Source organism: Rattus norvegicus, chromosome 2 (genome assembly GCF_021556685.1).
Source record: "Rattus norvegicus strain SHRSP/BbbUtx chromosome 2, alternate assembly SHRSP_T2T, whole genome shotgun sequence".
Taxonomy (NCBI): domain Eukaryota; kingdom Metazoa; phylum Chordata; class Mammalia; order Rodentia; family Muridae; genus Rattus; species Rattus norvegicus.
The window spans coordinates 197,713,448-197,783,933 of NC_141535.1; the positions used below are offsets into that span (position 1 = coordinate 197,713,448).

Here is a 70,486-nt window from a genome sequence, read left to right on the forward strand (position 1 = left end):
GGATGTCCACAACGGGCCAGTGCAACGGGACCGAGGGCCCAGACCTGAGCCAGTGACCCAGCAAGCTCTGGATCAAATGCACAAGGGGAGGAGGGCCGGCCAGCTTGGGATGCTGAGCCGGCTCTCATCGTTCTCCTGAAAGTCGAGGTCCGACCTGCTCTGTGTGGAGCCTCAGGCCAACCTCACTGAGTCCCAAAGCTACCTCATATCCAGCCCTGCTACAGAGGGCCGTGCAAAGAGACAGTAGGAGTGTTTCCTCCATCTTACCAGGAGAACCTGCTCAGATGATTTCTACAGTGTTCAGAGACCTACAGCTGACAGTTATCAAGAAACAGCGGGCGTTGACCTGCAGCCCGCGGCTCTCCGCTCCATCCTCCTCATGGCCATGGTAAGGTTTGCACAACCACCAGTGCTATTATTCCTGCTTCACAACCAGAGCCAAAGAGACTCTGAGAAAGGAGCATTTGATGTAGAGAAGACTCCAGACTGCAAACCTGTTGTGCTGATGCCCCTGGTCCCCAAACATCTAACAGAGTAGCTTCTGTACACATCAAGTGAACTTGAGGTCCCGTGATGAGCTGTGAAAGTAAAAGCTATTGGGCTTCCCAGGAGCCAGGTGGTGCCATGACTTGTTTGCCTCCTGCTCTCTGCTATACTTAGTCACTGGATGGAAAGCCATCCGCATAGCTCACTGTGCTTCATATATAAATAGTCACTGAGTATCAATGACAATAAGTACATAACCTCATCTCCCAGATATAAAACAAGCCACCCAGAGAATGAAGAAACGCTTGAGAGGGAAGGAAACTGCCCCCATTTAACAGGATTCCAGTCTTCCAACTGGGGGACTGGGGAAGATGGTTCAGGGATTAAGAGTGTTTGCTGTACAACATGAGGACCTGAGTTAACATGGGGTCCATGTAACAGGCTAGGTATAGGTTACATGAATCCGTGGCATTGAGGAGTGGAGACAGGAGCGTGACTGGAGCTTGCCAGCTAAAAGTCCATCTGAAACATGAGCTGAGCTACCAGATTCAGGTAGAGACCTTAAGGTGAAAATTGGAGGAGAACCCCTGACAGCTTGCCACACCCTCCACATGTGTGTGTGCACGTGTGTGTATGTGTGTGTGTTTGTGTGTGCGCATGCACACACACAAATTCTTCCAACTGGATCTTCTACATGTCTACTCAAATCAGCACAACTATATCCCTTGGGTCTCTGTTACTGCCATTGGGGATTTGAGTCATTAAGATATTCTGCAGCGGGAATATGAATACTTTCTGTGGAGTGGGAAACACAGCTGTGCAATGACCTGAGGCCTTTCCTGTGGTTCACAACAGGGATATTCACTGTCTGCTAGCCTCAGAATTCAGAGACCAACAGAGAAGCCCTGCCCAGCCATCAGTAGTAGCAGGTTCCTGAGCAAGTGACTGAATCTCTATGGCTGGCTTCCTCGTCTGTCCAATGGGACAGGTAACTCTATTCGCTTGTGGAAATGTTCATTTGATTCATTTGACCCAAGCACCAGGTTTAGGAATAAATTGTGGAAAGAGATTCAGAGAGGAAACACCCATTTGAGAAGAAAATCGGTCCTCTTGTGACTGGAATGCATACAGAGGTGTAGTTCCTCCATGCTTCTGCCACTGATTTCTTCACTGACGTCAGAACCAACATTTCCACGTTTCCAACACTGGACCATGAACCATGGACTGAGCAACCACTGGATTCTCAGAATCTCAGGTGTGAGACAGCTGTTTTGCTATTTCAGCTTAAGCTCACACATGTGCGGCCCACACAATAATAACAAACATTTAGTTCTTTACCTCAGATAAACCCAGGGTTTGGCCACAGTCTCCCACAACCTGCCATCAGCCCAATCACACATACTATCCTTGGTACACTGTAGCACAAGATGGCACCATTTGGGGCTGGAGAGATGGCTCCATGGTTAAGACTGTTCTTCCAGAGGTCCTAAGTTCAAATCCCAGCATCCACACGGTGGCTTATAACCATTTGTAATGAGATCTAATGCCCTCTTCTGATGTGTCTGAAGACAGCTACAGTATGCTTAAAATAAACAAACAAATAAATAAACCTTAAAAAAAGATTACACCATTTTAGATGATCTTGTGAGTGCCATAGCAAACTGTACCTCGACGACCTTTCCCTCAGCTGCATAGAGGAACCTCCTGCCTTGGTTTTCGCTTGTTTTCTCTCCCTCCCTCCCTCCTTTCCATACCTGAATTATGACTTTATCTAAGGACAAGAGCATGAGGCAGAGCACATGGGCAGGAACCTGTCTCTCCCTCCCACAAGGGCCCTTCCAGATAGCGTAGTCCTAAACAGAGCGCTGCAAGTAACCACTTTCCTATCGCAAATTAACTATGCCCTCTGTTCTTCCAAAAGCCCTTATCCAGAAATGTCCTTGGGACTTTTCAAAAAGAAATACAGAACTGCACAGTCCCATTTAGTTTAGTTGGGTGGTACCAGCTGACCTTAAACCCACTTTCTCCTATCATACCCTTCTCCTCCCAGTTGTTCTCATGGGGGAACTTAAAGAACAAACCCCACTGTCTCCTCCCTTCCCTCGGGTGTTGATAAGGCTTTTGCCTGAAGGTTAATTTGACTCAATACTTCTCTCTTAAGCCCCCTTCTCCTCGCAAACCCTAGAACCCAACAAAGAAGAAGCACCCTAGTGAGTGGAGGAGCCACAGATGGACCAAGGCTGAGACCCTGAAAGACTCACTAGGGCTGCCCAATCCCCTGGACTCTCCCCACGAGAGAAGATGAACTGGGGACAGGTCCCTGCAGATGTATAGCCTGGGGCCCCCTCATGTCACATTCTCTGCCTCTGAGCTATCAAGAAGTGAAATCAGTCTCTGCCACACCCCTGACAATCACAATATTCTGCCTAAGCACATGTGCCCACACGCACATATATACATACACACATAACATATATGTATATGTGTGTGTGTGTGTTCATGAACTTCAAATTACTTCAAATATAAACCCAGAAAAGGAATTGCTATGTCACGTTGTTGTTGTTGTTGTTGTTGCTGTTGTTGTTGCTGCTGCTGCTGCTCCTCCTCCTCCCCCTCCTCCCCCTCCTCCTCCCCCTCCTCCCCCTCCTCCTCCCCCTCCTCCCCCTCCTCCTCCTCCTCCTCCTTCTTCTCTTCCGTCTTTGGAACTGATTTCTAACAGTCTAATTTTCACAGCGGCTGTAGCATTTTATATTACTAGGAACAAGACAAGGTCTTCCAGTCATTCCACCTAATGGAGTCATCCATCACTTGCTACTTGACAGTGGGTAATCTGATGTATGAGATTGTATTGAGATTCCAATGATTAGTGCTTTTGGGCAACTCTTATGTGCTTATTTACCATTGTACATCTCCTCTAGAAAAAAATGTCTACTCAAGTTCTTGCCCAGGTTGGAGTTATTTAGTCTTCTCCTTGGCACAGTGACCTGTGTGTATAGGTGTGTTCTATAGAACATAGCAGACTGGATTCATTGTGTAGAGTTGGACAGCCAGCAGGGGTAGCGAAAAGATCCAGGAGAGGATGGGGATGTGACTCTGTCTGTAGACTACTTGTGTGCCATGCAAGCACAGGCATGAGTTTAGTCCTTTGCACAGGTCAAACCAAGGGCTGTGATATGCATTTATAATCCCGGAGCTGGGGAGATGGAAACTCTCTGAACTTGTTCTATAGACAGCCTAGCCAAACCAACGAGAGCCTGGCTTAGTGAGAGATCTTGTTTCTAAAAGTAAGAGAGAGATCGAGCTTGGGAAGATACCTAATAGCAACCATTGACTTCCACATGCTGGCAAACACAGGCACACACACACACCCATGCACATGCAGGTACATGCTCACGCACTCGGACACAGCTAGGAACTATTGGAAAACATTTTCTAACTTCTGATATACACTGATAGTAATATTAATATGGGTTAATATTTCTGTCTACTTAACCTTTTTATACTTCTATTAACTTATCTTTTTCCTGATGTTTTTGTTGCATCTCTGTTTAAGATGGTGTTTAATAAAGGTCAGCATAAAGGATTTTGATCTTACTAGATTAATAAGCATCTCTCTTCAATGAGCTCTTATAAACTCTACCTTTTAATTAATCACCTATTTCACAGTGACCCTCACATCTGCCTAGGAGCGCTTATTTCTTAACTGCTGTATCAGACTTGGCACAAGGACAATGCCCAGCAGGGCCATCCTCTGACATGTTCCAAGTTACAGGTAGGTCTCACAAGAAGTGCTTGACAAAGGCCAGAATCCACGATCTAGCCTCCATCAAAGGACGTGTCTTCAGTGAATCTAGCTCCTCTGTGAGTGACCTGACAGCACCTCTAATCACACACTGCTGCTCTGGGGCTTAGGAAAGTAGACCTGCCCACCTCCAGCCACTCAGGGGCAGCTGCACCTCCTTAGTGCTTAGATAAGAGAGGGCTTCTGGGTCAGACTGCAACATCTCCACATGGAAAATCTCTGTTTTCTCAGAAACCATGCTTATGTCCATGGTTTGACCTGCACAAAGGACTAAACCAAACATTAGCGCGAGCATCTCTAAAAGCAGATGTTCACAATTTCTCAAACTTTAACACGCTAGACACTGCCATATGTATCAGCAAGGCCAGGAGCCTCCCTCGACGAGCTGATGATTAAGGATTTTTTTATTGTTTGTTTGTTTTTGAAGATTCCCACAACAGAATCACCAAGAGAAAGAAAAGTTTCTAGGAAAACATCTTGGAAAGACAGATGACTTCCACATGAGGGTACACATAGAGCCTGATGACTGACTGTTCACCCTCTGCCCATCTGCCTAGCACCCCTCTGAAGCGAGACTCAGGTGAGCATAGCCAATGGCGGAACCACATGCATGCTGCAGGATGACGACTGAGAAATACTGGTACAGAAGGCGTACCTTCCTATAAGAACCCCAGGTGGACACCGTCAGGGCACATCATAACCTCTTTTTAAAATATATTTATTTATTTATTATATATAAGTACACTGTAGCTGTCTTCAGACCAGAGGTGGGCATCAGATCTCATTACAGATGGTTGTGAGCCACCATGTGGTTGCGGGGACTTGAACTCAGGACCTCTGGAAGAGTGACTCTTCACCACTGAGCCATCTCACCAGCCTGATAATCTCTTTCTTTTTAAAAAGATTTACGTGTGTGTGTGTGTGTGTGTGTGTGTGTGTGTGTGTGTGTGTGTGTGTGTGACAGCCCAAGCAGGCATCAGATTCCCTGGAGCTGGGATTACAGACTCATTGTGAGCCACCATGTGGGTAGTGGGAACCAAATCCAGGCCTTATACAAGAAAGGAAGTGCTCTTAATAGATCCGCCATGTTTCCAGCCCTGCATGATCAGACATCCTGACTACCTGAGAGCCCACTCCCACCCCGACTCCGTGTCCCTATCGCCTAGTCATCCTTGTGAATCACAGAACAAAGACCACCCAGTCACATCACCTTAGTCACTGCTGAGATTACAGGCAATAAGACAGGACACAGGGCAAGTGTGGGTAATACTTTATTAGAGAGCAAACAACGCTAGACCATCCCACTCTGGAGGCCGAGCCTGCCTTCCGGGGAGAATGGGTCTTCAGGTTAAGGTGCTCAAAGCTCAGTGAAAGAACGGTTAGAAACATGACAGAAAGAGACAAGGGGAGAAAAGGACTTTGCTGAGGACAGGGAGCTGACACTGGAGGCTTGAGTCAAAGGGGGGAACAAGGAGGTCTTGTAGAGGGAAAGAATGAAAAGACAGAAAAAAATGGGAAGACTGATGTAGAGCAGTTACTGGAAGCTAGCCGTGACCCAGTCAGTGTCCAGGGCGATAGGGGCGCCGACAGATCCTCCCTACCATCACCGGCCCTCCATGCAGGGTCCTACTTGTTGCCCCACGTGGCCTGTTTTAAGTACACAGGACTTGGAAGGAAGCGGCTGGTCTTCATATAGGCAGAGATCTTCTTCAGGCCCTGCAAGGGAGAAGGAGAAACCAGGACCTCAACTCTGCAAGCCCACTCTAGGAACACACCAGAGACTTTAAAGTCCAGAGGGAGAAAACACACCCAACCACCCTGCAAAATCAGCCCCGCCATCACACCAATCGGCAGGGATGCTGAGGTGCCAGAGGTCAAGAAACTTCCCCATTCTCCCATGGCTAAGAGGGTCAGCCCAGCACTGGGGCTGCCACTCTGCTCTCTGTGCACTCCCTCCTGCCTCCCACAGGGGGCGCTGTAACTGCTGGCTGCAATGGCGTGCCTGCAATTAAAAGAAGCAAGGATCCAGAAATCCAAGAGTTGAGAACTTGTTTGTGTGGCTTGGAAGAGAGTCCAGGTGCCACCCAGTGATTCAGCAATCCCGAGTGTAAGCAGAGAAGGCTGAGGAGACTGCAACGCAAGGGTGGCCAGCTCTGGCTGCTCACCTGAAGCTTACACGTCTCCACTTGAGCTGAGCACAATCCCACTGAGCCCCAACCAACCTCATCTCTAGCTCTGATGCAGTGGAGCGTGATACAGGACACCTCATCGGAGAGTGCACAGGTCATGTCTAAAGATCAACAGAGAGCCTGTTACCAGTCCCCAGCAAGCCACACCCATCGGTGCTCAGAACAAGAGCCTGCAGGCTACAACCTCGGTGATGGGAACATGGGAACTAAAGAAGATGCGCGTCCCTTCATGTCAAGTGGGCCGTGATCTGTTGCTATAGCAACGCCTCCAACATACAAGTATGAAAAAACTACATCTTGTTGGTGTCAAACCAGAGAGTTCAGTGCGGCCTGTGGTTAACTGTGAGGTGTGGGCCAGGCAGTCATTAATATCACATGCGTCTCATGGTCTGTTGAGCCTCCTGCTACCAGCTTCACTCCGTCCCAGGATGGAGGGACATCTTTACATGTCCTGCTGGGCCCGATATGGAGGGAAATTCCAAAGCATCTCAATAAGGATAAAATATGACCTCGTTTCATAGAGGGACACAATGAGAGACAGAGGAAGAGAGGGCAGAAAGAGTACACCCACCAAATGAACTTAAGATGAAGTCTTCCATGGGAACAGCCCTGAGTCACAGTACTTCACAGGGCAGCAACATGAATGACTGCACCAATCTAATATGGCCGTGGAGTATGTCTTGGTCCTGCGCATCAGTCTGCCTTTCTCTCAGCCTAATGGTTGAGGAAACCCATTCTTCCCGTGTTCTGCATACCACAGGTCCTGGGCCCGAAACCCAAGCTGTACAAAGTTCTTACTTACTTTTTGGCACAAGTTGGGAAGAGACACTGAATGTTGCTTCTAGAAGCTGAAGGCATTCAGAAGCCCAGAACAGCTCTACGCCTGCTAGGATACTGAGCAAGCTGCTCCCCCTCCCCAGTCTCAGGCTCCTTATCTTACAGTGTGACAGCTAATCCTATCCAGGTCGCCTGAAGGTAATGATAAATCAACTCAGCAGACCTAGGAGGCTGAACACGGGTCCTGGCAGAAAGTCAGAGCTCAATAGATCCTCATCGTTCTTCTTTTAGCCCTCAGGATTGGTGACACGACCTGAAAAGGGGGAAGGGAAGGATATCCAAGAGGGAACAGGGATCAGGGCATCACCTCAAAGTGGACCACGAAGTCCATCAGGTTTGGGAAGGCGTCCAGGCACTTGGGTTCAAACATTCGGTGCTGGTCAAGGACATCATAGACAAGGAAATCTGCAAAGGTGATCTGCAGGAAGTGAGGGGCAGTGAGGTGGGAATCCAGAAGCCCAGGAAGGGTGGCAGCTCCTCCTCCCCACCTGTTACCCTCTTTACCTTGTCCCCTGCAAACCATGGCTGCTTCCCCAGGAACTCGGAGTAGAGCTTCAGCTGATCTGGGAGGCCCTTCAAGAACTCAGGCTTCCGTTTCTCCTGAAGCAGAAAAACAGCTGGCACAACCCTCATTACTGGTCTCCTGGGAGAAAGTGTGGCTTCACCAGGCTATGCAAAGGAGCGGGCACCTTCCTAATTCTGGGCCTGGACCATTTAATGCTTCACCACTTTAATAATTAGACTCCTGCTTGGTAGCAGGCTTCCTCTCTCAGGGGTGCCTGGCAGTTAGATGGAAATGCCACTCTGTCCCTGACTCTGTCATGACTGATGTCTAGCCCACGGCTGCCTTCCGGGTTCGCTAGTAGGGTCTGTACAGGGCAGTCTAGCAGAAGGAAAGGCGAGTATTAAACAATCTCTAGAGAAGAGACAAAGCGATTCCAAGGAGCAATTACAAAGCACGAGAACAGAACTGGAGTAGGGTGAACACAGTTGATAAGCGTAGAGATGGTGTCTCTCCAGCTGACTGTGAACTCCAGCAAGATACCCTGAGTTTTGCTGCTACTAAGAAATCAGCTCTGAGAAACCTGTTGGGTAGATTTCTAAACACCCATGATCTTTTCCCCTCTGGCTTTCATCTGTCAACCCCGGGGACAAGGTGGTCAAGGTCAAAGTGGAAAAGAATTGAACACATGAATTTGCTATGTTGGAATGAATTTGCAACCATTGATATCATGACAGTGTCTCAAAACTTCTCGGAATTGGTGTGTTTTACTTGTCAACAAAATGGGGGTGTGGGGAGCAGAAGTGTTGGCTGGATAGGGGAGCTTGATAAATCAGTGTGGGCGGGTTCAAATTCCAAAGATGACAGGTGTGAATACAAACACAGCCCCTTCCTTGACTCCTTCGTCAAACCCTGCCTATACCACACAGTGGGGACTCACGAAGTCAGGGCTGTAGCAGAGTGTGCCCATCTGAATGCGGGTGTCCATGACCTGTTTCTCCAAAATGTCCACACGAATCCTCTCCTCCTCTGTCTCCCCACCTGCAGCACACCCAACACAGACCGACTCTCAGCATTCTGCTCCAGTCAAGCCAAGAAGGATAGCTTCTGCCCCCCACCCTGCAGCCAGCCCCACTCACACAGGTTGTGCTTCCGGCCAAGGTAGCGCAGGATGGCATTGCTCTGGGTGACCTTGTGTGACCCATCAATTAAGTAGGGCAGCTGGATAGGCAAGCAGGGATGGTCAGATGGGTTATGGGGTACCTGAATCCCTTCCCTGGGTGAGGACAGACATGGCCCTGGCACTCAGTGTGCCTGCCACGGGAAACCCTCCATGAGCACGGTGTGCACTGAGTGGGAGAGCCGGGACACAGCCCAACACAGAAACACTGTGCAGCCAGCAGGGATGGAGCAGGAAAGCAGAAACACTGATGCCAACCCCTCAGCCAGGCCAGGAGATGAGGTGAGAGCACTAGGCCTTCCCCAAACCTCCCCTTCCCTGCACCTACATTGGGGAAGTCCAGATCCAGCTTGAATTTGTCATCCAGCCACTGGCTTCTGTCATAGTCGGGAGCTGTGGTGGACAATAGGAAGTGAAAAGGAATCACCATGTCTAAGCCTCCTTCCCCAGAACCCTCCCAAGAAGTCAAGGGCAGGAGCCCTTGTGCAGGAACATGCAGTCTGATCCAGTAAGCCTTTCAAATCAAGGCCGCACCTGTGAATAGCACTCTAATGGCTATAGGCCTTTCATGATTGAGGCTTACAGAAGCACTAGGCCTGTAGTGGGCAAACCTCACCCAATTATAGTCAGAAAAGGACCAGCATGTCATAACCATGATTCTATATTGAAAATCAAAGCTGCACCCTCAAGGAAATTTCTGGAAGATCTAAGCTCTGGGTTCATTTGAAGGAGATCCACAGAGCTAAGAGACAGAGAACTAGGTAGAAGATGCTGGGCACCAGTGGACAGAAGTTAGGGAGGAGTGTGACCAGAATGAATGGCATTACCGTCGCCCATGGCGTATCTCTTCTCCTCATAGCTTGTTTCTGTGTATTCCAGGAGCAGCCGGATGGCGTGACCCAACTGCGGGAGATAGCGGGTAACAAAAGTCACAGTTAGTGAGATCCTTCACCTCCTCTAGGGAAGCTTTTTCCACCTTTTACTAAAAAGAGAGGAAGCGAGGTGGAGGAGAGGGAGAAAGGCAAGGGGAGAATTTGGACTGAGAGTCCTTCTGACAGACACAGGTAGGGGGGCTCAAGGAAAACCTCACGGAAAATCTTCCTCCTCCTGTGTTCTGACCCTGGGTCCTTCCCACCTAGTAGCCCAGCCTTTCACTCACTCCGCGGATATCCCAATAACCAAGAGTCACGGGCATGATTCCTATCCAGCCTCGAAGACTGTACAGTCAGGCCACTGTCAGGAAAGACTCTGCTCCGAGATAGCAACGCTCAGCTGATGAGTCTGAGAGTAGTTCCGGAGCTGCTCTGGCTAGCCAGAAAGGAACCAACCCTGGAACCATAAAGCCCAACCCACTGTGACTGTAAAAGCCAATCATCCCAGGAGCTATCGTCAGAAGGCGGGTCTGAGCTTTCCGATACCGAAGGCAGTGATTGATTGGCAGGCCTGCTTTCATCTGCCCCCTGCTGGATCCTCAAGAAGTCGGCAGTATCCCTGGAGACAGGCCAGAGAGGACCTGTTCTACCCATCTCCTTTCCTCCTGGTAGATTGGTTTTTCACACCTGCACTCTGGGAGTCTGTCATGCAGGGAGGCTCGGATCTCAATAAATGAATAAAAAAGCACTGTCTCCACCTGGGAGTCTGTTCTTGTACTCACCACTGGAAGAAAGGACTCTGCCAGTCTGACAAACTGGACTTCATTGTCCATACAACCTGGGGGTACAGGAGCAGGAGAATGGGAGCGACCCAGGACAGGGACAAACAGAAGAGCAAGCAGTCTCTGTGTTTCTCTTGGGGGACCTGGGGCTGTCTCAGTTCCTTTCTGATTGCTGTGACAAACACCATGATCAAGGCAACTTACAGAAGAGAGGGGTTAATAAGGGTTTACAGTTTTAGAGGGTGACTCCATGACCAGCAGAGAAGCAGGCAGGCATGGTAATAGGCAGTAGCTGAGAGCTTATATTTTATCCACCAGCAGGAGGCAGCGGTGGGAGGAGAGGGACCTAACTGGGAATGGCATATGTTTTTCAAATCTCAAAGTCTACCCCCAGTAACACACCTCCTCCAACAAGGCCACACCTCCTAATCCTTCCCAAACAGTTTCACCAACTGAGGACTAAGCACTCAATTGTATGAACCTATAGGAGAGGGACCCAGCCCGTGGGTCATCAAGGTAGTGACCATATAAATTAATTAGCACTTCGGCCATATTTGTGAGCTAAATCCAAGAGGCAAACACGCAGGCCTTATGAAATTGAAAGGGTCCCACCATCACAGACAGGACCCTGAACTTAACAGCACAGTGGCCTAGAGGGACCAAATACCTCTGGTTCTGAGAGACAACAGATGCTGTCCAGAAAGGACCTTGGAGGATTCTGCAGAGGACCAAGTACCTGAGAGGCAAACTCTCGGCTGTCTAGCTCACTGATTTCAGCCCTGGCCCCAGCTCCTGACTGTGTATCTGGGTATAAGAGAGTGACTCAGTGTCCATCATGGCACCTGTGGTTAAAACTCACAGACAAAACTCCTACCAACGTCAGAGAGCCAAGTTTCCCTTTTCCAGATTCTTAGCTTCAGTGATAAATGAATTTAAAACAGACCCAAGGGGAAGGGGGCAGGATGGCCACATTTGGCAAGTATTGGCCAGACCAACATTAAGACATCAATGCAACTCATGTGAAAAAGTTTATCATGGTGTTAGAAACTTATAAAACCCAGAGCTGGGGAGTGGAGGCATACGGCTCCAGCGGGGTTCCTGGCTGCCAGTCCAACAGACTCAACAGACTCCATGTTCAGTGAGAGAGCAGTCTCAAAAACTACATACAAAGCGATTGATAAAGACACCAAGTGCCAGCCTCTAACTTTCACATGCATGTGTATACATGTGTGTTCACAGGAACACATATATATAAACCAGGGCTCAGCGACAGGGAGTCAAAATTCAGCTCAGTGAGAAGGCGGAGGAATAGGCAAATACTTGGCAATTTTTGTGAAGTTGGAGAGTGATGGAGGCTAAGAGGGAGAAGGGAGTGAAGCAGACACCCTCTGGCTGCCCATGGGCTTCTGTTAGAAACTCGTTGGTGGCTATGAACAGACAGGACCAGGCACAGGTGGGCAGAGGTTAAGTCAAGGGTTCCATGTCCCGCTTTCATCCTGAGCTACTCTTCCTCCTCAGCTGAGCCTGCTCATCCCAGAGGCACAGAGATGATCCAACCCAGCTGGATGAAGCCCATGGCACAGGCCACAGGCAGTCGAGAGTTCTAGACCCAGACACTACTCTCTGGGAGCTGAAGGCCCACTCTGGGGAGAGTCCACTCTATTCTGACATTGATGGGTCCGGAATAAGAAAGTTCATTCAATGCAGTTGTGCGCTATGAGAGACCCTGGTGCCAGCACCTGGAATAAACTGGATTGTAAGTCGCTTCAACAAGTTGGCAGGGAGACACAGAGCCTGTGTAGACAATCGAAACTGTGCCTGGCCCTGTCCAGCAGGGGGCGAGAGATGGTGCAGAAAGTCTGAGCTAAACAGGTTCTCAGCACCTGACTGGAGAGTCGTAACATGGTTCTTCAGAATGTCTTCCTGTCCACACAATGACTGATACTCAGTATATTTTGTCTAATAAGTTCAGGTGATGGCCTCTGTCCAGTCCTCACTCCATTCCCAACTTGCAGCCATCCCCTCACACAGGCGGAGCTAAGGGGCAATGTTGCCCAGGATGATACTATTCTAGGTGACCTTGTGCCTGATTATGCCACACACTGTACCTCACCAATAAGATGTGATTGGCCTTGACAGATGCCGTTCTGCCCTGTGTGCGTGGTGGGAACTTCATGCCTTGGTCTGTCTCTCTCTCTCTCTCTCTCTCTCTCTCTCTCTCTCTCTCTCTCTCTCTCATACCTGAGACACAGCTCCTTCTAAGGACAGGAGAGTAGGCAGGAAGCTTGTCTTCTCCTGCCTGGTAAAGGGCCCCTCTGGGTGGGGTGACGAAGCCCTAAATGGAGGACTACATCTAAGACAAGTGACCACTGTCTATTGTGTACTAACAGGCCCTTTGTTCTTTCAGAAGCCCTTATCCAAAAATGTCCTCAAGCTTTTCCAAACACTTGTTTAAGCCAGAAATACAAGAAAACATAGTGCCTTTTAGTCTAGTTATCTTAGCTTAAAGATATCAGCCGACCTTGGATACAGCCCTTCCTCTCTACTCCCCTCACAAGGGATCTTAAAGAAACAGGCTCTGCTTTCCCTAGAGGAGCCTGAAGCGTCCTCCTTCAGACCCCACTGTGCTATACCGCCTGCCAATGGTTAACAAAACTCTTGCCTCCAGGTCAACTAGACTCAGTGCTCCACCTCTCCTCCTGTACCTAAAAACCTAAGAAGGAGGAAGGAGGCCAGAACCCTGAAAGACTCCATGGACCAGAGATGTTCTGTCTCCTGGACTCTCCCCATGAGATGAACTGTTTTCTAGATCAGTGTCTCTTTGAGTTAAATCCTAGTCCACTCACCCTAGAAAAAGAGGGGAAACTGGGCAAAGAAGTGTAATGAACAGTAAGTAATGACAGACTGACAGACTGACAGAACCAACTCCGATGCAAACAGGTTTGTTTGGTTTTTTGTTTTTGTTTTTCTTAAAGAGAGCCTGCCCCTTCCCCCACTCTAGAGGCAAGAAGCACAGTGAATGGAGGGAGCCCCCTGGAGTTGCCTACGTCTGTGTACACAGCTGAGGCCCTCCAGGGGACGTTTTCCCCTCTTCTGAGCGCAGTGTTCAGGGCTCTTTTTCATCTGCAGTCACCTTCTTTATTTTCTCCTCTCCAGGACAGAAGGGTGAAGTTGCTCACGACTCCCTTCTTTTGTAATCGCACTTAAAAAATTTCAAATCTAAAGTAACTTCACAGTAGTTTGCCCTTTTGAGCTGAATTGGAGATGGGGACGGTAGAGCCACCTACTGTTCTTTGTTTTCTTTCTTGTTTGTTTGCTATATTTACTGTGGTGAATTCTGTAGTGCCACACTTGACCTTGTGTCAGTTTGGTATTGCTTCACACATTAATGGTGGCGGCTGTCCCCACTCACCTTTCCCTTTTGTGACACTGGAGGCCTTGTCAGTTCACCTTTCCCTCCAGCCTCCAGAAACCACTGCCTCTGTGGTATCTGCCGTACTCACGTGTTACAGCTTGAGTATAGAGTGTCCCCACAGGATTGTAGTCTGAACACTTGAGTAGAGATGGTGGCACCCTCGCCGGGTGGGAGAACATTGGGAAGAATGAGACAAAGCTGCAGGAGGGAGGTGCCTGGGGACAGTTCCTTGGTCTATAGTTCCTGTGTGTCACACTCTCTGCCTCTTCTCCACCAAGAGGTGAAAAACAGCCTCTATCATGTGTTCTGACCACCACGATATTCCGCCTAAACACATGGGACCAAAGGACTGGGAGCTGAACTTCATAAAATGTCAGCCGAAATAAATATTTTCACCCTTAAGTTGTCCTGTCTGGTATTTTATCAGAGCTATGGGGGAAATAAATAGTTCATATAAACGAAGTTGTAAAGTGTTTGTGAGTTGTTGTGTTGTTGTTTTGACCAGTTTTTTTTTTTTTTTTCGGAGCTGAGGACCGAACCCAGGGCCTTGTGCTTGCTAGGCAAGCGCTCTGCCACTGAGCTAAATCCCCAACCCCTCATTTGTTTTTTTTTTTTTTAACTTTGCCACTCCTTGCCCCTTACAGAAAAAGGACAGGAGGGGATGGAGTATTAATGCACTTTCTATATGGTGAGAGGCACATCTACTGTCTTAGTTTGGGCTCCTATTCCTGCACAAACACCATGACCAAGAAGCAAGCTGGGGAGGAAAGGGCTGATTCAGCTAACACTTCCACATGCTGTTTCATCACCAAAGGAGGTCAGTCCCAACCCCTGTTTTGACCAGTTTTAATGGCTCAAGTTTCATCTCAGTTTTATCATGGGTCAAAATAACTCCCCTCTTTAACACTGAAAAATATTCGTCTGTGTTTCTACCCAGCGTTTTCTTTTTACATTCACTTGTGAATGGGTTCCTGGGTTAAATCTTTATATTATTCATATGACTAATACGTCTTTGAGCATGAACACTCAAACATATTTGAGGAGCCTCAGTGGTTCGGAGCCCTTCCTGTCCCCAGAGGACCTGAGTTTAGTTCCCAGAATCCACTTCTGATGGCTCATAACCACCTGTAATTCTGGCTCCAGGGTCTGATGCCCTCTACTGGTCTCTATAGGTACCTGCACTCATGCGGCATATAAACATCCCCCTCCCCAACACACATACATAAAAGTAAATTTAAAAATATATATATCTGTATTTGAACTGGACATTGGGGCACTTACCTGTAATCCTAAGAACCCAGGGGTCTTAGGCAAGAGGGCTACAAGTCTGAGCCAGCCTGAGCTACCTAGATAATTCCAGGCCAGCTTGATAGCTAAAGAGAGAAATTTTCCCTTAAAAAGTCAATATAGCTATTTAAACCCACTATACATGGCACATATAAATTATATGTGTGTATATGTTATATATGCACCATATATGTTAACTTTGAGTTATCTTGAGTATATACATAGAAAAGGAATTGATACATAAGTAACTATATTACTTATTTCGTAAGGAACAGACTAATTTCCACGGGAGCTGTAGTGTTTTCCATTGCCAGAGACAAAGCAAAAGCAATCCAGTTCTCCCATACAATCGCTACCTGTCATTATCTACTGAGAGTGACTAGTCCTGCATGTGTGTGGCAGATACTCAATGTGGTTTTTACATTTCTCTGATGAGTGTGTGGAACACATTCATGGCGACACGGACACTCATTGTGTGTTAGCTATGATTCTACAGATGCCCAGCCCGGGAACCAGAAAAGACCAGGAAGGGCTGGGGAGATGGCTCAGCCTGTATACCGCTTGCATGCAGTACAAGCACAATGACCTGGGTTCAATTCCCAGCACCTGCGTAAAACCAGGCTAGGAAGTGTGTACCTGTCACTTTCAATGCTGAGGAGACAGGAAGAATCTGAGGACTTGCTAACCAGACAGTTTAGTTGAATAAGTAAGCTTCAGGCTCAGTGTGAGACAAAATCTCAAGGGAAAAAAGGAACGTAAGGAGTAGTTGAAGAAGACACCTCATGTGGTCAACCTCTGATTTCCATATGCACACACATACTTGTACACACAGTCTCTCTCTCTCTCTCTCTCTCTCTCTCTCTCTCTCTCTCTCTCTCCCTCCCTCCCTCCCTCCCTCTCAATTAATATTTGTATCTACCTTCTGGACTTTTATCATAGTCCCATTTCCCTGATATTTCATCCGTTTTTAAGTTAATATTTAATAAATGTTGGCTTAAAAGGATTTTGATCTTACCAGATAGGTAAACATTTCTCTTCGATGAACTCTTATCTTACAAGCTTTATCTTTTAATTAATAATTTATTTCACGGTGACACACACATCTGCCTAGGAGCACTTCTTTCTTTCTTTTTTTCTTTTTTTCGGACCTGGGGACTGAAGCCAGGGCCTTGCCACTGAGCTAAATCCCCAACCCCGGAGCGCTTATTTCTTAACTGTTGTATCAGGCAGCAGCTGAGATTTGGCACAAGGACAATGCCCAGCAGGGGCACCTCCAACATGTTCCAAGTTACATTTAGGTCTCACAAGAAATGCTTGACAAAGGCCAGAATCCACGATCAGTCTGCCATTGAGAATCCTGCTCAGTGGATGTTTCTTCAGTGAGTCTAGCTCTTTTGTGTGTGGGGTGACACGAACCACCCCCAGCACTGTGCTCACCGCTCCTGCACACACTACCCAGGAAAGTAGGCCTGCCCATCTCCGGGTGCTCAGGGGCAACTGCTGCCTCTTAAGTGCTTAAATGAGAGAGCGCATTTGGGTGGCTAAATATGCCACCTCCACATGGGATAGCTTCTGTATCCCATTCTATGCCTTTGGGGGGAACCATGGTTATTTCCAGGTTGCTAATTTGCAGGACTGGGGGGGGGGGGCGGGGGGCAAATCGTCTTAATTTTGTGATCATTGACAGTATGCCACACACTGCCATTCATATCAGAGATGAAAACTTCAGCAATATGTGATCCTTAAAAGGAGCCTATGACTGAGCTGGACAAGGACACTCACAAGAGCAACCACAGGTGGTGGGAAGATCTATAGGGAAACATCTTTGAGACGAAGTGCACATTTGGTCCAGAAAAGACTTCCGGATGGGGACAGATATTGAGTCTAGGACCTGCTCACCTCCTCCCATCAGCCCAGCCTTTCTTCCAAGCCTGGCACATGGCGATACATGGCCAATGGAGGTTTTGCATCCTGCAGGGTGAATGAGGAGCCCTGGTGCAGAAGGAGCACCATCCTGTAGGAACCCCAGCCTCAGAAATACCAGAGGACAGCAAGGCCCATATTTGGTCTTAGACCCTGCTTGACTGAGACCCATCCCTCCAGCCCTCGATTATGGTCTCGTTACCCAGCTCTTCCTGTGAACAAAGGAACAAACACCACTCCAACAAGTCAATGAAGTCAGTCTTTGAGCCATTGGCAATATGCCAAGACCCAGAGTGAGTACAGTTCAGACTTCACTGGGGATTGGACAAGGCTGATCTCTCAGGCAAGAGTCAGGAGGATAGTGTCTATTAAGCTGCTCCAAGCAAAGCATAGGACCATCTGGTGAGAAGCCGGTAGAAGGGAGACAATAATCCTGATACAGGAGAAAGGAATGGAAGAGGAAGATTATTACAGAGTGGGCGAGAGGAGCCAAGCATGGTCCAGGACCACAGAAGCCCTGACAGATCCTCCCTACCATCACCGGCCCTCCATGCAGGGTCCTACTTGTTGCCCCACGTGACCTGTTTTAAGTACACAGGACTTGGAAGGAAGTGGCTGGTCTTCATATAGGCAGAGATCTTCTTCAGGCCCTGCAAGGGAGAAGGAGAAACCAGGACCTCAACTCTGCAAGCCCACTCTAGGAACACACCAGAGACTTTAAAGTCCAGAGGGAGAAAACACACCCAATCACCCTGCAAAATCAGCCCCGCCATCACACCAATCGGCAGGGATGCTGAGGTGCCAGAGGTCAAGAAACTTCCCCATTCTCCCATGGCTAAGAGGGTCAGCCCAGCACTGGGGCTGCCACTCTGCTCTCTGTGCACTCCCTCCTGCCTCCCACAGGGGGCGCTGTAACTGCTGGCTGCAATGGCGTGCCTGCAATTAAAAGAAGCAAGGATCCAGAAATCCAAGAGTTGAGAACTTGTTTGTGTGGCTTGGAAGAGAGTCCAGGTGCCACCCAGTGATTCAGCAATCCCGAGTGTAAGCAGAGAAGGCTGAGGAGACTGCAACGCAAGGGTGGCCACCTCTGCAGATCAGGTCTGACCATGGAGTATGCCTTGGTCTTGTGAATCAGTTGGCTTTTGTCTCTTCCTGTATGGTTACAGGGACAAACACATTCTTCATATGTTTGGCAAAACACAGGTCCTGGACCAGAAACCCAGGCTGTACAAAGGTTTGACTTTCCTTTTTGAACAAATCAGTAAACACTGAATTCTGTCTTTTGAGCTGTGCTGATCCAAGGTATTCCGGAGACCCTGATGCAAGGGGAAGAAAAACAGCTCCTTCTCTAAGACCAGAGATATTCTTGGTTGAGCTGATAATGGCCTGGGGTCAGAGCCTTGAGGTGTGGCTTCTGATACTGAAAATCTAGCTCTTGCCACTGTACAGGGCTGTGGTTATCAGTGCCAAGGTCACTGAGTGCTCAGATTATGTTGTTCTTGAGATATTCTATGTTTCCCTTTTGCAACATCGCTTGCTTAGCTTTCAGCTGACTGCATCCCATTTCTCCACTGGAGAAAAGTATGTAAGATGGCTATCCCTCTCAATGAGTTTCCTCAGCCTAAGACACAGCTTGTGTAAGACCTGTTAGCCCCAGGCTTACCTCCACTATTTCTATCTTTCTCATCTCCTGGCCACTTCCCACTTAGGACCTTGTCACTGAAGAACATCTTGCTGGTTCAGGTCCATTGCTTCTAGAAGCTGAAGGCATTCAGAAGCCCAGAACAGCTCTACGCCTGCTAGGATACTGAGCAAGCTGCTCCCCCTCCCCAGTCCCAGGCTCCTCATCTACAGTGTGACAGCTAATCCTATCCAGGTCGCCTGCATGTTGCAATGATGTCCGCAGTTCTAGGAGGCTGAACATGGGTCCTGGCAGAAAGTCAGAGCTCAATAGATCCTCATCGTTCTTCTTTTAACCCTCAGGATTGGTGACACAACCTGGAAAGGGGGAAGGGAAGTAGGGCATCCAAGAGGAAGCAGGATCAGGATGTCACCTCAAAGCAGACAGTGAAGTCCATCAGGTTTGGGAAGGCGTCCAGGCACTTGGGTACAAACATTCGGTGCTGATCAAGGACATCATAGACGAGGAAATCGGCAAAGGTGATCTGCAGGAAGTTAGGGGCAGCGAGGTGGGATCCGGAAGCCTGGGAGGAGTGGCAGCTCCTCCTCCCCACCTGTTACCCTCTTTACCTTGTCCCCTGCAAACCATGGCTGCTTCCCCAGGAACTCGGAGTAGAGCTTCAGCTGACCTAGGAGGCCCTTCAAGAACTCTGGCTTTCATTTCTCCTGAAACAGAAAACACTTGCCACAACCCACAGACACAGGTGTTCTAGAGAAAGGCTGGGGTCATAGGGTTGTGCAGAAGAGTAGCCTCCTTTCTATACTGGGCCTGCGACAGTACACAGGTTTCTATGTAATGCGTTCCTGTTGTATTAACCACAGTCCGGCTCTGTAGCAGAGTGGACTCAGAGGTGATGGGGGGGTTGGATGAGAATGCTTGTCCCTGAATCTGTCACCACTGACATCCAAACCAGGACTACTTTTGGGTCACTCCTAAGTTCTTCACCTGAAAGTCCAGTGGAACTGGAGAAGCAAAGGAGTTAACAAGAGACAGAGTTATTCTGAGGAATGACACAGAGCAGGGTCAATCAAATATTTGAGCAGCATGAGCAAAGTTGTACCATGTTTGATGTCTGAGTGGACAAAGGTTCTCAGGCTGACCGTGAGCTGCCAATCAGGAAGAGACCCTGATACTTTCTTCTACCAGGGACTCTGCTCTGAGAAAGCTGTTGGCTGGATTTCACAATACATTAGGCTTATTTTATTTTCTTCTGGTTTGAATCTGGGTACTCAAGGAACAGGCACCAACTAGGTAAGATGGTCCATTCCAAAACTGGAGAGAGTTCTGAGTGTATTAGCTTATTATATTGGAACCAAATGCCCAGTCATGGCTGTCACAACAATACCAAAGATTTCTAGGCATTGATATAAAGTGTTTATTAATAAGATTTGGTGGTTAGGATTTGTGTTCATCATGTAAAATGATGTTTATTAATAAGAATTGGGTGAGTGTGCTGGCTGAAATGGAAAGCTTGGAGAATCAGAATGGGTAAGTTCAAATACTAAATAGAGCAAGCGTGACTATTAACATAAGCTTTAAACTCTTCCTGCAAACCCCTGTCTGCTCCACCCACTGGCCACTCACAAAGTCAGGACTGCGGCAAACTATCATGAGATGTATGCGGGTGTCCATGACCTGGTTCTCCAAAGTGTCCACACGAATCCTCTCCTCCTCTGTCTCCCCACCTGCAGCACACACAGCACAGACCCACTCCCAGCATCCTGCTCCAGCCAAGCCAAGAGGGATGGCTTCTGTCCCCCACCCTGCAGCCAGCCCCACTCACACAGGTTGTGCTTCCGGCCAAGGTAGCGCAGGATGGCATTGCTCTGGGTGATCTTGTGTGACCCATCGATTAAGTAGGGCAGCTGGATAGACAAGCAGGGATGGTCAGATGGGTTATGGGGAACCTGAATCCCTTCCCTGGGTGAGGACAGACATGGCCCTGGCACTCAGTGTGCCTGCCACGGGAAACCCTCCATGAGCACAGTGTGCGCTGAGTGGGAGAGCCGGGACACAGCCCAACACAGAAACACTGTGCAGCCAGCAGGGATGGAGCAGGAAAGCAGAAACACTGATGCCAACCCCTCAGCCAGGCCAGGAGATGAGGTGAGAGCACCAGGCCTTCCCCACACCTCCCCTTCCCTGCACCTACACTGGGGAAGTCCAGATCCAGCTTGAAAGTATTGCTCAGTTGCTGGTTTCATTCGTAACAGCAGGTAGAGAAAATAATGTGAAAAGCTCTCCTCTTGTACATCCTCCCCTTCCCTTGGAATCCTCCCAAAATGTCAGGGCAAGTCCTCCTGAGGTAGGGGAATCTGTAATCTGACTCATTCAAGCTTACATCCCACAGTTTTTATTCCTTCAAAGGCTATAGGCCCTACCTGACTAGGGTACACAAAAACCAAGTGCAAAACAAACCCTACACAACCACAGGTGGGGAGGGAGCCAACGCTTCAATGCCAGAGCTGTTTATTGAGAATCAAAGCTGCACCTTCAAGGAACTTTCAGGAAGGGTTTAGCTCTGGGTTCATCTGGAGGAGACCCACAGAGCTAAGAGACAGAGAACTAGGTAGAAGATGCTGGGCACCAGTGGACAGAAGTTAGGGAGGAGTGTGACACAGAAGAATGAATGGCATTACAGTCGCCCATGGCGTATCTCTTCTCTGCTTAGCTTGTTTCTGTGTATTCCAGGAGCAGCCGGATGGCGTGAGCCAGCTAGAGATGGCTGTTAACAAAAGTCACAGTTAGTGAGATCATAAACACATGACTTCACCTCCTCTAGGAAAGCCTCATCTCTACACCTAACAAGAGAACAGGGATAGGCAGAGGCCCCCTGACAGGGACAGGCAGGAGGCTCTAGAAGATGCTGAAGAGGACCTACCTCCTAGAACCAGGCCTAACTCTTTGACGTGTACCAACCCAGGGCTCTTCTCACTCACCCCACAGATATCCCAATAACCTAGCGTCCACGGCCTGTCTTCTGTCCTAACCTTGGAAACTGAGCAGACAGGGTTCATACTTTCAGACGATTTCACTTTCAGATACCAGTGCATAAGAGGCAGTGTCTTCCTGCACAAAGTTCTTGAGCCCGCCCTGTCCCACTCCCAGATGGGCTAACCCTCAAGGCCTGAAGCCCAACTCATCCGGACAGTGGTGAGGTCCAGTCCAAACTCGAAGGTCTCTTGGAGCAGGTTTGAATATTCAGATACCAAAGGCAGTGATTGGCAGGCCTGCTCCAGTGGCTCTCAGCCTACAGCCCCTCCCTCTGCTGGGTCCTCAGGAAGTTGGCAGTGCACCCTGGAGACTGGCCAGAGAGGCAGAGAACGAGGCCCATTCTCTTTCCTTTCATTGCTGGGCTCAATTTTCACACCTGGACTGTGAGAACCTGTCACCCAAGGAGGCTCACCCCTCAATATAAGGACCCAAAAGGCATGGCCCCTGACCTGAGAGCTTAATCCAGCACGCATCACTGCTTCTGAGGCTCTTCTGGTCTGAAAGCTATCAAAACTTCATTGTCTGCACAGCCTAGGGTTACAGGAATATGAAGTGACATGGGAATGACCCCAGGACAGTGACAAACAGCAGAGCAAGCAGTCTCCATGTTTCCTTTAGAGGATTTGGTTGGAGACCCATCCCTTTCATCATCAAACCAATGAGCATATAAATTACTCAGCATTCTGGCCACGTCTGTGAGCTCAGTCCAAGAACAGAGGGCATAAGGACCTCAGGGTTTCCCATCACCACTGATAGCAATTAGCCTGGGGTAGGAACCTCACACTCACCAGCCCAATGGAAGGGTGCACAGAGCTCACAGCCAGAGTTTGCTAGGGTAGAAAACATGTGCTGAGGGACACAGGGGAGCCTGCTTCCAAGGGGCTACAGGATCCCGTTTAGTGGAGACATGGAGTACCTGCATAGGATCTAGGGATCCGAGGGCAAACTCCTGTCCCGCTCCCTGGCCTTAGTCATGTACGACCCAGGCTGCTGACTCACGCATGTCTAGGAATGAGAAAGTGCTTCAGTGTTCTTCAAGCCATTTAGACACCTGGGACTGGAGGCTAAAACTCAGCCTCGACATCCTACCAATGTTACTCGAGAGCCAAGTTTCCCTTGTTTAGGTTTTTTGTGTTTGTCTTAGTGACTGCTCTACAGCTGAGAAGAGACCCTGTGACCATGGCAACTCTTATAAGAGAAAGCTTTTAATGGGGGCTTCTTACAGTTTCTGGGGTTTAGTCCATTATCCTCACCGCAGGGAGCATGGCAGCCCACGGACAGACTGAGAGTCCAGCATCAGGATCAGAAGGCAGCAGGAAGCCACTGGGGTTGGCTTAGGCTCCAGAAACTGCAAGCTGACCCCCACTAACACATCCTCCAAGGCCATACTAAATCCTTTCAAACAGTGTCACCCCCTGGTAACCACGCATTCTTACCCGAACCTCCACAATATCGCTAGTAAGTGAATTTTAGAACAAACTCAGGTGTAGGGGGTGGTCCTGATGCTAAGGTCCTGTTCCCTAATTGCTTCTTGATCAAGAAAGCTGGGTCTAACTGCTGGGCAGAAGGGACAGGCAGGACTTCCCGGTCTCTGGAATAGAGAGCAAGGAAGGAGAGGAGAAGTGTTTCTGCCCTGCTTTGGAAGGAGAAGAACACAGCAGCCATGTGAGGTCTCAGGAGAAGATGGGGCTGTGGCCACTACTACAGGTGGGTGATCAGGGATGTTTGACAGGGCCGAGGTGAGACTAGCCACTGAAGTTCAGGGCAGATGGGAGGAGCAGAGATAAAAAAATATTGCTTTTCCAAGCAAGAGATAGTAATGCCCAGCAATGTGCAAGAAGGCAAGTGGAAAAGGAGCAAATTGTGTGTGTGCCTTTTGTACAAGGATTCAAGGGAAGCCTGGTGAGGGCTGGTAGCATGGTCACTTCCCAGAACTAAAGGCAGGAAGATCGGACAACTGTACACTACACTCAAGAGAACATGAAATGCTCTAGTCGGTAACAACTTGCCAGATGTTTTAGTTAGGGTTGCCCTTGCTGTGATAAAACACAATGACCAAAACCAAACTTGAGGACGAAAGTTTATTTCAGCTCTCAGGTCACAATTCATCACTGAGGGAAATCGGGACAGGAACTGCAAGCAGGAACCTGGAAGCAGGAACCGAAGCAGAGGCCACACACAGAGAAACACTGCTTATCATCTTGCTTGTCGTGGCTTTCTCAGTCTGCTTTCTTACACCACTCAGTACCGTCTGCCCAGCGATGGAGGCACCCCTCCTCCACAGTGAGCTGGCTCCTGCCACAGCAGTCATGAAATGCCTTACAAACTTGTCTGATAGAGTCATTTTCTCAATCGGGTACCTCTTCCCAAATAACTCTTACCTGTGTTAAGTTGACAGAAACCTAACCAGCACATCAAACGCAGTTCGATTCCCTAGAATACACATAAAAATAAGATGTGGTGGGGTACACCTGTAACCCTAGTGCTAGGGAGGTGGAGACAGGAGGCTTCCTGGATTGTCAGTCTAGCTGAATCAGTGAACTACAAATCAGTGAGAGACCATGCCTTAAAATCAAGGTGGTGAGCAATTGAAGAAGTCCAACCCCTGGCCTTCACACGTATCTCAATGCGTGCGCGCACACACACACACACACACACACACACACACGACTCAGTGAAGGGATAATTGTGTAATCACAGCTCGTGGGAGGCAAAAGCAGAGGATCAGGAGTCCACTGCCATCCTTGGTTACATAACAATTTGAGGCCAACCTGAATCCCTAGGTGGGGAAAAGGGCTAATAAATCATTTTTATTTTTCAGTTAATATCCAAGAAAGCAGAAAGGCACAGCAATGGAGGTTTGGAAGCAGCCACAGGAGATGGGAGATGGCTTCGATGAGAGTCAGGAGAAAGGAGCAGAGCAGAGATGTGGCTGCCTCCTGAGGAACAAGCAGGAAGGGGAGAAAACCAAGTTTTTTTTCCTTTCAAGTCAGAACTCAGAAGAGCAGCAGCCCTCGTCCATCTGTAAGCAGTTACATCAAGGGAGGGGCCTCTGGGGTCCGCAAGTGTATTATCTCTTTTGTGGGGAAAGTATTCTTCTCTCAACATGTCTTCAGGGGCATCAGCTTTCTTAAAGAAGTGACCTAGCCAGGTCATCGGCAAGTCCTGTTGGACAACTCTTAAGGGAGGAGACACTAGAATATGTGTGCAGTCTTATGTCTTGGACAGTTTAGGATGCCATACTTTCCCTTACCAAGTCTCAGCCAAGCCCTGATACCTTCATCTTCCTCCCTCTCATTTGGCATTTGGATTTTAAGGAGGAGCAATTTCAGTGTCACCCTTTCTAAAAGAAAAAGGGGAAAGCAGAAGACTGATTGTGACAATTCAGTTTGTCTTCAGATGGCTTCTCAGTCTGCTAAGGCCAGCCTCACTACCCCATACCAAGGGCATTGTCCCTTGTACCGGTGTTCTGACTTAAAGGCAAAGAACCTTCTTTGAAGGTTCAAAGCCAAGAGGTGGGTGCAGGTAAACTGGCCTGTGGTTGACTCTGCACATCTAAAGAATGTGACTGGCATCAGGGGTAGTGAACTTAAAGGATGGGAGCCCCTTCAAGGATAGAATAACTCTTCCAGAGGGAGAGGATTGGGCCAGAAGAAAGAGGTTAGAACTTAAAACTGAAGAAGTGAGTTTGCAAGTCAAAGGACAAGGCTGTCACTCTGCACCCCTTGGGTAGGACTTCAGATTGTCACCCCAGTATTCAGTAAATATTTGACTTCACAAAGGTAGTGTAGGGGACAGGGGACAGGCAGAGACCATCTGGACACTAAAGTCAGAGAAGGACCATGTTCTTCAGGTCTCTATAAGAATGGGAACCCAGAGACTATGCCACAGGGGCTGGCAGAGTACACCACCTGTGGCAGATGCCACTCTGGCATTTGGATCTGACTATCCTGCCAGTGTCAGGTTTCTGGGCTGTGTCAAAACTCAGAAAGAAACTTGAAACTTTAAAGAGAACTTCAGTGTAAGGTTGCCAGAAACATGATGACAATAGAGCATGCACACAAACTCACACACGTGAACACACATGAACACACACAAACACATTCATGCATGCTCGAATGCACACACAAGCACACACACACACACACACACACACACACACACACACACACCTCTGAGCTGTTCTAGTCTCATTCACCTTAAGCATTTGCCATTGTAAAGTTTACACACCTTGGGTCAGGTGGTGGTGACACACACCTATAATCCCAGCACTCCGGAGGCAGAAGCAGGCAGATCTCTGAGTTTGAGGCCAACCTGGTTTACAGAGCAAATTACCAGGACAGCCAGGACTACACAGAAACCCTGTCTTAAAACAACAACAACAACAACAACAACAACATCAACAACAACAACAGATCAGGGATTTGAGCTGGCCCACCCCATCTACGACTGCTGGAGATTGTGAAGGGGCTGGTCCTGCAGGAACATAGCTGCAGGACCTCCATGACACAGGGCAGCAAGAGGAAGTCTGAGTACTAATATGTAACGGAAGCCAGAGTCCGTAAACCAGGCCGATGACTCATCACAAATGTTAGCTTCTAGGCAATGCCGCTAGACTCCTCTCAGGGACCAGGCAAAGGCTTACTCATCGCCTGACTCCATTATCAGCCTCCAGGTGCTGCAGCTCACCTGACAGAGTGTGAAAGGTCTGCTTGCCGTCCATCCCCTCCCTTTCTCTCTCTTGTTCTCTCTCTGCTCCCACATGTTCCTCTCCCCTTGTCTTCCTTTTGTCCTTCTGTGTTCTTCCTTCTGTGCCCTCATAGCTCTGCACCTCTACCCCTTTCTCACTCCCCTTTCCCCAAGTAAACCTCCTTGATATCAGGTCTGTCGTGTGGTGAGATTTCTCAGAGGGCACTGGGCATGGGCCCTCCAGGTAACCCTGCCCACTGCTGCTTTTTTTATAAAAGCAATGAACATTTGCAAGTAAAACTGTTTGGGCAAAGAGGTCTATACCATGTGACACACCATGATACCCTGTAGCTTCCACTGTGAAATGTTTTTGTTTTGTTTTGTTGGTTTTATTTGGTTTGTTTTATTGTATATGGGGGAGGAGTGATACAAAAGGACCAAGAGATGAGTGGGTTTGGAGTACATGATGTGAAATTCACAAAGAATACGTAAAAAGTAAAAAAAAAAAAATGACAAGTAAAAAAATAAATAGACATTAGGATTGGACTATGGTTATGAAACAGAAAGCAGAAAAGTTGATGAGACAAAAGGTTGTGTATTCTCAAGAACTGGGGGCATGGAATGTCAAAGCCTCCCCAAACCTGGAGCCGTCCACCGGTTGTCAGCAAATACGCACGGGTGTGGCGTGCACAGCCACCTGGGAACAGCAGGGAGAGTGACTGTACTCACTGTCCTTCCTGCCCTGACCCTACACATGTGCTAGCACAAGAAAATGTGGGCTTGGTCCTCATCACATCTCTGCTCGGACAGTGTGCCAGGGTTAGATGTCAGAGTCAGAAGGCAGAAGTGAGAGGGGACAAGGACAGGTGGAAGAGGGCGATGGCTGCCCTGGAGTTCTGTGTACTTTTATTTTTTTTAAATTTTCTCAAAGTCTTGCACTGTAACAACAGTGAAAAAAAGTTGTGAAAAATGGAATATATTTATCACATAGTCCAGGATACACACACACACACACACACACACACAGACACACACACACACACACACACAGAAATATTGAAATATTGAAAGAAACTCCCATCAAGAAACGCTCATCTTGTCTGGCATGGTATCTTATTCCTGAAATCACAGAACGTAGAGGCAGAGGCAAGAGGATTGATATAAGTTCCAGCCAGGCACATATAGTCAGTTATATCAAGGGCTATATAGTAAAACCTTGTCTCCTAAAATCAAAGACGGAAAAAAAAAGGAAAGAAAAAAAAAAAACAGATGACAGAGTCATCTTTTTTTTTTTTTTTCGGAGCTGGGGACCTAACAGAGTCATCTTTTATGAATAAATTAAATTTAAATTTTAGATTTTAAAAGGTTCTTCACTTTTATTTAAAAATGGAGCCTCCATTGGCATAACCACTAATCTCTAATTGGAAGCATTTGACAGCTCCTGACACACTTAGCAAAGGTCACAGACTTTCTGAGTGGTCACCACTGGGGAGTGCTGTAGCATCTAGTGGGTGGAGGACGGGGAAGCCTTGAACGTCCCACAAAGCACATCAGAGCCCCACAGCAAAGAACCACCCGGTCCAAATGTAGTCACGACTAGATGAGGGGACCCTACCTAGTCTGTGAGCCGCGAATGACTCAGAAACCGCAGTAGAAGAAACGCAGTCTTAGAAATGCAGGCCAGTGAGAAGTAGAACAGAGCAGCGGCTGGGCCGCAAACAGCTGGGGGAGGGGAGGAGCTAGCAGCCGCAGTCTTGCCCTGGGGAAGCCCTGGGGAATCGGACTGCTCGTCTACGAAGGGATTAGGAGACATGGGCAGAGATCTGACTCTACCAGATGGAGAGACTGGTCAGCCTGATCCTTCAGGAAATAGGGTAGGACAGATGTGACGGGTGATCAGAAAAACCAATCTCCCTGAGCTCCCCCCCACCCCACCCCACTCCCGCCCGCAGCCCTCAAAAGAGTGTCTCATGATTTGGTGTTCATTATATTGGTAAATTGTCCTATGTTGCTTAAGCTCACTGAGAAGCTGACTCTGAAAGTGGGCAGTGTCTCTACTAATATCAGATCCAAGCGTGTTTGTCTCATATTGTGGAGCTTGGGGAAGGGTGTCTTGCTTGAGGTTTAATTATGAAAATAAATGAAATATTTTTAAAGTAAAAAAGAGCTATACAGAGACATCTGTATAGCATAAGGCTGTTGGCCTGTTTGCTGGGGCTGTTCCTCAGCTAGCCTATCTAAATCCGACTTTGCCATTGCTTCCAGCACATGGTCTGTCCCTGTATCTCTGTGTCTGTGTCTGTGTCTCCTTCCCAACCTCTCCCTCCCCCTCCCCCTCCCCTCTCCCTCTCCCTCTATCTCTACCTTCTTGCTCACTCCCTTCTCCCTAGGTCTCTCTCTTGGTCCTCTACTGACAGTTGACTGACAGCTCTTTATTATGCAAAAACCAACACTACTTCCTCGAAGTTGAGGTAGGGGTGGGGGTGGGGGTGGGGGTGTTTTCCTGACCTTTCCCCCACAGCTTGCTGTTCGTTTTGGGCAGGTGAGGGATCTACAAGCATTGACAAGTCCTGCTTGCCTGGCCCCGCCCACCCAGCACTTAAACTTTGAGAACACAGGGACCCATTTTCATAGCCAGTTGATCCAAATGTGTGGGCTACCCCAACAGTCTCAGTTTCCCCCAGCACTCTTCCAGGGATGACACCTCTGTCTCTGCGACAGAACGGAAGACAATAGCAGAACTGCCCGGGCGTAAAGACACACTTGGAGCTGCTAGAAGTGAGCCATATGCAACAGAGGATGCCACTGCTTTTCCCACAACATAAAAAGGAGAGGCTAGAAGTTCAGCCATGGGAAGCCATCCAAGGAGAGAAAGTTCAGCTTTCCCAATCATGTTTTCCTTGGAATTGTGAGCACTTGATTGTATGATATCATCTCTATTCTCTGTTCTTTGTTCCTGTGCCTAGAAGCCTCATCTGAGGGGCCAATAGCTTTTCTGCTAGATGTTGGGGACCATTGTGATGACACTCTGCTATCTGTCTGTATCTTACTACTCTTTCAACCTGGCTTACTATGTAAGTGATAAATTCACTCGTTCCAAACAGAAAGTCTGAGCTGCAGGTATGCACACACCACCCTTACAAAGGACCTGCATCAGCCCCCCAAATTCTCATTAACAAGTTCAAAAAGGTTCTGACACCTTTGTCCTCCATGCAATCATGTACAAACACCCACAGACACACAACCCCTGACATCCATATAAATAAAAGTGGAGCTATGTATGGTGGTGCACACTCTGAATCCCAAGGCTTGGGAGGCAAAGCCAGGTGGATCTCTTTGAGTTCTCATGCTCCCACTGCTAGAACAAGGGGACTAGACGTCTTCAGTACCGAAATCTGCAATTACAGGGTTAACACCTAAAGACATTTGGATGCCTCTGTATTTCCTCCTCCTCATCTCCTTCTTCTTGTTTACAGGGAACATTCATTGTTTAAGGTCATTGGTATCTTGGCAGGTCCTACATGGAATGTAAAACTCTCTCTTACTTTCAGAGTATGTGAGACCACAGGGAGGAAGGACGGAAAATCCAAGTGGTATGAAGGTTTCCCAAGACTGGCAGGAGAAGCTTGGGAAGTTGACTATACATGTACAGATAATCTTAATTTATTACACTGCGCCACATACATACTTTGAATCAAATTCTTGTTAAAAATAGAAGCTGAAAAGGAGATAAATGTGAAAATAAATATATTTTTGTTAAAGAGGGTAAAAATAAAAATATCTGTTATAATGGTGGATTTTGTATAATAAGATTTTTGTGCTAAAAATAAAAGATAAAAGTCAAGTTATAAACTGCCTGAGGAAGGTACACAGAGCCTGCGAATGGTGAGTCTTAATGATGTTATATGCTTGATGATCAAAGTTCAATATACTAATATCAAAATTATCTTTAAATCAATAGAGTTCTTCTAGGTTACTATTTGTCTACTGTTCTATTGTTCTACTAAAATTTTTCTCATCAATATAACCAGGAAAATCAAGACTTACTTAAAACTGGTGTTTTCTTCTGAGCCCTATCAAAACGTTACATGGAAGTTTAAATTACACAATCAGTTATACTGTCCTTCTGGATGTTCAACCAAAAAATTGGGAGGTCTACACCAATAAGGCTAAAGGGGTCATTAAGTTTGGCATTTAGTTTAGTCTCCGCCCCACAGTTACTTGGCAACAGCCAGGCATGGCTGATCACTATAAAAGGGGCTGCTTGCCCCCTCCCCTCTCACTTGCTCTCCTGCCTTTGTTTCCTTACCCTCTTTCCCCTCTCTCCCCATTCCCTCCCTCCTGGCAGGCCTCTACCCCTCTGTCTCTCAGTCTCTCTCTCTCTCTCTCTCTCTCTCTCTCTCTCTCTTTCTCTCTCCTTCTTCAACTCTCTCCCCCATACCGTGAATAAACTCTATTCTATACTATTGCCACCTATCACTTCAAGGGGAAGGGATGCCTCAGCGTGGGCCCGCAAAAGCACCCCCTTCCCCCACACTTACTGCACCTCCACCAAACATGTCACTGACATTTCCTACCTTTCTCTAAAACACAACGATTAAGGACTGCCAATGTTTTGGCCCTTACCTTCCAAGATCAGCCAGGACCCATGAAACAGGGTCAGTAGAACGTGTAGGCATATTATTTTTGATTATGTGGATATGTGCATATTATTTCTAATGAAAAGGGACTCCTGTGATTTGCAATCCATCATCTGCTGACTGCAAAAGACCCCACACAGTCCATGGTGCAGTCAGTCCTGACTGGACAGGAAGTACAAGGAAACCTCCAGGAAAATCGTGAGAGGAGGATGCATGTGACTAGGCCAGCAGATGATGGGTTCTGAGAGTGACAGAATGACCTCCCACATCATCTGGCTTTGACCCCACCTCTGAGCTCATGAGTGTTGCCTAACCCTATTGGTGAGGGTGGTCTTCTTTACTTAGTCTATGACAGAATGACCTCCCACATCATCTGGCTTTGACCCCACCTCTGAGCTCATGAGTGTTGCCTAACCCTATTGGTGAGGGTGGTCTTCTTTACTTAGTCTACTGAGTAAAGTACAAGTCTTCTGGAAGCATCATCATAGCCACACACCAACATACAACATTTTGCAAGCTACCTGGGTAGCTCTCTGTGCAATCCATTTGACACATAAATATCAACTTAAGGGAGCAGATGAAGTCTGAGTGAATGGATGTTGTCACTATGAAAATGCCTATGTCAAGAACCCCAGTGTCTCAGACCCATGGGAATGACAAGGCCCAAGGACATATGTGGACACTGATCACAGCTTCTTCCTCCAGGATGACTGAGCCCAAGATTGGTCCTCTATATGTCCCTACTGAGACTAGCTGCACACTTCCTTATCCACGGATATGTAATAAACCAACTTTCTGTTCGGCTGTAACCACTGACTTTGTGGGTTCCACCTGCACCTTCATCAGAGCACATGGCCCACAGATCCCTGTTCTTCTGGACTTATTTCAGTGTTTCTTCATGCCCAGTCAGGTCAGTCCCAAAGCCGTGCAGGTCTTGGCAATCAACCATTCCACTGTATTCAAACCCTGAACACAATAGCAGCTAATTACATTATGTCTGCGGAAAACTAGGGTTTGGTTGTCACAGACTCAGCTTTGAACAGCTCTCCAAGAACTGTCCGAATCATACAATATTAAACAGTGACACAGGGATCATCCCTGACAGGGAGATTTATTGCATAATTCCTTGGGTGCAGGAGACACAGGTCATAAAAAGTAGCAGTGAGTAAGGGTACGTTCAATTCCATTTCTCCAAATAGAAAGGATTAGCCAAGTATGAAGGGCCCCACAGCAGTAGAGCATCAAGCCAGAAGAGCCCATCACAGACTTAGTAAAGACCATTTCCTAGAGACCTAATCCTGACACAGCTGTGTGTGAGATAGAGAGACCATTCAGGGCTTGTTCTGGGCATCCCTACCAGTTCCATCACTCACTGAGACCCACAGCTCTTCACAGTTCAAGGTCCCAGCATACCACAGTGAATGAGATTCCCAGCATGCCTCAGTGAATGAGATTCCCAGCATGCCTCAGTGAATGAGATTCCCAGCATGCCTCAGTGAATGAGATTCCCAGCATGCCACAGTGAATGAGATTCCTGGCAAGCACACTTTATCCTCTGACACGGTGTCTCTTAACCTTCCTAATGCTGCAACCCTTTAATACAGTTCCTCATGTTGTGGTGACCTCAATCATAAAATTATTTTCATTGCTACTTCACAACTGCAATTTTTGCTGCTGTTATCAATCATAATATGCATGATATCTGATATGTGACACACCCCCCAAAGGGATCACGACCCACAGATTGAGAAACACTGCTTTAAAGAGCTTTATCCCTGCTGTGAGGGTCTCAGATTAGAACCAAGATATGTTAAAGCTCTTCTGATTCCATTAGACATTTCAGAGCCTGGCACTACAGGCTCAGAGCTCAGACTCTTTGGAAGTAGCCATGATGCTTGGAGAGGCTAAAGAGCAAAAGAAAAAGACACAACACACAGCAAGTGTGTTTCAGGCTTTATTAGAGATGAGACAGGCTGAGGGAAGCTCCTCCAGGAGAACAGGCTGGCACTGAGACAGTGTTGAGCTTCGGGGTAATTCTAAGGAGGGCTGGCACTGAGACAGCATTGACCTTTGGGTTAATTCTAGGGAGCCTGAGTTCAGGGCAGACCTCAAATCACAGAAAAGGTCTGTGAGGATGGGTTAGGGTGCCATAAGAAGAAGGGGATCATAATGAAAGAAAGTGGGAAGAATGAGGACTGTGTGGACTTGACTGGGGTGAGGGCGAGGAGATGAGGCTGAGAAAGCTGGAGAAGGGATAGGGAAGGAGAGAGAACCAGGAGCCACAGTGCAAAAGTGCTGTTCCTGCCCAGGGCCTGCAGGATCCAGTGTGGACAGGTCCTTCCTGTGAGTGCCAGCATGGCAGGGGCCTAATCAGTGCCCCACTGGGCTATCTTAGTAAACACAGGTCTTGGGAGAAAGCTGCTACTCTTCATGTAAGCAGAGATCTTCTTCAGGCCCTGCAAATTGGAAAGGACACAGCAGAAACTCAGTTTTGCAGCCCACTCAGAGGAGCAGCCCCAGGCCAGGAACAGCATTTCTCAAAGGCTCAAGCTCTGACCCACAGCACAGCCAGCTTAGCTCCCAGCCCTGGCAAGAGAAGTCTTCAATTTCCTGTAAGGAGAGACTATGAAGGGGCTTTAAACTCACTAAACGTAACAGTGCAGGCTCAGAAAATACTGTAACTAGTTATCACAAAGCGACCCCAGGTCCAGGGACCTCAACTACCCCTTCTAACAAGGGTAGTGATTTCGACAGAGGTGGAGTCAGCTTGGCTCTGGAGCTACCGTTCTCCCCCTCCCTCCTCCCTCTTCTCTCCCTCTTCCTAATCCTCTTCTTTCCTTTCCCTTGTCTTCTCTCTCTTCCTCTCTCCCTCCCTCCCTCCCTCCCCCCCCCCAAGAAGAGACATTCCACTGGGAAGCACTTTCTAGCTTGTATTTATGAACAGAAAAGAGATCTAGCCAAGAAAAAAGAGAGAGAGAGAGAGAGAACCAGGAAGACAGGCAGAACCCAGTGACTCAGCAAATCCTCAGTGAAAGGAGATATCAAGACAACAGGCCACAAAGAAAAGCTGAACAGGATTCTAAATCGATTCCTGAGAGCAGAGTTAAAAATTCTTCCTGTGATTCCCAAGTACAATCTTACCACACCCTGGCTGTACCTTCTCCACCCATAAGGCAGGGACCACTCCATGTGACTACATGTCGTGTTATAAGCTGTGCACCAAGCTGGAGAACACAGACAACTCCAGAGGGTGTGCACTGATCCACCAGTGACTATACTCATGCTGGGCTGACGTGCCACTGTTTCCCCAGCCCTACCCTAGAGCCATGCAGCTCCTGAACTGCAGAGGTACCCAGGCTGGGCAGAACCAGAGCCCGTGAGAACTAATAGGGAAAGTGTATCTTTGACCGCCAGCGAGCAACGCCAACTGATCCAAGGTAGAACAGCCTTTGGGTCTACACTAATCTGATTCCAGATGTGTGTAGATACCCAAGACTGTGTGTAGTGCGGTATGGGCCGGGTTCAACAGCCGAGAGGAATATCACATGCATCTCACACACTGGGCTGCTACAGCTCTCCGCTGACTTAGTCCAAGATCGTGGCACCACACACATTTTGAGATTTTGTAGTGATAAATATTACCAAGTACTGTTTATAGAAATTTCAAACAAAGCAAAACAAAACAACAAACAAACCAACAAACCCTAGGCTGTTTTTCCTTTAGCATCAGAACTAGAAAGGCATTGTGAAAGGTGTTGGGATTGAGACCAGGGACAAACAGCTGAGGTCATATTTTAAACCAAAGTAGACCTGGCCTCCAGATTCCCCCAACATCCCTCGGTCCCTGCCTGGCATACCCTGACCTCTACCATGAACTTCCCATCTCAGGGGTTGGGCTGCTCTTCCCAGGAGCTTCCTCTCTTTCTCTTCCCCTTCCCCTCTCTCTCCCCTTCCATGGTGACGTCCCTAGCCTCATTCCTTGAGATCAGTGAACTTGCCTGCCAAGCAACTGCCCAATAAGCTTGCTTTTATGCACTCTAATCTGACTTGAATTGACTCATTTCACTGACAGAAAGATAACCTATCAAAAGGAAGTGAGAAAGAAGACACAACCCAAGAGGAAGCAGGATCAAGACATCACCTCGAAGCGGGCCAGGAAGTCCTTCAGGTTTGGGAAGGCGTCCAGGCACTCGGGCTCAAACATACGGTACTGGTCAAGAATGTCATAAGCAAGGAAATCCACATAGGTGACCTGCAGGAAGTCAAGGGTGAGCGCTCTGGAATTTGACACCAGAGGAGAATGGCAGCGCCTCCTCCCCACCCTGTGCCTTTACCTTGTCCCCTGCAAACCATGGTCGCTTGCCCAGGAACTCTGAATAGATTTTCATCTTCTCCGGGATGGACTTCAAGAACTCTGGCTTCTGCTTCTCCTGAGGCAGAGAACAGCTGTCACCACCTCTAGTCATAGGCTCCCTGGCAGAGAGGCTGTTGGCCTCAAAGTGCCTGGGCTCATGAGTATCCCCACCATTTTCTTAGTAGCAGACCTCATCGATCAGAGGGGTGCTACATTGTCCTTAGATCTGTCACCACTGGTACCCAGCTGCTGCTGCAAGTCGTCATACCCAGGTCTTCCTAAGTATCATCATGCATGCTGTGATCCCAGAGATCCCGTGGAACCACAGAAACAAAGGACCTAAAGACCCCAGGAGAAGACAAAGTTACATTGGCTTTGGAGGAGAGGGGTGGAAAGAACAATTTAGCTATTTGAAGAGCCTGCCTCAGATTTGAGCAATCACTAATATTGAAAAGAAGAAGAGTTAAAGGTCTTGGGGCTGACCTGAGCTTCCTACTAGGAAGGTGTCCTGACTTCTACTGGTGCCAAAGAGAGCATGCTGGGTAAGTACTGGGAACACATGTGAGACCGCTGTGCATGCCACTCTGAAGCCCGTGCATCCTATCTTCATGGTATGTCTGTAGGAAGGTGTGTGTGTGGGCATGCTTACCCATGTGTGCATTTGTGGGAGCTCACTCCTGCTATTGGCGTCTTTCTCCATCACTCTCGGCCTTATGTGTTTGTGACAGTGTCTATCACTGAACCTGGAGCACACAAACTGGCTGGACTCACTGGCTAGCAAGCTCAGAAATCCTCCCGTTGCTCTTCCTATGGTGCTACAAGGTACTCCCTGGTTTGTTTGGTTTTTAATGTGGAGTACTGGGGTTCATAATCAAGTCCTCGTGTTTGCACATCAAAGACTTTTACCCCCTGAACCATCTCCCCAGCATCTACCTCATCTTTTGAGTCTGTGTTTTAAGAAGAAAATTGTTAGTGTGAACATTAGATGACACACAGAAGTGGTCACAGGGCAGACAGGACAGGGATTGTAAGCTCTACATTAAATGTCTAGGATCAGACTGTTCACTCTTTAGAATCTCAAGCATATCTGGTGGGATGGTTAGATGTGTTGATGTGATAGATCACTAGGGTAACGAAGGCCGTTCTGCTGGTAAGATCAGAAAGAGAATCAGCACAGTTCACTCACTGAAGGAGGATGCTACGAATCTGAATGCAAGACTTTAAACTCCTGCTGCAAACCCTGTCTGCTCCACCCACTGGCCACTCACAAAGTCAGGACTGCAGCAAACTATCATGAGATGTATGCGGGTGTCCATGACCTGGTTCTCCAAAGTGTCCACACGAATCCTCTCCTCCTCTGTCTCCCCACCTGCAGCACACACAACACAGACCCACTCTCAGCATCCTGCTCCAGCCAAGCCAAGAAGCCATAGCTTCTGTCCCCCACCCTGCAGCCAGCCCCACTCACACAGGTTGTGCTTCCGGCCAAGGTAGTGCAGGATGGCATTGCTCTGGGTGACCTTGTGTGACCCATCAATTAAGTAGGGCAACTGGATAGACAAGCAGGGATGGTCAGATGGGTTATGGGGTACCTGAATCCCTTCCCTGGGTGAGGACAGACATGGCCCTGGCACTCAGTGTGCCTGCCACGGGAAACCCTCCATGAGCACAGTGTACACTGAGTGGGAGAGCCGGGACACAGCCCATCACAGAAACACTGTGCAGCCAGCAGGGATGGAGCAGGCAAGCAGAAACACTGATGCCAACCCCTCAGCCAGGCCAGGAGATGAGGTGAGAGCACCAGGCCTTCCCCAAACCTCCCCTTCCCTGCACCTACATTGGGAATGTCCAGGCCAAGATTGAATTTCTCACTCAGCCACTGGCTTCTGTCAAAGTTGGGGGCTGTGGTGGACAAGAGGATGTGAAAGGAAATCAGTGAGTTGTCTGAGACCCATCCTCAGCGACCCACTCAAGGAGTCATGAACAAGATATGCTGAGGAGGGGGATCTGCAACCTCTTACAAAGTCACTCACAAGGTGAAGAAGAGGGGTGAACAACTGCTAAGAAGGGGAGCCTAGGCCCAATGATCCCAGCCCAATTATAAATACAGGTGGGCCAGGAACTCAGTCTCACTATTACTATTTGAGGCAAGATCTCTCAAGGCTGCTTGGAAACTGTAGTAGACCTGGCTGACCTCAAACCCAGAGATCCACCTGTCTCTCTGCCTTTCTAATGCTGGATTTAAAGGGAAGCTCCCCACACGTGCCAATCCCGGTGCACAGAAAACCAAACTGCACCCTCAAGAGATTCCTAGCTCCAGCTTCGGGAGGTCTGCAGAGCTGAGAATAAGGGCTGGGTACGGGCATCCTGGGCAAGAGGGAAGCAGGTGTCTGGCCAGGAAGGTGCCATTACCATCCCCCATGACGTATCTCTTCTCCTCATAGTTTGAATCTGTGTATTCCAGGAGCAGGCGGATGGGGTGAGTAAGCTGGGAGAGAAGTCACAGAGGTAAGAAAAGGTAGGACCTTTACTGGATGACTTGTCTTCTCGGTTGAATCCACTCACACTCCAAAATCATAGCCATGCTGCGCTACATACACATGGACTCACACGTGCCCACCCTGTCACACTTACAGCCTCCCAAGTTTATGAGCTCCAGGGTGCCAAGAGGAATATCCCTCTGCTAGAAACAACCCTGGTCACTCCTAGCCCCACCCATCAGGCGGATCCCTCACTCACTCCGCGAACGTTCCAATATCCCAGTATCATAGCCATGGCTCTGGTGCTGTGGTCTTCTCAGACTGGCTTCAGACAAGTTGAGCTGGGGAATTATAAAGAGGCACTAAGGGAAAGGTGGGTGGGGCCCTGCACACGGTCCTGCCCTCAAAGCCCTAACCCCACTCGGGCACTGCCTTTCCCTTCCTCAGAGACTTTGAACCCTAAATCAGAGAGTCACACCCACAGCCCAAGAGAGGCAGGAGTAGGATCCCAGGCAACTTCCAGCCTTGGATTCGGATCAGGGTCCCAGGAAGGGTCCCCCAGCGCGGATCAGCTGCACTTACAAGCTCCTTTAGTGCTTCCTGTCACCTCCCCCTACAGGTTGCCCTCATATCTGAAAATGCAGCTTTCCTTTCCTGACAGAACTTGGTTTTCACCCCAATACTGTGGAAATCTGTCTTTCAGAGAGTCCCAGATCTCAGAGGAAGATAAAGCAGGGTACCCCTCACGTGAAAGTTTAATTCAGCATGCAGCGTCCAGAGCAGCCCATTGACAACTGCCAGGCTTTATTATTCACAACGGCCTTATTCTTCACCTAGAGTTCATGAGAAAGGAAGGACAGGGCCGATCAGAACACAAGTACTCCCAGGGTTTTCCTTTAGGAACCTTTGCAATATGATCTTCAAACTAGTGACCATATAAATCACTTTGGGCCATGTTTGTAAGCTAAATCCAAGAACCAGATACCTAGGGCACAAGAGATCTAAGACACCATCACAAGCACAGGGTCCCTGGCTGGCAGAACTTCCCATGGGTTAGCACTGTGCAAGGGAGCAAAGAGCCCCCAGCTGGCGTGTGCCATAGAAGGGCAGAGCATATGTTCCAAGAGGCTCGCTTTCAAGGGACAACAGGATGCTGTACACATGGGAGCCTGTAACACTCTGCACAGGACACAAGGAGCCCAAAGCTAGACCTGCAGCTGTCCACATCCCTAGATGCTGGACCTGGCCCAGGCTCCTGACATGTGTTTGTATATGACAGGGTGGCTCAAATTCAGGTTATCCTGGGATATATGTCCTGTGGTATAACCTTCACAAGGACAATGTCCTACCAAGAACACTGTCCCGCCTGTCTAATTCTTCCTTGCAGGCAAGAGACTCTTCCATAACCAAGAGGCTTGTGGTTAATTGGCCTGAGGATGACATCACCTTGTTTACAGAAACTTATCAGATGAAAAACAAATGACGGAAGAGGAGATTAAAAACAGTTTACAGGTCAAAGGGCAAGGCTGCTGCTCTGCAGAGAGTACATTTTGGGATTAAGTCATCCTTTACTAAGACTATGGGATATGAAGCCAGTGTGTCACCTCACACACAGAGGAGGTGTGCAGTGTGGGTGCAGGGGACAAACAGAGGCCATCCCATCCTAGGACATTAGAGAAGCCACGCGCTCTGCAGGTCCCTGTGAGGATGCACGCAAACAGACTATGTCACTGGAGCTCACAGTGCCTGTAGCAACTGCTGGCTTCGCATTTGGGCATGTCCACCTGCCCACTTCAGGGTCTCTGAATGTCCAAGCTCAGAAAGTAACCCGAGCTCTCAAGGACAATGGCCAGGGTTGAGCTTGTGCATGGGAAGACCGTAAAATTCACACTTGCATGAGACCTCCTGATTTCATGAGCTCTTAGATCTTTAATCGTTTGCTATTCTAAGGATCTCAGAAAAATGAAATTTCGGGATTTAGCTGAAAAGTGAGTTTTAAATGCTACGATCAGTTACAACAATAAGTTTGAAAGACAGTAAAAGAACATTAAAAGTTTTTACATGGAACAGAAATTGTGCCGTAGTGTTTATCCAATTTGTTTCTTTATTAAACAGTCAGTTCCTAGCAAGAGATCACGTGGAGAAGAAGACCCTTCATGTTGACTGTGAACTGACTGGTAAAGACCACAAGTTTGGTGGGAACTACAGGGGGATAATTTGCAAGTATGAATGAGGCACATCAGCACATTTTCATGCACTATGGGAACTAGAGAAGGGGAGTGGAAGGAAGGAGAGAGAACCCATGCTCTCCAGGACAAGGACTCAGAAGGCCTGAGCCCTGGAGCCCTTCAGAGGACAGAGTCGCTCTGCAGACAGGGATAAGGGCTAGGACAGCAAGTGCTCAACGCAGGGTCCCCAGACTCCAAGAGCATCACCCCTTTGAAAGAGAGAGGTCTCTGAAAGGCAACAGGGAGCAGTGGGGATTGGGGACATGGAGAGACCTGGAGCTAGGGGTCACAGCCGGTGCTGTCCTGGAGAATTCAATCCCAGTGTTGATCACTGATTATCTGGATGTCTCTGTGCACTGTCACAAGTTCACAGTGCAGCCAGCCCCAGTGTCTTAAAGGGACACTGTGCAGGAATAATCTAAACGTATTGAAGGAGAATGTCACCTATAGGGTGACATCTGAGATGGATCCCATAATTCCTTCCAGGCCAATGGGTGACATTCAACATGGTCAATGCAAAGACACAGAATTCTATAAATAATGGCTTCTGAATTTTTAAAACAGTGCAGAACACTAAGTGCCAACACACTAAGTGTTCTTTGCTTCATAGAGACTCTCTGAAAGCCTCTCACATGCTGACAGTCTAGAGAAACTCAGGAAATAGAGAAGATACATAACTGAAGAGGAATTTTAATCCAACAACATGGTTACTCTTGCTGGAATATGGACACACCCTTAGTATACCCCTTTAATCCCAAGCAGTGCTGTCTAATTGAGGGACAAAGTGATGAATCAGAGAAAGATTTGACAAGATAGGATAAGCTCAAACTCTCATGAGAACAGCGCAGGAAAGAATGACCATTTAAGAAAGAGAGAGGAGAAGCAGGGGAGTTGAGTTGAAGTCAGTTTAGTCAGTTTGGTGCACTTCGAGTTAATTCAGCGCAATTTGGGGTAGTTTGGTTCAGTCAACTGGGAGCGAGTGCAGTGGTATGGAGTTGAGTTCATTTGTGAGTTCATGAAGGTTAGTGCAGGTCAGCAGAGGCAGTTGAAGCCTGAAAATAAGAAGGAGCCAGAAGATTAAAACGACTGCCAGAGCTAGACTGAGGCCAAGCAGAGCAATTCAGTGAGAAGCCGAAAGAAGTCAGTCTGAATCAGTCAGCTTGGAGAGGAGTTTAGGCAGACCAACAGAGTTGAACCAGCCAACCAGAGTTCACAAAGAACTAGAAAGAATGAGTTTATTTAGCAGTAGGCCTCCAAGATGATGATTATATCAGGCAAATAAAAGTTACTTTTACACATAATGTTTTCTCATTTCTGTTTTAAAAAAAAACTAAGGAAATGAATATCATACATGTCCCAGACATGGCCAGCTCAGAACTGATCTTGCCTACACCCCTATGCTAGCAAGAACTGGGATAAGGCCTAGCTATACAACCAGAGTAAGGGAGTCTGTGCTGCCTGTTGGCAATGGGCAGAGATGGGAATTGAATCTTCAGGTTGTTTCAGAAAACAGGCAATGTGCGATGATCATGGTTGACTAAACATGTTTCCCTAGGAAACAAAAGCCGTTTTCATATCTTGTCCCCACCCAGGAGGCTAGATAGTAGCTTTGGGGAAGCAACCATGTGGTATGGGTGAGACCTCATGTATAAGCCTCCTGCCTTGCATTTTCCCCTCATTCTCTGGACATTGAATTCCAAGCTCTTTTTAAAATGTCAAGTCCAATAAGCATCTGCCTGCATCAGCCCTGTGCCCTCTAGATACTGCCTTACCTAAAGAATTAACTCAGAACAAACAAGCCATGGACCAGGCACATCTGTAGATTCCACTCTACAATATGAAGTACAGTGTGCCCCATCCCTCTCCCATCCCCGTATTCCCACTACTTATATCTATAAAAATCTGTTTACTGTAAAAGACATCCTGCCACTGTGCATGCAGTCGGTCATCAGTGCAGCTTCCTTTGGGTAAGAAAACTTTCCAGAACAGTTGTGCACATCAGAGTACATCGCATGGGAAAGTAAGTAGTTAATGCTGAAATGAGTAAAGAACAGCAGGAGAGCCAGGCAGGCTTCTCTGAAGCCTCTGAGGCAAGACAGCCAGGAGGCACGGAGACGCAGATCACAGCTGAAGAAACCCCCTTGTTTCATGATATCAGAGGCAATTTCAAGAACTGCTGTAACTTTCTGTGAGGCCTGAACACCTACCAACAGACTGTGAAAACAGCACGTTCTCTGGCCCGTGAGCTACTAGTGCTGGTGCCTCACCTGCCAGGAGAATGCAGATGTGGTTAAGCCAGCATCTGTGGAGAGTGGGTGACACCGTATGTGCACGGTGTGGATACATCAAGACAGAAAATAAGCTAGAGAGACACAGTAAGAGACAGGAACCAAGGAAGGAAAGAAAAGAGAAGGGAGGAGGAAGAGAGGAAGAGAAGAAGGGAGGGAGGGAAATAGAAAAAGCTTTATTTAAACATAGTAACATTTCAAGATGGGAGAAAACCAGCCAAATTTAATGCAAAAAGAAGTTTGCCAAAAAATCATACTAAGAAGAAAAATATTCAGACTTTCTCTAAGACTCATGAAAACCCGTAACTCTCACAGAGAATCTACATCGACAGAGCATTACTCCAGCAAGGCAAAAACAAAACCAAATGCAGAGGTGAGAGGGATGGGACTCGGTTGGGAGAGTGCTGGCCTAGCATGCACAAACCCCTCCGTTCCACCCCAGCACCCCATAAACCAAACAGAGGAGCTCACCTAAGCTCAGCTCTCAGAAGGTAGAGGCTGGGAGATCACTAGCTACCTGAAACAGAAGGCCTGCTTCGCCTGGGAAGACATGGATATGACAAACTCATAAGTATTAGAAAAAGAAAAGACTTTAAGATCTGCACAAATGGCTTAAAAACCAGGTATGCACACATGGTAACCCTGCAATGAACTGTATCTGATGCAAATACAACAAAATGTAGAATGAAATATTAAAAGCCAAATGAAAAAATAATGCATAATAAGTGGGGGAACAAAAGATATTTGGTTTTCATGAACTAGCTGGATGGTATTTCAAAACCTCCCCAAACTCGACTACCAATTGTCGTGAACTCAGGTCTGGCATCAATGTGCACCTGGGCCTGATGATGGAGGCCGTAGCCTCTGTTCCTTCTGAATCCAACTCACCACCTAGTCTTCCCAGAGGGGTCTTGGTTGTAACTGCTTCTGTGCTCAGACATGGCAATACAAGCAGAGACAGAGACGGAGTAGAGAGAGAAGAGCAGAGCATGAAGACACGACAGCTGCGGAGCACAGGGGAGATAGGACCTGTGCAAGCTGTGTCATATACTCTGGGTATCACAATGCAGACTTGGATGCTCAACAATCCTGCACACTTGTCCAACCACGACACTTGTCCAGGGGGAACCTGAGATCCAGAAAGCTTAAGTAATTTCCTTCTTACACAGCTAGTCAATAGGACAGGGCCCAAGTCAGGCTGGCTATGCGGGGGCCATTCTGTGAGGTTCCTGAGCCCGTGCCTCCTGTCTTCTTGCAGGAGACACTCTATTCTTCTCTGTTTTCATCAGCATGTTCCTGGTTCAGAGCTAAGCTCCTTCTAGCCTAGGTTTGCATAAACCTGTACTTCCAGCAAGACAAAGGAGTCCAACAGGTCAGCGCAACATAGAAGAGATGTATCAAAGGCCTACCAGAGACAGGATGAAATAGGACACTGTGGGGAAAACCTCATCAGGCTTGTAATCAAGAGAGTCCAAGTTCCCCAATGTGGTGCCTGAGGTCAATCTCACTGAGCCAAAGCTGACCTCATCTCCAGGCCTGATAAAGGACCAGTCTGGATAATACCCATGTATGCTATTGACCTGTTATCAGTGTCATAGAGTTTAAAGAGCTCAAAGATATCTACAACTTCCTGTCTTCCAAAATTCAGGTGCACCCAGTCTCAAGTGCAATCCTCAGTGGTTCCCTCCTGCCCCTCTCCTCCCTCTGTCCCCTTACCCATGCCAGCTCTTGCACAATCCCCAAGGCCATTATCCTGGACCAGAACCAGCGCTGAAGAGAACTAGCTGAGAAAGTGTGTAATTTGATGGGTGTAGATTCCAGGCTGAATGTTTCCACAACATCTCCAATTCCAAAACATCTAATAAAGTAGATTGTGAGAGTGCCAAAAAATAATTAGTGACCCATGGTTATACGTGACAGGAAAGTCAGGCTTGACTCCCCAGGACCCAGGAGGATCTCTGTCTTTCTCTGCCTGTATTGTCTCTGTCTCTGTCTGTCTCCATCTCTCTGTCTCTCTCTTTCCTACTCCCAGGGATGAGGACGTGTCTATCTATCTTGCTCTACCTGACATCATGCCTCATCCTCTCAGAGGACAGTGGTGTGAAAATGAGAATCTGCCACATTTCACAGAGAAGCTGTGAGCTACAGGAGAATGCACATGACAGTCAGGTGTCTGTTGCTTAAAGAAAGAAAGAAAGAAACAAACAAACAAACAAACAGGCAAAGTCATGCAACATATTTTTAAACCCTCTCTTGTTATGTTGCCTGTGTCGAGTATTTTTCTAACAATGATGTCACTAATAAATGTTCACAGACACAGATGATCTTCAGAGAGTCCCGGCTAATCAGAGCTTCCACTAAGAAGCACTGACTTCCCAGGCTGTTTGTTATATTCTGGTCCAGGATAATGGCCTTGGGGATTGTGCAAGAGCTGGCATGGCTGGGGGGACAGAGGGAAGAGAGGGGCAGGAGGGAACCACTGAGGATTGCACTTGAGGCTGGGTGCACCTGAATTTTGGAAGACAGGAAGTTGTAGATATCTTTGAGCTCTTTAAACTCTATGACACTGATAACAGGTCAATAGCATACGTGGGTATTATCCAGCCTGGTCCTTTATCAGGCCCAGAGATGAGGTCAGCTTTGGCTCAGTGAGATTGACCTCAGGCACCACCTTGGGGAACTGTTTAAGCCAGGAGAGGAAATCAGTCCAAATGAGGAAATACTTATTCTGCCTCATAGTGTCAGAGCCTTCAGTCCATGATCTCTTAGCTCACCACATGGTATGAGGAAGCCGAGAGATGAAAGGGAAAGGTTGTAATATACCCCTCAGTCATGTCCACCCCTAACACCTACTTCCTCTTACTAACCTCCCCCACCCCTTGGGTTTCCAACTCTCATTCGCCGTTTATTAATTCCACAGCTATTCATGCTCCAGTCTCCCCCGGCTCTGAGCACAGTTACAGTGGGACCAGGCTTGTACTCAAAAGCTACTGAAGGACAGTTCTGATCCATGCTCTAACAGGAAATGGTGGGTAAGACAAAACTGCCACACCACAGGATGTTCAGGGTGTAGTCCTTGAGAAAGGACACCCACGTACTTCCTCCAGGCACAACCACAGCCTGGGAAGTCAGTGCTTCTTAGGGGAAGCTCTGATTAGACGGGGCTCTCTGAAGATCATCTGTGTCCGTGAACATTTATTAGTGACATCATTGTTAGAAAAATACTCGACACAGGCAACACATGAAAGAGAGGGTTTAAAAATATGTTGCATGACTTTGCCTGTTTGTTAGTTAGTTTGTTTGTTGTTTGTTTGTTTGTGGGAGGATTAATTCAACTCTCATGGCAGTCAGAGAGTAACTTGCAGGAGTCTTGGGTACCGACCTCAAGTCATCAGGCTTGGAAGCAAGTGCCTTTATCCGCAGAACCACATCACTGAACACATGAGAGCTATTTTGGTTCATGGATTCAGAGGGATTTCAGCTCATCTTTTCAGGGAAGATATGGCAGCAAGAGCAGCTCCCTTCCTTATACCTTCTGCCTGGCCATCCCTTAGTGTCTGTAACATCTTCGGTTCTCAGAGAGAGCCTCCACACACTGCTGTTTCTCCTGAAGCCAAAAGCAGCTGTCATCCTCATGCCCAAGCTCCCTGGGAGGGAGGAAGGGTGTCCTTGTCAGGCTCTGCAGGTCCCAGCAGGGCAGGAGGAGCAGACATCTTCCTGAGCCTGGGCTTGGGTTATGGTAGCCACGGCAACGCACATCTGTAACACCAGAACTGATGTGACTTGGTGCTTTTCTCTGACCTCCTTCAACATGATCATGGGGAATTCATAATGGTCCCATGGCCCAACCACAAAAATATGGCAGAAAAGCCAGCCCAGCAGTAAAGACACTCATTGCTCTTGCAGAGGACTACATGAGAGGTTACCCACATGAGATGCCTCATAATCCCCTGTAACTCCTGTTCCGGGGCCCTGATCCCTGAGAGCACCCATGTTGGGCTCTACCTTGGTGTTTCCCTCCCCCCTCGCTGAGCCTCTTAGCCTGCTATAGCAAGAAATTGTTTACACCCTCAGCAGCTGCTCTTAGCCCCTGATTTGGGGCTGGGATTTTCCATGGCACCCTTCCTCCCCACCAAGCCTTCCTGCTTATTGTTGTTAAGAAGTTGTTTACGCCCCTGATTGGGCCAGAACTTTCACCACACAGACTTTTCCTGTTTTCCTGGTTGGGGATTTTTCACCTGCCTTGTTGTTTTTCCACGGCTTTTGCCTCGGGTATATAAGGAGATCTCAGTAAAGCCTTGGTGGCACTCGCTGAAAACTGGTGACCCGTGTATGTGTTTTCTTTCAATCCCGCAGACCTACGCCCGATACTCACACACTGGCGGCGCAGGCGCTGACACACCCAGAAGGATGTTTGCATCTCCTCAGCCAGAGGAACACCAAAACATATGATTAAAAGTCTTTAAAATTAATTCCATTTAATTTTAAGCGCTGAAGAAAGAAGAGCAAGAACAGCACCAATGACCCAGTCCCTGAGTGTGCGCCAACTGTATCCCACAGTGAACAGGCTGAAGACGCAAGACACTGAAATTGCTCCTAGACTAAGACTCAACAAAATTACAGAAGAATAAAATACACATCTGAGATTTCTATAAAGTTGAGGAGTAACTAAGGCTGAAAGGAGGGAAGAAGGCCAGGCAGTGGTGGCACATGACTTTAATCCCAGCACTTGGGAGGCAGAGGCAAATGGATCTCTGAGTTTGAGGCCAGTCTGGTCTGATTTCCAGCCCTGCCAGAGCCTCACAGAGAAACCCTGTCTCAGAAAACAAAAAACAAAAACAAAACAAAATATGGGAAGAGAAGAATAGCAGTCCTCTTGACCCAGAGATCAGCATTACCAACCAGTATAGTGGACTGCAAGGCTGGTACTGTTTCAAAACTGCCTCTTCGGGAAAACTGGCTGACTTGATTGAACCAGAAAATTGAGTTCAGAAATGCTTATATAGAATTCAGAACCCAGGGTTCTGTGATTCTTAGACTCCATCCTGGAGTTCTTGGCTGACCCAGAAGTGCACAGTTAGTGTGCACATGCTCAACCTGAGCCCTTGGCTGGAGCCGGGGCCAGAGGTAGAGAGAGTTCAAGAGAGGACTTTACTCTCTGGGAGCTGGAGGTCCACTCTGGAAAGGACAGATGCTGTCTTAAAATATGTGGGTCCTGATAGCAGTGCTTACTTGATACGGGGGTTTGCAAGATCAGTGATACAACCATGGGGAGTGACCTAGATTGTAAGTGGCTACAAGGAGTTCAAACAGGAAACAGGACCTGGGTTCATAAGAACCCAAGAGTCCTGACCCTGGTTCATCCCAGTTCAAGGCACTGGATGATTCAGAAAGGCTAGATAGCAGATTGTGGCCACCTGGGTGGAGGCGACTAGAGGTAGCTTCAGAATGTCCAAATGAACTCTTCTCTTCTGTTCATGTACACCACACAGAGTGACACATACTCAGTACTTCACCTAAGTAAGTTCATGACAGTGGACACTATCCCCCAATTTTCATCCTATGCTAGTTTCACACAGAGACATGATGTTTGTGGGTGATATAACACAGGACGGCATTAATCTAGGTGACCTTGTGCCTAACTATGCCATATCCTGAGTTTCTGCACATGATGAATGCTCCCTTCTTCAGCCTGAAAAAGGGAACTTGCTTCCTTGGGTTGGGGCTCTTCTGCATGTCTGTTTGTCTGTCTTCTGTCTTTCCCTCTATATGTGTCTTTCTGACTCTGTCTTTCTCTTCAATTTCCAATGCTCGTGGCACAACATCCTATCAGGTGGCAGGGCCATGGTCAGAAAGAGATAATGATGGCACGGAACAGGAACACTCAAGCCTCCTGGATGTTTCCCATGAAACTTAGAGAGAAAAGGGAACTGTTTTGCAGATTGGGGTCTGTTTCAGCTGAAACCTCCTCCATTAACCCAATAGGAGTGGGGAGCGTGAGCCATGGCTAACGCAAGAACAGCAGGTGACTGCAGCCAAACTCAGGGGGCTCCAAGAGTTTCTGCACGTTCTCGATGAGTTATAGACTCTGAACAGATCCAGTCCAGTCCCAATGCGACAAACAGTCTAAAGTGTCAGGACTTCTAATGGATTGCAGTACATCAACTCATTGGCCTTCTGGGATAAGTTTGAAGGCCATGCCTTGCAGTGCTGTTACCTGTGGCTTTAATTTCCTAATTTTGCCACCATAATCCAAAATGTCCACAGCATCTTTGACCATACACTATGGCACTGGGGCCTAGCGCACCGGGCCCGCCCATCCCGATCATGCTCTCCCACAGACAGCTGCAGCTGGGAGACTGTTGGTTATATGGAGATAATGCACTCAAACTCCACATTTTCCAATCATCAAGCCCTTGCCAAGCCCTGCTATACCTGTTGAAGATGAACCATCCAAAGCTGGTGTTGCCGCACACACCTATGATGGCAGTAGCCGGGAGGTGACAGAGGAGGATTATGTGATCAAGGGCCATCTCAGACCCATAGTGAGTGAGGACCCAGCCAGTGTCAGAGACATGAGATCCTGGATCAGAAACACCACCAACCGGAGGCTAGAGACATGGTCAGAGGTTAAGAGCACACTGCTCTTAGAGCGAGCGGTTCTATTCCCAGCACCCACAGGGCCATCTGTACTTCTAGCTCCAGGAAATTTGATGCCCTCTTCTGGCATCTGCAGGCATTAGTGGTCATACACAAATGCTAGCACAACACTCATACACATAAAATAATAATAAATATTTTTAAAAGGACCATGAGAAAGATGAGGAAGTGGGAGAGGGGAAGGGAGAGGGAGAGGGAGAGGGAGAGAGAGAGAGACCCTCAATTAATGTCTGCGTGAGTTGAGTGAAAAACCCCTCCGTGAATTGCAGATAGTGAGACAGACATGCAAAGAGACATGCTGAGAACACAGAAGCAGATGCTCTGCTGAGGAACGTCACTGATGAGGAGTACGGAACATGCTCACCTAGGGCCGCATGCCCTGCCCCTTGCCATCAGCATAGGGTCACTCTGAAGCATGACACAAGCTACACATGGAAGGACAACTGTGGTACTGCACTCCGAAGAACAAATCAGAAATGAAGGCGATCCTTCTGTGGGAATCCCAGATTGGGGAACATGGGGACATGGAGCAGGGAACAAGGACTTTAAATAGCCCAGAGTCCATCCCTCTAGCTCCTCCTGCGAGCAACAAAACAAAACTCAACCAAGTCAACACAGTCAGCCCTGAGTGTCACAGACAGCAAAACAGGACACTGGACAAATGTGGTTCACACTTTATTGCAAATAAAATGGGTCCTTCCTGGGGACCAGGGCAGCACAGTGAGATCTAATCTCTCAGGCCAGGCTGGGGATTCAGGGGTCTGGTACAGTCCTCCGAAAATCAGTGAGGGAAGGGTTGGATGCAGGGCAGAGACAAGGGAGGGGACTAATGAAGAAATGGAGAGACCAGGGAACTGAGGCTTGACTGAGGCAAGGGCTGGGAAGAGGAGATGGAGGAACAGGGAATGGAAAGGAGGAGAAAGCTGCATGTGGTGGGCGCCAGAGCCATGCTCTAGGCCCACAGCCAGCAGGGCACTCATGAGTATCCCCAGGTCTGGACTTTGTGGTGCTACTTTGGGTTCCAAAAGGCCATCTTTGCAAAGATTGGCTTGGAGAGGAAGCGGCCGCTCTTCATGTAGTCAGATATCTTCTTCAGGCCCTGAAGGGAGGAGGAGGAGAAAGCGAGAATTGAGGATCTGGGACATCTCTAAGAACCCCAACACAGCCCGGGTTGCTCAGGGGCACAACTCTGGTAAGGGAATGCTTTAATGTCCTCTGATGTAGGGGAAACTGGCACTGCGTTCAGCTGCGTCCATCTGCAGCTGTGGTGCAGGTATAGAAGAAGAGGGAGCTCTCCACAGAATCCCGCAAAACAGTGCTGTGCTCCTGTCAGGAGGAAGCCAGGCACACAGGCTCAGCAGGAACAGCGAGAGTCTGCATCCCGGTCTACACAGGGAGGGGCTCAGCAGCCTCCATTCTGATTCCCTAGGTTCACTCCCTAAGCTACCTTGTTGCTACCCGGTTACGCAATTCTCGCTTCCTTTTCTTTTCTTTTTTACCTGCAGGCTCCTTCTTGCCTGCGTTTCCACATTGGGAAAGGACCAAACAGGTCAAAGGGACCAGTAACATGCCAGTGTACTTTGGAAGAGAGCAAAGATCTCACCCAGTACCTCAGGAAATCCTGACTGAATGAGCAGAGGGATAGGTGACACAGCAAGGCCAATGGAGTGGCCTTGGCCATTCTCCTGATGCAGAAAAATCTACACTCAGAACACTGGGAGCTAAATGCATACTTAGTGTGTCCATCCTGCCTAGACTCAGCCCTGCTAGAGAACATTCTACAGAATGGCACTGTGCTGTGTGCTATCTTTCCAGTACGGTGCCCAGATAAACTGTGATGAATTCAAAGTTCCAGGGCAGCCTTACCCAAGAAGCCAGGCTTGGCTGGCCTTGGACTGCAGCCTCCCACACTCTCCCACCACACTGTTCAACAGTTCTCACACAATCTCCAGAGCCGAGCAGGCTGGACCAGAAGGCAAGCCAATGAAAACTAAGGAAAAACGCATCACGTGTGCAGCAGGGACAGAGGAGAAGACCCCACGCTAAGATTCCCATTGGACTATGGCCTCGATCCCCCAAATCTCTAATAAAGTGGGGTTTGTGGGGATCACATGTACATCATAGTCAGGCGTGCCTGCCACTCTGCATGCCTGGACAGAGACGCAGGTTTCCACATCGTACTGAGCTCAGAACTGTGCCACACGGAGGCCACACTAGAGAAGATGACGATGGCAGTACAGTCTCACTGTAATGATTCTACAGTCAAACATCAAGATGTCACCAAGGAGGAAAAGGAAAGGAAAGAAACAGGATGTTGGAGGATAAAATCCTCCAACAGCAGTGAGCTGTCTACTCACACTAACTGTAGCCCTGGGTCCCAGTGCTTCCCCACTCAGGGGTCTGACTGAGCAAAGAATTGTATAGGCCAGATATGGATACTGTATCTTGGTACTGTGCATCAATCCTGAATAGTGCTCCCTATACATTCCGGGCATGTCCTGAATTTCCATAGGCTTCAGGGCTGGAAAATCCAGGCTCTATTGCAACCTATGGCTTTTTTCCTTTGGTATCCGGTAGATCTATTGCCCCCTGTTCTTGGAAGCTAGAAGCACACTGGAAAAAAACCACGTCCCCTTCCAATGGTACTGACTCCCTGAGGAACTGAGTCTTTACAATCCGCTTCCAAAATGATCCTAAGGAGCTGATAATCCTACACAACATGCAGGGTGTGCTGGGAAACTCCATGCAAGGGACGAAAGAGCAGAACACAGTTCTATGCTCAACAGAAGCTAGCCATTTTCATCTCCATTTCAAGGAGTAGAAAGGCATTCTGGAAGGGGGGAAGGGAAGTAGGTCAAGAGGAAGCAGGGTCAGGACATCACCTCAAACCGAGCCACGAAGTCCTTCAGGTTTGGGAAGGCGTCCAGGCACTTGGGTTCAAATATACGGTGTTGATCAAGGACATCGTAAACAAGAAAATCCACATACGTAATCTGCAGGAAGCCAAGGGTGAGTGCTAGAATTTGACACCTGGGAAGAAATGGCAAATCCTTCTCCCCACCCGCTGCCTTTACCTTGTTCCCTGCAAACCATGGCTGCTTGCCCAGGAATTCGGAGTAAAGCTTCATCTTCTCAGGGAGACCCTCTAAGTACTCTGGCTTCTTTCTCTCCTGAAGCAGAGAACAACCATCACTACCTTCAGACACAGGCTCCCTGGCAGAGGCTGGCCTCACAGGGCTGTACAGGCCCCAGCGTGCAGAGAAGCAGTCACCTTCGTGAGATTCAGTCTGGGTTGAGGCCCACGTGTTTAGTTAGAGCAACACCATGATTAGACTGTTCTTTGGAAACAGCCCAACAAGATACAGCTCTGTTCCCTGGACTCCACCATCATTATCAGAACCACCTTGCATGAGACAGTTGTAGGCACCTGACTCTGAACTCTGACCTCGCATGAGGCAGAAGCAAACAACTGAAACGGCCCAGGAAACAGGTAGTGTTCTGCCTACTGGGGCAGTGAGGACTTCAGTACAGGTTCCAAAGAAATGAGGGGAATTTGAGAGGACAAAATGAAACAGGAGCCGAGGATCCAAGGCCTTTGACTGACTGAGTTGCCTATTGGGAGCATCTGCTTCTCTCTGTGGGTGTCAAGGACACAGCTCTGGGAAGCCATTTGGGAGGAAGTGTCCCCTAGCCCCAGTGTCTTCTCATAGTGTGAGTATGAGGGCTGCAGACATGGCAAGACCCCAGGGCAACAGAAAGACACAGCTCAGGACAGAACCAGCAGCTAGAACTGGAGGGATCACACTCTGTCTGTCCTAGCAGGGACTAAAGTGTCGCTGTGGAGAGTCTGGATACGATCTTAGAGCAAATGACTAGAAGTTTTCATTTGGCAAACTGAGCTTGGGGGTTACTCTGTCGGCAATTTCAAACACTGTACCATGAGTAGCACTGAGAGGCTGTGGTGGCAAACGGGGCTAGAGCTGATACAAGAGCAAGAGTGCAGGGCCAGCTTCAACTCAGGGCTGGTGGAACTCACAAAGTCAGGGCTGTAGCAGACCATGGCCAACTGTAGGCGGGTGTCCATAGCCTGGTTCTCCAAAACGTCCACACGAATCCTCTCCTCCTCTGTCTCCCCACCTGCAGCACACACAACACAGACCCACTCTCAGCATCCTGCTCCAGCCAAGCCAAGAGGGATGGCTTCTGTCCCCACCCTGCAGTCAGCCCCACTCACAAAGGTTGTGCTTCCGGCCAAGGTAGCGCAGGATGGCATTGCTCTGGGTGATCTTGTGTGACCCATCAATTAAGTAGGGCAGCTGGATAGACAATCAGGGATGGTCAGATGGGTTATGGGGTAGCTGAATCCCTTCCCTGGGTGAGGATAGACATGGCCCTGGCACTCAGTGTGCCTGCCCCAGGAAACCCTCCATGAGCACGGTGTGCACTGAGTGGGAGAGCCGGGACACAGCCCAACACAGAAACACTGTGCAGCCAGCAGGGATGAAACAGGCAAGCAGAAACACTGATGCCAACCCCTCAGCCAGGCCAGGAGATGAGGTGAGAGCACTAGGCCTTCCCCACACCTCCCCTTCCCTCCACCTACATTGGGGAAGTCCAGGCCCAGTTTGAACTTCTCACTCAGCCACTGGCTTCTGTCATAGTCGGGAGCTGTGGTGGACAAGAGGATGTCAAAAGAAATCACCCCAGTATCCCAGCTTCCTTCTCTAGGGATCCCTCCAAGGAGTGAATCATGAGAACACCCCAAGATCTGCAATTTCACCTACTTCACACACCCCAAGGACAGAGAATGCTTCTGTATATCACTAAGATTTTCAAAAGTCAGCCCTCCAAAATTCAAGGTTTCTAGAAGGGACAGTTTCTAAACCCAACTCCAGGAGCTGTGTAGAGCTGAGCAACAGGGGGTCAGAGCAGAGTTGCTGAGCACCAGGGTCAGGGGAGCAGGGGTCTGAGAAGCAGGGTGTAATCACCATCCCCCATGCTGTACTTCTTGTCCTCATAGCTTGTGTCTGTATACTCCAGGAACAGGCGAATGGCGTGAGCCAGCTGGGAAGATGACATATCACAAGTCACAGATTGGAAAAGCCTGACAGTCTGACTGTGCAATCTCTTGGTGAGCCTACACCTTACACTGAACAGTCACGACACAAGCTCACACACAGGCCACATAAGCACAAGCCCCCCTGTGTTTGAACTTGCCCTGAGAGGCAAAACTTTCCAACAACTTCAGCACTCAATCTGTCTCCTGGAAATCAGATCCTAGCTACTCCTCACCCCACACATGTCCCACCCAGCAGAAGAGGCTCTCACTCACCCCACGGATGTCCCAGTAACCCAGTGTCATAGGCATCGTGCTGGTAGGGTGTACAGAGCAGACAAACCTGGGTCTTGCAAGTCTGAGCTTCCTGATAATGTCTTAGGCAAGGAGGAGGCGGGACCTGGTTATGGCTTTCTATTGGACCATTGGCCTACAGTGTTTCAAATTTCAGACATTCCACGGGAGGGAGTGTTGGGGGAAGGAGCTATGGATCCAGGGACAGGGAAAAAAATATATCTATACTGGCTCAGGAACCAGTCTAAGCAGTCAGTAATCAAAGACAGGAATGGGCTAGCACCTGTGTCGGCAGCTCCCTGTTCTTGCTCTGGTGTGCTGTTTCCACCAGATGTGCAGTTAGAGACTTTTGATGGGCAAAGTGCAACCCTGTTCATTATCTTCCTGGCATTGTTCCTTCTTCACCGTCAACTCCCTGCCTTGGCTCTGGGTGGCTCCTGGTGGCTGAGCCAGGACAAAACAGGATGCCTCAAGTCTGAGAGAGTAGTGTCCCCTTGGTCTGTAGCCTTTCATAGACAGCAGAGAGCTTGCAGGACTCTGCTCAGCTAGGCAGCTCAGGGCCACATTCACATAGGACCAGTGGATGCATTAAAGATATTCATGGTCACCAGGCACTGGGAAGATGTAAAGCAAACCACAGTGGGACGCACCTTCCCCAGAAAGAACCGCCATTCTCACATAGAAAAAAAGAGATGGGGGAGGGGAGCTGCTGGTTAGAATCTGGGCAGGAGAGAACACTGGACAATGCTGGTAAGAGTGCAAACTATCACAGCCATTAAGGAAAACAACCTGGTGATCCTTAAAAAGTCAAAACTAGAGCTACCACGTGATCCAGCAATACTGGATATATAGCCACAGGAAATGAAATTAGAATGATAGGAGAACGCACTTTACCATAGCCGTGAAATGGATGCCATCTAAGAACCCATTCTCTGACAAATGTATAATGAAAATGTGGAATACTAGTCAATATATAAAATAGGGGGAAAAGAGAAAGAATAAAACTAGATATCCACACAGAGAGAAACTAGAAGTGAGGGGCGGGAGAGATGACTCAGCAGTTAAGATCATCAACTGCTCTTCCAGAGGTTCTGAGTTCAACTCCCAGCAACCACATGGTGGCTCACAACCATCTGTAATGGGATCCGATGCCCTCTTCTGATGTGTCTAAAGACAGCTGCAATGTACTCATTAAAAACAATAATAATAGAAGGAGGGAGGGGACGGGGAGAGACACAAATAAATCAATGGCCTTAATGTAAGATTTGGAATTTAGAAGTTGCTAGAAGGCCACACATGGAAAGAGTTCAAAGATGTTGGTTAGAATTTTTTTCTTTCAGAATAACTGTTTAATAGTTCAGAAAATACTTGCAAGATTTGACTAGCAAGTATACCTCAAATCAAAAAGCCTCTGTACAATAAAGAGGTTCCCTTGCGGAACTTAAGGAAATCTCTCTCTGTTCTTCCTCTGACCAAGGATTACTATATAAATCTGTAAATACAGTGTTCTTTACACAAATGTAATGACACTGTAATCAGAGCACTGAGAGCTGGAGTCAAAAGAATCATCAGGCCTTTGAGGCCAGCCTCAGCTACATAGCAAGTTCCTTCTCAGAGATAGAGGAAAGGAAGGAGAAGACAGGAGGTGTTGGTGGTTCTGAGGAAATGGTGAGTATTCAAAGCTAAGGAGCACAGGAGAAAAGAGAGAGAAGTTGCTCAGCAGGTCCTAAGTTGCACATAGAGGAGGTTCTGAGGTCTTGTACACAGACGACTGCACAGCATGACAGCATAGCGTTTCTAACCAGATAACTGGAAGAAAGGACTCCCCATTTCCACCACAAAGAAGTGGTGTCTAAGGGATAGATATTTAGCTCGATTTCAACAGAATATACACGTGTATCCAAAAATTATTCACATGGTACCACCCAATAATGCATAATGTTTACGGTTTTCTGTATGTTAAGAACAAATTTGTAAATCATTTTTGAAGAGTGGCTATAAAGATGACTCAGTGTTAAGAAGTCTTGCTACTCTTTACAGAGGACCAGAGTTCATAACCCAGCACCCAACCTGTAACTTCAGCTCCTAGGGACCTGATACCCATTCTGGCCTTTGTCTATACCTTCATTTGTGTGCACATACTCACACAGACACATGGACACACAGACACAGACCACACACACACACACACACACACACACACACTTAAAATATAAAATTAATCTTTAAAAAATCTTAATAATTTAAAAATTCAGACGGTTCTTAGAAAGTATAAGGGGGGATTCCTATATAAATGGAAGGGATCCAAGTTCTGAGACGTTAAAAGCAGTTCTGAAGCACATTACTGGGAATGATAGCACAAGCCTACAAACCCAGAACTAGGGAGGCAGAGGCAGGAGAACCAGGGGTTGGAAACTAGCCTAGGCTAATAAAAGAAAAAGGAAGAAGGAAGGAAGGAAAGGAGAAAAAGGAGAGACAGACAGACAGGAGGGTAGAGTGGGGTGCATCTCTATGACAAATTGCTTGTTCTATGTGTCAGGCTCTAGGTTTACTCTGGAACACTGGGAGAAAAATATAACATTGGTCCTGGTATGATGGTGCAGGTCATTTTCTGAGTTCAAGGCCAATCGGGTCCATGTAGTGAATTCTGGATCAGACATCCATAGCGAGACTATGTTAAAAAAGAAGTAAAACTTTGTTTATATAACAATCAGACACAGAGAAGCTAAAGAGTACACCCTTGGCTAGCCCATGAGCATGGATGTCCAAAGCCTTAAGGTCAAGCATACATAAAATGTTAGGTTCAGGCTGGTGCCACGGTGGCTGGGAAGCAGGGATGTGACATCAGAGAGGGAGATTATCAGTATAGAGCACGTTCTGTTACTGAATCTGGAGGACACAGTGCACTGAGTATTTCCCGTGGAAGGTGTACATATTTTTTTAGAATCTTTTTTTCATCTTTGTTAACGGGTATTTCTTATTTACATTTCGATTGTTATTCCCTTTCCCAGTTTCTGGGCCAACATCCCCCTAGCCCCTCCCCCTCCCCTTCTGTATGAGTGCTCCCCTCCCCACCTCCCCCCATTACCACCCTCCCACCAACAATCACATTCACTGGGGGTTCAGTCTTGGCAGGACCAAGGGCTTCTCCTTCCACTGGTGATCTTACTAGGATATTCATTACTACCTATGAGGTTGGAGCCCAGGGTCAGTCCATGTATAGTCTTTGGGTAGTGGCTTAGTCCCTGGAAGCTCTGGTTGGTTGACATTGTTGTTCATATGGGGTCTCGAGCCCCTTCAAGCTCTTCCAGTCCTTTCTAAGATTCCTTCAACTAAGTATTTGCTGTATTCTGGCTGTGTCTCTCAGGAGAGATCTACATCCGGTTCCTGTCGGCCTGCATTTCTTTGCTTCATCCATCTTATCTAGTTTGGTGGCTGTATATGTATGGGCCACATGTGAGGCAGGCTCTGAATAGGTGTTCCTTCTGCCTCTGTTCAAAACTTTGCCTCTCTATTCCCTCCAAAGGGTATTCTTGTTCCCCTTTTGGTCATCCTTCTTGAGTTTCATGTGTTCTGTGCATCTAAGGTAATTCGAGCATTTGGGCTAATATCTACTTATCAATGAGTGCATACCATGTGTGTTTTTCTGTGATTGGGTTACCTCACTCAGGATGATATTTTCCAGTTCCATCCATTTGCCTATAAATTTCATAAAGTCATTGTTTTTGATAACTGGGTAATATTCCATTGTGTAGATGTACCACATTTTCTGTATCCATTCCTTTCTTGAAGGGCATCTGGGTTCTTTCCAGCTTCTGGCTATTATAAATAAGGCTTGTATGAACATAGTGGAGCATGTGTCTTTGTTATATGTTGGGGCATCTTTTGGGTATATGCCCAAGAGAGGTATAGCTGGGTCCTCAGGTAGTTCAATGTCCAATTTTCTGAGGAACCTCCAGACTGATTTCCAGAATGGTTGTACCAGTCTGCAATCCCACCAACAATGGAGGAGTGTTCCTCTTTCTCCGCATCCTCACCAGCATTTGCTGTCACCTGGGTTTTTGACTTCACCATTCTCACTGGTGTGAGGTGAAATCTCAGAGTTGTTTTGATTTGCATTTCCCTTATGACTAAAGATGTTGAACATTTCTTTAGGTGTTTCTCAGCCATTCTGCATTCCTCAGCTGTGAATTTTTTTTTTTTTGGTTCTTTTTTTTCGGAGCTGGGGACCGAACCCAGGGCCTTGCACCTCCTAGGTAAGCGCTCTACCACTGAGCTAAATCCCCAGCCCCAGCTGTGAATTCTTTGTTTAGCTCCGAACCCCATTTTTAATAGGGTTATTTGTCTCCCTGCGGTCTAACTTCTTGAGTTCTTTGTATATTTTGGATATAAGACCACTATCAGTTGTAGGATTGGTAAAGATCTTTTCCCAGTCTGTTGTTTGTCATTTTATCCTAACCACAGTGTCCTTTGCCTTACAGAAGCTTTGCAGTTTTATGAGATCCCATTTGTCGATTCTTGATCTTAGAGCATAAGCCATTGGTGTTTTGTTCAGGAAATTTTCTCCAGTGCCCATGTGTTCAAGATGCTTCCCCACTTTTTCTTCTATTAGTTTGAGTGTATCTGGTTTGATGTGGAGGTCCTTGATCCACTTGGACTTAAGCTTTGTACAGAGTGATAAGCATGGATCGATCTGCATTCTTCTACATGCTGACCTCCAGTTGAAGAAGATGTATATATTTATTGGTCAAGTTGTCAAATTGCCTGCTAAATGTCCACATCTCTGCCCTTTAATTAGCGCTGCCCTGGCCTTGGTTGGAGATGCTTCATTCTGCTGTAGTGTAAGTGACCATCAAGTGCTCAGCCCTATACAACACCCCCATCCCACCCCAAGGTGGGGAGGGAGAAGAAAGAATTCCACAGCCAGAGGTAGAAGAGAAGAGTGCCCTGAAATGCTGTGTTCTGTATGTGGCAATGTCTCGGGATCATGAGCTCACTGCAGGAACAAGACCAAGTCGTCAAGATCAGTTAATGTTCAGGCGGGCAGCACTAATTGTTCTCAGTGAGTTACAAAAAAAAAGAAATGGGGGAAAGGAGAGAGAACATGAAGGCCAGGGAACACATGCCTGAGGGAGTGGGAAGGTGGGGTCAGAGGTGGATACGATAGATCATGTTGTACACAAGTGTCAACTTGCCAAAGAATAAGTAAAGGTATTCTATTAAAATTCTATTTAATTAGTGTTTTTTAAAAAGCAGTTCTGAGTGGGAAATTTATAGCTCTGGGGGCCTGCATTTAAAAATCAGAAAGAAGACAAATAAATTACTTAATGACGCAACTCAAGGCTTGGAAAAACAAAGCAAATCCAACCCTAAATCCAGTAGATGGGGATAAATGATAAAAACCAGAGCAGAAACCAATAGAAACAAAGGAAACAATACAGAGTCAACCAATTAAAGAGCTGGATCTTTGAAAACATAGACAAGATTGATAGACTCTTAGCCCAGTAAACAAAAAGAAAGAGGAACTCCAAACTAACAGAGAGAAACAGGAGACACTGCAACAGACCAAAGAATTTCAGAACATTATAAGATATTTTACAAACTATACTCCATTGAGTTAGAAAACCTAAAAGAAATGCACAAATTTCTAGATTCATCCAAAGCATCGAAGTTAAACCAAGAAGGGATCAATGCCTTAAACAGACCTTTAATAGATAAATCTCAAAGAAACCCAAGGCCAGTCTCACTCAGTACCTGTGGTTCCTCCCAGCACTTTTCACCTCTGCCCCTGAGCTTAAACCTCTGTAGCCCAGGGACTGGACTCCCTTTCTCCCTTCTGATTCCTAGATAACTCAGTCACTTGGGCTTGCATTCTCTTGGTCCACCCACTGTTCCCTTGGGTCCTCGTTTCTCTCTTGGCCTTGAGAGGGCCACTCAAAAAATAAAAACCTTGGGAATAAAAATTTTCAGTTCTCTGGGAAGCATAATGGGGTCCTCAGAGGGAGCCACTGACAATGGGTCTTCAGTCAGAGATGACCCTGAACTTGAGAGGACAGCTCCAGGGCTGAGACAGCCTCCTGGACACCCGGCCAGAAGAGATAACAAGGCCAGAACAGGGCTAATCACTGAAACTCTTCAAGGTCTCACCAAATACAGTGAAACTAACATAATAGCCCATCAAGACTGTACTAAGCCATTGCTTTGCCCTTATCAATCATTAGAGGTTACCTAACCCTTCTGGAAAATTCCCCTAGCCCTAAATAAAAAGGCAAAAGCCCCTAGAGTTGTCACCGTTTTGATAAATGGTTGACCCTGCATGCTGGTAATTTCTGCAGAATAGATGCTCTTTGCCTTTGCATACTCTTTGAGTCTGGGGTCTTCCTTCAGTGACTCTGGGACCGTAACAGCCTCTTAACCTGTGGCTCCTCTCTTGGGCTCCTTGCTCTCCATTCCCACTTCTCTCATGGCCCAGTTCAGTCTGGAACCTTCCGGATGCCCCTGGTTATTCTGTCCCTTTTCACCTACAATAAAATTCTTGTCCTCAACCATACTTAGGAGCAGCTGTGTTCTCATTTTCTCTTTGGTTTGTTTTTTTTTTTTAACTAGAAACTGGCACTTATTACATGTGAAGGAAGGAAAGGTCACTCAGCCCAGTGACCCATACATAGTGCAGGCACATGGCGTCCTAAGCTCGGCCACTGTGTGACTATCCTTGTAGCCACACTTCTGACACAGGTGGTCTTCAGTCCCCAGCATCATAAGTTCCTGGGACACATCTGCAACGATTCGCGTCAGCTTGTCTACTTTGTGAGTGGCTCTGTTGATGTAGAAGCAGCTGTTGTCTGCTTCCTGCTGGTAGTTGCAATTCTGGCACGATTTTCCTTGAGGTACAACATGTTATTACTGTGAAGACTGGGAGGTCAGAGACCAGCCTAGGGGCCAATGTTTACTGCCTTTTTACGTCAGTTGCCTGGGCCGCACCATTCATTCCTGACAGAATGGAATACCCACAAAGCTAAGCTCATAGGTCTGGTCTGATTCCACAGCATTCAATAGAGAAACTTCTGGTATAAAATTAATAATAAATATAATAATGATAATGATAATAATAATGTTTATAGGCACAAGGTCTTCTGGACTCACAGAAAAATTCTTTGAGACCTCCAAAGAAGAATTATAGTCAATACTCCTTTAAAAAATCCAAATAAAATAGAAACGAAAGGGGTAGTTTTAAACTCCTACAAAGTTAGTATTACTTTAGTACCAAGCCAGCTAAAAGCATAACAAAGAAAATGGCAGACCAATATACCTGATAATCATAGATGCAAAATTTCTTAGTAAAATGCTTAAAAACTGAACGTAGGTATATATCAAAAAGATCATTCACCACAATCAAGTTGGCTTTATCCTGGAACTAATATATATATATATATATATATATATATATATATATATATATATATATGTATGATAAATGAACTAAAGACAAAAATCACATGATCATCTCAATACATGCAACATACCCTCATAATAAATTCCTAGAGTACAGGAAAAGAAGTAAAATTATTCACATGTGCAGATAATATCTTATATACACACATGATCACATCAACCAGAAAACTTCTAGAAATGACCAACCCTTCAAGCAAAGTGGCAAGATCGACCCAAAATCGACTTACAATGCTTAGTGACCTCACTACTTATCAATAGCAAGCATGTTGAGAAAGAATGCCTTCACCACAGACTCAAAACATAATGAAATATATAGGAATAAAGTTCGCCAAGGCGGTGAAAGAGCTCTATAGTGAAAACTTTAAAGCACCGAAGAAAAAGATTGAGGAAGACACTAGAAGATGGGGATTGCTAGAATTAATATTGTGAAAAATTATCATTTTAAAGATTTATTTTATTTATGTGAATACACTGTAACTGTCTTCAGACACACCAGAAGAGGGATGGTTGTGAGCCACCATGTGGTTGCCGGGAACCAAATTCAGGACCTCCGGAAGAGCAGGTCGGTGCCCTCAACCACTGAGCCATCTCTCCAGCCCGAAAAATGATCGTTTTAACCAAAAGCAATTTACAGATATCATTCTTCACAGGAAAAAAAATCCTCAAACCTATGGAGGCACAAAAGCCATCAGGTAGCCAAAGGATTCTTCAACAGAAAGAACAGTGCTAGAAGTATAGTCCAGATATCAAGATGCATTACAGAGAGCGATGGTGGTAAAAACAGGATGGTACAAGTACAAAAGCAAACACATAGACCAATGGATTCAAACAGAAGACTCAAACATGCATGCGTGTGTTTAACATGTGGAAAACATGCCAAAAAATGCATACCAGAGGAGAGACAGCTTCAAGGAGCAGTGCTTGGAAAACAGGATGGCCACAGGAAGAGGAATGATTATATCCCTATCCATCATGGTGCTCGATAATAAACTTGGAGAGAGTGAAAGTTCTCAATGAGTGGAACGTAAATCAGTGAAGCTACTAGAAGAAAATACAAGTCGTCCCTTACACGACACAGGTGGAAGGAAGAACTTTCTGAACAGAACTTCCTTCTCTCCGAAACTAAGGCCAATGAGTGAAAAAATGGGACTTCGGAAATCTAGAGGACTTCTGTCCATCAAAGGAAACATTCAGTGGACTAAAGAGAAAGCCTGCAGACTGGGAGGAAGCTTTGTAACCTAAACATCTTTTTTTTTTTTTTTTTCGGAGCTGGGGACCGAACCCAGGGCCTTGTGCTTCCTAGGTAAGCGCTCTACCACTGAGCTAAATCCCCAGCCCCAACCTAAACATCTTGATAGAGGGTTGCTATTCATAATAGACAAAGATCTCAAAATTCAAAGTAATGAGGAATGAGAAAAAGGAGGAGTTTTCCTCGGGAAGGTTGGGGGAGATAAAGACAGAAGGAGTGAGGAGGTAAAATAAGAGTAAGGATGTCTGGAAAAGTTATACTATTAATTTGCTACCTAAAAATACCTATAGCACACATAAGTTGGTCTATAAATAGGAATTTATGCCTTAAATAAAAATTTGCATCTGATCTTGAAGTGTTTCCCCCAAGAGCTATAGACAAACAAAAACTCTAACACCAGTCATGGGCAACTCTCTTTTGATCAGGATTGTCTGAGACTCTCTCAAAACAAAATGTTCTAGGCTATTGATATAGCCTTTGGCTCCCACCAAGAGGTAGAAAGTAAGTCTCTATTGCAGAGGCCCTGTCAACATGCATGCATATATGTATGTGTGTGTGTGTGTATATATATATATGTATATATATATGCACATACACATACACATACATGTAGCATTATATAGACTTAACGGGTTTTATTTATTTTTTATTTTTTTTTCTTTTTTTCTTTTCGGAGCTGGGGACCGAACCCAAGGCAAGCGCTCTACCACTGAGCTAAATCCCCAACCCCTATTTTTTTATTTATAAATGAAGATACACACCAACAATTAAAGGAAAAGAGGCCATGGTGGTGCATGCCTTAACTCCCAGAACTCAGGAGGCAGATGTAGGTGGTTCTCTGTGATTTAAGGCCAGCTTGGTCTACAGAGTGAGTTCCAGGACAGTCAGACCTACACAGAGAATCCCTGTTTTGAAAACTTAAAAGAATAAAAAAGAAAAAGAGGCCAAGAATTTGAAAGATAGCAAGATGGGGCTCCATGAGAAGGTTTGGATGGAGGAACACACGCTTTTATTGCTAAATCAAATGCAGTCTCTTCAAGCAAGACCCATAATAGCTGCATGAGTTGCATTATTTTATTCTTAACTTTCCCTTTCTACTTCTTAAAAAAGTGAGTCTCCATCCAGGCATCTCTGACCTGTAATAATAGGTAACTTGCAGCTCACAACATACTTGACAGTAGTCAGAGACCTTCTGAATGGCCACCGCTGGGAAGTAGTGCAACACCTAGTGGGTGGAGGATGGGGAAGCTGATGAATGTCCCACCATGCTGTCTGTAGATCTTCCCTCTCTTCCTGTTCCCGTAGGTCCAACCCCTCAGTCTCGTTCCCAGTGCTATAACAGACCATTTGGGGTAACCTCTCTTTACTGTCTCCTCCCATTCCAAAAAGACAAAATAAGCAGATCTTGTCTGAACACTGTGCTCCTTCCTGAGAACTTGTTCAGACGCTTAGCCCATCCCCACCCCTAAGTGTCAATCCCCAGAAACACATTTTACCTGGAATACCTCATAGCCACAACTATCAGGGACGAAGAAAAATTTTGGCCAAGCAACATTTGGCAATCATATTCTCCAAAACTCCAGCAATAAAACAGAAACCAAAGGACAAAACATCCACTCAACAAAGACAAACCCAGAAATCACCATCCAGACCTATAATTATCCCAACCTCAGAGGCCTGGACACCAGCATAAAAATACAAATAACAGCCAGGGCAATGTGTCTCCACCACATCCCTGCTCTCCCATCACAGGAGGCCCTGAATATTTCAACATAGCTGAAATACAAGAAATGCATGAAGATAGGGGGCCTTAAAGAAGAAATGAATAAGTCTTAAAGAAATTCTTAAAGAAACACAAACAGTGGAAAGAAATGAATAAAACTATTCAAGACTGGAAAATGTAAATAGAACCAATCCAAAAACACAAACAGGAAATTCTGGAAATGAAAACTTTGGGAATTTGATCAGGAACTAGAGAGGGAAGCATTACCAACAGAACACAAAAGATGGAAGAGAGTATTTAAAACATTGAAGATACAATAAAAGAAATAGATGCGGGGCTGGGGATTTAGCTCAGTGGTAGAGCGCTTACCTAGGAAGCGCAAGGCCCTGGGTTCGGTCCCCAGCTCCGAAAAACAGAACCAAAAAAAAAAAAAAAAAAAAAAAAAAAAAGAAGAAATAGATGCATCAGTGAAAGAAAATGTTAAACCTAAAAACTCCTTGACACAAAACATCTAGAAAATCTGACACTATGAAAAGACCAAACTAAGAATAATAGGAATAGAAAAAGTAGAACGATTCCAGCTCAAAGGCCCAAAAAATGTTGGACCCTAATTGAATTTTAAAACCTGTACTCCATCCACCAAATTAGAAAATTTAAAAGAAATGGATAATTTTCTCAATAGGTACCACTTAGCCAAGTTAAATCAAGATCAGATAAACCATCTAAATAGACTTCTAATGCTTAGTGAAATAAAAGCAGTTACCCAGATACCCAAACCACATAAAGACCCAACAAAGAGAATTACAGATCAATTTCCCTTATGAACAGAGATGAAAAAATACTCAATAAACTACTTCCAAACCAAATCCAAGAACTCATCAAAAATATTATCCACCATTATCAAGTAAGCTTCATCCCAGAGATGCAGGAATTGTTCAATATACAAAACTCAAAAAATATAGTCTACTGTAGAAGCAAAGTGAAAGAAATAAAAACATGCGATCATCTCATTGGATGCAGAAAAGACCTCTGGCACAATCCAACACTTCATGATAAAAATTCTTGAGATATTAGGGACCCGGGGAACACACCTAAACATAATAAAGTCAGTTTATAGCAAGGCTATGGTCAACACCATATTAAATAGAGAGAAATTCAAAGCAATTCCACTAAATCAGAAACATGACAAGATTGCCTAACTCTTTCCATATCTGTTCAATATAGCACCTGAAGTTCTAGCTAGAGCAATAAGAAAACTATTGGAGGGGTTGGGGGTTTAGCTCAGTGGTAGAGCGCTTGCCTAGCAAGCGCAAGGCCCTGGGTTCGGTCCCCAGCTCTGAAAAAAAGAAAAGAAAAAAAAGAAAACTATTGGAGATCAAGGGGATACAAATTTAAAAGAAAGATCCCAAGGTATCATTATTTGCAGATGATAGGATAGGATACACAAGTGACCCTAAAACAAAGTAGCTGAAAACTACTTTGAAAATGAACCTACAAAACTCTGTAGCCCTCCTAAATACAAATGACAAGTGGACTGAGAAATAAATCAGGGGAACAGCAGCACCTTTCACAATAGCCTCAAATAATATAAAATATCTTGCGGGGAACTCTAACCAGGCAAGTGAAAGGCTTGTATGATTAAAAAAAAAAAATTCAAGTCTTTGCAGAAGGAAATTAAAGGTGTCTGGAGATGGGAAGATCTCTTGTAACTGTCTTCTGCTACCTTGTGGGTTGATTTTTCTTCCATCCACCTCCACCCCTCTTCTTCCCTTCCAACCCACTAACACTAGGTAGGAGAGAAAAAAGGAGCGAGGGGAAAGGGATGACTGCATGTTAGACTACTCCTGCTCATTAGTGGTAGCTACTTCCTTGGAGCAAGTTTGATCTTCCCCACCAAGATATCTAATTTCAATTCATAGCCAGGATGGGACGATGGAGTTGGACGTTCTGGTCTCATCTACAGCTCCTCATAGACAAGAGTGTGCACTGAAAAGCAGCTGCTCACAGGTGGTCAAGGAGCTCCTGGCCCTAGAAGACCCCCGTCCAGAGGATGTGGACACACTGTGAGATAAACCAGAGCAATGAGAAGCAGCCTAAAACCACCAGCTCCTACTTCCTCCATGATACTGAAATTTGAAGGAACTTACCTATTCAAAATAATCACCATTTATGCAAAAATGGGGCAGCGCCTGCCAAGGGTCATGAGAGATTTGTGAAGACTCTCCTCATGACCAGGAAAACCACTGAGAATGAACTTGGGAAGGAGAGCTGAGGTCCCAGTCCTTCCAGCTGAGTTCCTCATCGCCTTTCTCACATCCAGCAGCTCCAGGGACAGGGAATCCCACCGGGGCCCTGTCTGGGATTAAGTGTTCAGTTACCATTCCATCACTAGGAGTATTTCTGCTTCTTTTTACAGCAAGGTGGGCCTAAGTCTTCACAGTATGAGAAGCCTGGACATAGAATTTACATAGGAACTCCCAGCTATGAATTAATCTTTAATGGCACTTTTAAATGCTAAAAAAAAAAGATATCTAATTTCTTTGTCAGGATATCTCATCTCTGTGCATGACAACTTGACAAACCACAGCAAACCTCATCCAACTGTCAATAGACCCATCAAACCCTTCTACTAGGGCTCTAGCATTTATATATGTTCAGAAGTGTCCCCAGAATTCCAAATGTCACATAGCTGCAAAAACTATCTGCAGCTGGCAAAATCATGGCCTTGCAGAGAACGAGGCAAATCATAGTCAGCTGCTGGGGACAATCTGAAGTAACCCATATTCCACACCTGGGATTAAAATGAATATACATTCTTATAATATTTCTGTGTTTTTAAAGAAACCAAAAATCTCACCACAACCTCCCATGCTCACGAGTCAATAGGAATAACATAGAAGAATGGCTATCCTACCAAGAGCAATGTGCAGATTCAATGCAACCCCCATCAAAATTCCAACACGATTCCTTACAGATCTTGAGAGGACAAGTCTCAGCTTCCTGTGGAAAGACAAAACCCCAGGATAACTAAAACTATCATTACCAATAAACGATAAAAGAATTGCTGGAGCTGTGTGATGTAGCACAGACCATTAAGTCCAGTACTCACGAGGCAGAGCAGGAAGATCTCTGTGTGTTTGAGGCCAGGCTGTTCTGCAGAGTTGAGATCCAGGACAGGGAGGACCACACAGAGAAATCCTGTCTTGAAAAACAAACAATCAAACAGAAGAACTGCTGGGGGTCTCACCATTCCTGACTCCTGTGGAGAGAATATCTTAGGTCGGTAAGGAGGTAGCGTCTGTCACTAATAGATCTGATGACCTACTGCTGAGGCAGGATATAGGAGATGGAACCTTCAAGAGGGAGAGAATTCTGGAGTAGAGCCAGGAGGGAGATCTGCCTGGGAAGATGTGACAAGATGGACACAGGGTACCTGAGAACAGGTAACCAGCCACATGACAGAATGGTATAATTTAAGTTATGATTTAATAAGAGAAGAATCTAGCTGTATGGCCAAGGTATTTGTGAATATATTTTGATTCTGAGTCTTATTTCTGGAAACATGGGGCTAAGAGGAAGAACCAGAACCTAACTACTACAGGTTTCATATTATATGACAAAGCTATAAAAGTCATGCGGCATTGGCATAAAAATGGATAAATGGAATCAAAGTAAAGACCCAGACATAAATCCTCAAACATATGGACACCTGATTTTTTATAAAGAAGCCTGAAATATACACTGGGGGGGAGACAAGATCTTCAATAAATGGTGCTGTTCAAACTCAATGCCTATAGATTCATACTTATCACCCTGCATAAGACTCAAGTCCAAATGGTCAACGACCTCAACATAAAACCAAATACAATGAGCCTGACAGAAGAGAAAGTGGGGAATAGCCTTGAACTCATTGACACAGGAGCTGACTTTCTGAACAGAACACTAATCGCATGGGCACTGAGATCAACAATTAATAAAGAGGACCTTGCCACCCCCCATGCCATGTGTTCAGGCAGGGGAAGACACCTAGAGGTCCACTGGCCACATGGCCCTTCCACAGTGGAAGCCACTCCAGTGTACAAGTATGTGGTGGAGAAATGGGAGAGAGAGAAGTGGAACAGTTTGTGCACTGTGGAGACATGCAGACTGGAGACTCGAGGTTAGAAAGGAGTCTGATGTGAGTGCCTTGCCCTGCCACCTGAGGCCATGGGGAAGTTTCAGCTGGTACCACCACTGATGGTCATGTCTGTGCCCATTCCCATGCAGCAGTAGGGGTCTATGTCGATGTCTAGGGCTCATATTATCACTAAAGACCATGTGGATGTGCCTGGTCTGGGCTGCTACCTGGGACCATGTTGATGTCCAAGGGCTGTGCAGAATGGACCCAACCCTCATTGGTTGGGACATTCTGGAGAGCTGGCCACACCCCTTGCTGACTGACTCTAGCACTTAGGAGAGTTAGCCCTGCACCTCACCTAAGTAACACAGGCTGGCTCTAATGGCAGAGTATCAGTTAGTCCTCAAACGTGTGACAGTGAGAGAGATGGCCCTGTCCCTTAAGTCTCCATGACACAGGGTAACAATAGGATATCTGCAAGATGTCCTGGTGAGGATCCAATTTTGATACTGTCACAGAAGCCAGAAGCCTCAAACCAAACCAATGACTCAATACATTTGCAAGGAAAGATGTGTTGACAAAAGGGTATAATGTGGGACACACTGTCACACACTACAGCTTCCATGAAAAGATGTTTTGTTTTGTTTATTTTTCTTTTTTCTTAATGTTTGCGGAGGGAGGCTGCAAGAGCAGAGGGAGGGTGTGAAGATGAGTGGAATTGGGGTATATGATATGAAATTCACGAAGAAACAATAAAAGTTTTTAAAATTATAAAAAAAATATATAAAAATGGGACCTCATGAAACTGAAAAGCTTCTGTAAGGCAAAGGATACCATCATTTAGACAAAGAGCATCAGTCTATAGAATAGAAAAAGATTTTTACCAACTCCACATCCAATAGAGAGCTAATATCCAAAATACATAAAGAACACACAAAAAAAACTAGATATCAAAAACCCAAATAATATCATTTTAAAATAGGGCATAGATCTAAACAAAAAATTCTCAGTAGTGGAAACTCAAATGGCTGAGAAACTCTTAAAGAAACGCTCAACATCCTTAGTCACCAGGGAACTCCAAATCACAGCTACTTGAGATTCTATCTCACATGAACCTTTCAGAATGGCTAAGATCAATACTACAAGTGACAGCTCATGCTAGCAAAGATGTGCAGTAACACTTGACCATTGCTGGTAGGAGTGCAGACTTGTACAGCCACTATGGGACTCTATAGGGTGGTTCCTTAGAAAGCTGGAAATCGGTCTGCCTCAAGATCCAAATATACTGATACTGGGCATATGCCCA

General features: G+C 46.8%; 3 protein-coding genes, 2 long non-coding RNA genes and 1 pseudogene across 12 annotated transcripts; 1 reads left to right on the top strand and 5 right to left on the bottom strand.

Moving 5' to 3' along the window:
• Positions 1-5,543: 5,543 nt before the first annotated feature.
• On the bottom strand, positions 5,544-10,302 carry Gstm6 (glutathione S-transferase, mu 6). Its single transcript, NM_001109192.1, is given in 8 exon segments — positions 5,544-6,004; positions 7,622-7,732; positions 7,819-7,914; positions 8,757-8,857; positions 8,956-9,037; positions 9,325-9,389; positions 9,824-9,899; positions 10,156-10,302. Coding segments are annotated over 8 exon segments (657 nt in total). The 5' UTR covers positions 10,192-10,302; the 3' UTR covers positions 5,544-5,914.
• A 6,200-nt stretch (positions 10,303-16,502) lies between these two features.
• On the bottom strand, positions 16,503-21,210 carry Gstm3l1 (glutathione S-transferase mu 3 like 1; annotated as a pseudogene). Its single transcript, XR_015675561.1, has 6 exons — positions 21,109-21,210; positions 20,740-20,821; positions 20,541-20,641; positions 19,526-19,621; positions 19,330-19,440; positions 16,503-17,925 (listed from the first exon to the last, which is right to left on the bottom strand). The product of XR_015675561.1 is annotated as a glutathione S-transferase mu 3 like 1 (transcript).
• Positions 21,211-21,408: 198 nt separating this feature from the next.
• On the bottom strand, positions 21,409-22,140 carry LOC147996487 (uncharacterized). 2 transcript variants are annotated; one of them, XR_015676775.1, is made up of 2 exons: positions 21,896-22,140; positions 21,409-21,681 (listed from the first exon to the last, which is right to left on the bottom strand). It is a non-coding gene; the product is annotated as an uncharacterized LOC147996487 (long non-coding RNA). The 2 variants fall into 2 exon arrangements; XR_015676773.1 differs by having other exon boundaries at positions 21,947-22,129.
• A 6,046-nt stretch (positions 22,141-28,186) lies between these two features.
• LOC102550192 (uncharacterized) lies at positions 28,187-30,436 on the top strand. 2 transcript variants are annotated; one of them, XR_015676778.1, is made up of 4 exons: positions 28,187-28,513; positions 29,030-29,110; positions 29,361-29,547; positions 30,191-30,436. It is a non-coding gene; the product is annotated as an uncharacterized LOC102550192 (long non-coding RNA). The 2 variants fall into 2 exon arrangements; XR_015676779.1 differs by lacking the exon at positions 29,030-29,110 and having other exon boundaries at positions 28,390-28,513.
• A 2,784-nt stretch (positions 30,437-33,220) lies between these two features.
• Gstm3 (glutathione S-transferase mu 3) lies at positions 33,221-38,558 on the bottom strand. 4 transcript variants are annotated; one of them, XR_015668281.1, is made up of 9 exons: positions 38,373-38,506; positions 38,046-38,121; positions 37,471-37,535; positions 37,102-37,183; positions 36,902-37,002; positions 35,824-35,972; positions 35,614-35,709; positions 35,421-35,531; positions 33,221-33,735 (listed from the first exon to the last, which is right to left on the bottom strand). XR_015668281.1 is itself a non-coding variant. In NM_020540.2 (8 exon segments), coding segments are annotated over 8 exon segments (657 nt in total). In that variant the 5' UTR covers positions 38,409-38,436; the 3' UTR covers positions 33,221-33,645.
• An 11,393-nt stretch (positions 38,559-49,951) lies between these two features.
• Positions 49,952-54,725, bottom strand: Gstm2 (glutathione S-transferase mu 2). 2 transcript variants are annotated; one of them, XM_087616037.1, is made up of 8 exons: positions 54,689-54,725; positions 54,278-54,353; positions 53,893-53,957; positions 53,524-53,605; positions 53,326-53,426; positions 52,364-52,459; positions 52,172-52,282; positions 49,952-50,388 (listed from the first exon to the last, which is right to left on the bottom strand). In XM_087616037.1, the coding sequence occupies exons 2-8, from the start codon at positions 54,285-54,287 to the stop codon at positions 50,299-50,301; spliced, it is 555 nt and encodes a 184-aa protein (XP_087472163.1). In that variant the 5' UTR covers positions 54,288-54,353; positions 54,689-54,725; the 3' UTR covers positions 49,952-50,298.
• Between the last annotated feature and the right edge of the window lie 15,761 nt (positions 54,726-70,486).

Bases quoted from the DNA above. Each gene is read 5' to 3' on its own strand.
- Gstm3 (XM_087631756.1), bottom strand. From the start codon at position 38,075: ATGAGGAGAAGAGATACGTCATGGGGGATG. The intron at 35,532-35,613 runs GTAAAGGCACAG...GACTTCCTGCAG, and splicing joins CATGGTTTGCAGGGGACAAG to GTCACCTATGTGGATTTCCT. The intron at 33,736-35,420 runs GTGATGTCTTGA...TCCAATTTGCAG, and splicing joins ACTTCCTGGCCCGCTTCGAG to GGCCTGAAGAAGATCTCTGC.
- Gstm2 (XM_087616037.1), bottom strand. The intron at 53,606-53,892 runs GTAGGTGGAGGG...TTGTCTATCCAG, and splicing joins TGGGCCTGGACTTCCCCAAT to CTGCCCTACTTAATTGATGG. The intron at 52,460-53,325 runs GTGAGTTCCACC...TCTCTGCTTCAG, and splicing joins TCTGCTACAGCCCTGACTTT to GAGAGAAAGAAGCCAGAGTA.